The following is a 72,089-nucleotide window of genomic DNA, read 5'->3' as shown; positions in this document are numbered from 1 at the left end:
GATTAACGTGACTAAACTAAAATCTTTCGAGGATGAATTTAATTAAAAAAATATTTTGGGGATCAAATTGGAGATCGCGTGATCTTTGAGGGACTAATCTGACTATTTACTCAAAATTTATAAGATAACCTTCTAATTACTAAATTACTAATTACTAAATTACTAAATTTTTTTTCAAGCCACTAATTTTCACTTTTTAAACTAATTACTAAATTACCCTTCTTTTTACTCTTAATTTTCTTTTTCAAGCCACTAATTTTTCACTTTTTAAACAATTGTAATTACCCGTGCCATGCACGTGATAAGATTGAAATTATAATTTTAAATTATTTTTTAAAAATTAATTTGAATTATAATAATTTAATTAATAAAAAAGTTACATGTTACGCATTATTTTTTTTTAATCTAGTGTTAATTGGATTATTTCTAAAATGATTATTAATCGGTTTTAATAATCTACTTTCTTCAATAAATCAGACAAATATACTGAATGTGATCATAAATAATATAAATTGAGTCAACAATTTAAATTTCTCTAAAACTAATTTAATCAAATACCAATATTAGAAATAAATTACTTAAATAATATTTAATCTATTCTAGTCCTTAGACACGTATAGATTAGAGTTATTCTCGTAACGACAACCAACTGAAACAACATCGTAAGTTCGAATATTTAGAATTCGTGCAAATTCAAACAATTTCCTTATTCTTTGAAAACCTTCTTTATCCATGATAGAGTTGAATTGCAATTCCTTTTATAGAAAAAGAGTTACGGATGTGGCTTTAATGTGTTGGAGACCAAAATCCGGAAGTCACTATTTATATTTGAGTGTGACATTCATTAAACCCTAAAGGTCAAATAAAATAGTATCTCCAGTTTTATTCTCATTTAATTCTAAATCAAAAGTAATAATGACTTTTTAATTCAACATTTATGATAATAAATGAGATGACCATTATATAAGTTATCTATTATATCTATCTATTCTATTATATAAAAATCGGATTTTTACATTTAATGATGGAGCTGACGTGGCATGCTTCTGAGAATGTTTCCCGATTTATTTCTTTTAACTCATTAAATATAAGTTATTACGATAAACTAACTATATCAACTAATTGATTTGATTAGATATTTAAATATCATATAATTTATTTCAATTTGATTTGGTAGTATTTCCTAATTTATTTATTTAATATTATGTTAGTATTTTTTTATTTTTTTTAATTTATTAAACCAAATTTATTGTGTGTACTAATCTATTCTATCTATTCTATTATATAAAAATCGGATTTCTACATTTAATGATGGAGCTGACGTGGCATGCTTTTGAGAGTGTAATATTGAGTTAATACTCAAATTGGCCCCTGAAATTTGACCCCGACTCAATTTAGCCCTTTTGGTTTCAATTGACTCAAATTGTACCCTGAAATTTTGACCCGCGCCTCAAATTGGCCCTTCTGGCGTTCTCCGTCACCGGAAAGCTGAGCTGTCAATTTTCGTTGACACCTGACACCCTTGCAGTTAGATGACATGGCAAAATGTTTGAAGGCATCAATTTAACCCCTAAAAATTTTAAATAAAACCTAGAAGTCCCAATTTCCCCAAATCGCAAGAGTGTCTCGAAGAGTTGAGAAGAATGTTGGGAAGCAGCAGCCAAGGCTCAGGTAGCTCTAGTAGAGCTCGTTCGCATGGTGGGTGGGTGAAGAATGCACACCGTGACAGAGGTGACAGAGGTGACAGAGGTGACAGAGGTGGAAAGGTTCCGCATTGGTGCGGTTGTGGGTTGCGTCCTATTCTTCGATGGTCTTGGACAGATTCCAATCCAGAAAGACCATTCTATGGATGTTCTAACTATAATGTAAGTTAGTTAAATTGTTGCAAGCTGATTGTGTGTCTTATTTCTCAAATGCTTGTTGGTTTTGTAGTTGTTCTTCCTCTCAATTTTTTTTCTTTTGGATTTTTGGTGTTGTAAACTACTGGTAAGAGATGGTGTAACTTTTTTAAATGGGCAGATGTTGAAGAAGAAGAAGGCATAGTTGGCAGAAATGAAAGTTCAGTTAGTGAAGACCATTGGAAAATATCTCTGAGATGGAAAATTAGTGCAGTTGAAGCTGAAATTAGAATATTAAAAATGTGGAATATTATGTTGTCTGTGTTTGTTATTATTTTTGGAATTGTGATTGTAGCTTATGGATTAGGTGGGATGAAATATATGTAACTATGATGTCAGTTATGTGAATGAAGCATTGTTATGTATTTAATGACAAAATAGAAATGGAATTTTATGTTCTCTTGGTAATGATATATCTTGTAAAAATTCTTTAAAAGTGAGATTATACAAAAGATGAGGTATAACTTATGACCAAATAAGTATCAGAAGAGCATAGTTTGTTCAAATTGGTCAAGCTGTTTTGAATCTGTATATGAAGACAAATCAAGAGCTGGCTCTGATAATGATATATGTAGTATGCACTTCCATTAGTTACAAAAGAAAATCTAATAGAACCTTTTGTGGTTCTTGCACTTGACAGGGGATCCAGAAATAAGTAATTCATTAAGTAATTCAAAGTCATTAATCATTGTCAATATCACAGCATTAGCAATAGCAGTATCTGTATCATACTTCAAATACCCTAAATAACATAGTTTCAAATATCCTAAACCAAAACAGATTACTCTACATAACATAGTAATAAAATATCAAATGAGCATAGTTTGATCAAATGCTCTTTACAAAATATGTTCTACACAACTTCCAGTCAACATTGCAAATCGTTTTCTATTTTGTTGTTGGTGGTTTGAAGCCCGGGGTGGGGACGAATGTCATAAACTCTGCCAAGCGTGCAGCTGTCCCAGAACTTGCTCCTTGCATTGGTCCGCTTCGATTGTAGCTTGTCAGGCCTTGTGACCTGTTGTGGAGGTGGAGGTGGGTCTGATGGAGGGACCTGTTGAAATTGTTAACAGAATTAGTGACCAATACAGCCCAATAAAAACCAGTCAATATATTATTAAAATAGTATCAATCAATTGGATCTACCCAACATTTACTCATGTATTATAAACCAATACAAACCAGTTAACAGTTAATCAAATATTAGAAACCAATCACTACCTGTTCCTGATTTTCTGGTTGTGAGTAAGTGGGTTGGGTGAGATCAATCTCTGAAGCATTTGCATCATCAACACCTTCCCCTGGTGCTAATGGAGCATTTTTATTAATCTCAGCAGCTTGAGTGTTACTAGTAGCAGCATTTGCTGGATCTCTAGTCTCTCCAGCCTTAGAACCTTTTTCTTTTGCAACTACAGCCGCTGCTGCACTAACAAGGGCACTAGCAAGGTCATCAGCTTTCCTATGAGAGCAACTTCTCTTTGTATGCCCTCTCGTACCACAGTAAGTACATGTGAATTCTTTGTATTTCCTCTTCAACTTGGTTTCAGTTTTTGACTTCTTAACACTAGATGGCTCTTCATCACCATCCTTCCGTCTTTTTTGGATTATCGGCCCTGGCTTTCGCTTCATTTTAGGTGCATGAGGCCTATTTTGTTCACTTCTCTCCCAAAGATCTTGTCCTGGTATTGGATTGAAAGAGTGCTTGTAAGTATCTCTATAGGCTTCCATGGTCAGCCAATGATGACAAAAATCCTCAGAATTTCGATTTATCTTGGAGATGGCTGTACATGCATGGACACATGGCATGCCTACGAAGACAGATGTGGTGAAACATTATCCAACAATCTATTTAAATAGAGACCAATCACCAGAGACAAATAAAATAGTAAAACAAATAACAACACTTAAATGAATACAAAGCAGTCACTATCTAATCTAAACTATGTTTAATAAAATGATACAAACATATAGAAATAAGAAATTATTGTAGACCTCAGTACTTGTTATTTGCCAAAATCTACAGGTGCATATGCTCTTTCCCAAGTCAACAGCCATGTTGGTAGGCCAACCGTGGATCTCAAATCTTTGATACTCTTCATCTCCACTCCAAATCGGTGTCCATTTTTGAGATTCTTTTCGAATTTTCTGCAATCTACTATGTTGGATTGGTGGGAGCTTACCAACATGGTGGGATAACTTAACCTTGTTTTTTGCAATGGACCGCATCGCAAACATCCGAACCTCCTCTAACAAGGTGATTATTGGCTTAGCTCTGTATTCTTTGATCCTCGAGTTAAAAACCTCGCAAGCATTGTTACATATATTATCAATTTTTTTATCGTGTCGAAAATATGCCCTAGTCCATGCTTCTCTAGGCCACTTATCCAAATATGCCCAAGCTCCCTCGTTGAGTCTCTTTAACCTATCCATCTTCTGATCAAAACCATGGCGAGTTGTTTCCCTAGCACAGTCCCATAATAGTCCTCTGTACTCCTGCTCTTTCCACTGTTTATTAAAATTCTTCCAGAGATGCCAGACACAGAATCGATGGTGTACATTGGGCATGAGCTCCTTTACTGCTGAAGCCAAACCCTGAGAAAGTAACACATGAAATTTCCATTATCGTGCCTCAAACAGACCCCCCAAATATATTAAGTGACATCAAACAGACCCTCGCAACGAATACATTTACTAATCATAGTCCTCACAGCAAGTATGAACTGATTATACAAATAAATTTACTAATCACAGTCCTCACAGCAAGTATGAATTGATTGTAGAAATACATTTACTAATCACAGTCCTCGCAGATTCGTAGGAATTGATTATACAAATATATTTACTAATCATAGTCCTCACAGCAAGGGTGAATTGATTTGACAAATAAATCTTTTTTTTATCACAGTCCTCACAGCAATTTGAATTGATTATACAAATACATTAACTCATTTACCTTTTGCATGTCTGACATAAAAGCCCATTTGTTAGCCATGTAGTCACCCAAGTTATCAAGCAGCAGGTCCAAAAACCACCTCCAATTCTCTTTATTCTCAACATCAACGATTGCCCACGCAATTGGATATATATGGTTGTTGGCGTCCTGAGCCACTGCTGAGAGTATTTGTCCACCGAACCGAGTCTTCAGGAAGGCTCCGTCGAGTCCGATCAGTGGGCGGCAGCCAGCCTTAAAACCCTTCTTACATCCATCCAGGCATACATACATTTTTTCAAATATAGGATCATCACCTTGAAGATATGTACCAATCTTTACTGTTGAACCAGGATTACTCTTCAGTAGAGTTTCTGCATAATCTCTAACTAAACCGTACTGGGCAGCTGCATCACCGTAAACAATATTTCTTGCATCCATTAAAGCTCTGGTTAGTGATGATTTGTTTAGATCCAGGTCACACCTTCTCCTGAAATATGCTTTAGCTTCACTGTGCTTTAAGCTCGGATACCTCCTCAATTTCTTTACCAACTTGCCAGCAAGCCATCTCCTGTTGGCTGCCCTGTTTTTGCTCATCCTAGGACATATGTGTTTATTTTTAAATGTTTTTAATTGCCAGCATGTCTCCTCAGAATCCCTGGATGCGTAAGCAACCCATGGACATCTAACCATATCCTCATCTTCTCCAGTTGTCCACTTGCAAATAGCTCTGACTCTGTAGCTCTCATTTCTTCTAAATTTAATCTCCCTACCCTCTTGAATGGTGAATTCTCTCACAGCATCCATAAACTCATTCTTGTTACTGAACTTCATTCCAACTTGTAGCTTTAGTTCACCAAATCGGCCACCCTCGGAGAAGATTGGGTGCACATCATCAGCATCATCGTCATCACTCCACTCCTCATCTGAGTTTGGGGGGGTTTTCAATTCTTCAGACTTTCAAGAATCGTTTCCATCAGAATCATCGTGAATTGGATCATATGCATCATACTTCTCTTGGTTGTTTTCTCTGTTGCCCAGCACTTGTGCCCAATCTACTTCTTCATCGGAATTCTCCACAACCAAACCGTCATCTTCTTCTACTATTTTCTCCTTGCCCTTCTTCCAGGCAGCACCTGGAGCATGCTTCAACTTAAATTCCCTCAACCTAGCTGCCGAAAGACCACCTTCAATATCTGATTCAGTAGAACTGTCTTGTGGTCCAGGCTTGTATAGGCTGTCTTCTGCAGATTCGTACGAGTCATGTGAATCACTGTCACTGTCATTGTTGTCATCGAGGCTTATATAGGTTTTCTTGCTTCCAGTATCTTGTTTTTATCCCACTACTCTTCCTTTTAGTCTAGCAGAGGATCTAGTTGCAGTATGAATTGATTTGGGTGAAGTGGCTTTAGATTTGCGGGCTGATTTGGGTGTTGGATTGGGCTTGGATGCTGATTTGGGTGTTAGTTTGGGTATGGGCTTAGGTGTCTCCTTAGGTGTAGGTTTGGGCTTAGGTGTAGGCTTAGTTTTCTCCATAGGTGCTGGCTTGGGCTTAGGTATGGGTTTAGGTGCGGGTTTTGGTTGATGTTTCTCCTTCACCAGGGGGATGGAAGCAGATGCTGGTAGGGACTTGGATGCCTCTTTGGAAGGGCCTTCACTTGTGCTGTTGATGGATGATTTGATATGGGATGGAATGGTTGGTGTATCATTCTTTGGGCTAGGTGTGGTCTCCTTGACAACGTTTTCTGCACCAGTGCCATTGGGTGTTAGCTCCATCAATTCAGGTGCTTCTTCCTCTATCAGGGGTTGGGAAACTCCATGCTCATAGTATATGTGCACTGTTCCCCCATTGTTCTTTGCATAGAAGCACATCTTTATTAACTCTTTGTCATGACTTAGTGCTCGCAGTCCACTCTTCATAGGTCTACCAGGAACAAGCCATCAACACTCAACCATGTTATCATAACCTAGGATCTTGTAGTAGTCTCTTAGTGAAAATATATCTAATACGTCCTCATCCAGCCCAGTCAACTCATCAGTGTGATCATTGTCATAAACCAAACTGCCATTTGGTTTGGTGACAAAACTGCCTCCATAATGATACACAATCGTTATACCTTCATCCATCTATAAATAAGATTCAGGAGACACAATGGTTAAAAACAACACTAAATTTAATAAATTAAAAATAATAAAAAAAGATTACAGACAATTCAGTTGGGGCTTAGTTCTAATATGTTAAACAACTTAATCAATTAAAAGTGTTTTGGCTACCATTAAAAAATATGAATATTTTATTAAAGACAGATATCTGGTTTAATTTCAATTTTCTCGTACAATACTTAATCATAAAACATGAAAGAATAAAACAAGTAAAATCAACAATATTTAGATACAATTACAACTTTACTGTTCAAAATGCATTAAACCCCGAACTTGGCCAAGTAATCACACGCGTTAAGAATTCCCATTACACATCATAGGCTCATCATTGAAACTATCTCATCTCCATTGTAATGGAGCAGTTACAAAACCAAGAACACCATAAAATTCATCCATAATTTGGAAAACACTAAAGTTCTGCACTTTCACTTTAATTTAGAGTTAAAAAACAATCCAAGGAATAAAAAAAGAAATCAAATGAAATGGCAAAATTAAAATAAGAACATTGAATACAACAATCATACAAACCCACACAACAATAATCAGAATATTTCAATCCACAAAATTCAAGGTAAAACTAAAATAATAACAACACAACAAGAATAATATAGAGCTATTTTACAAGGTTCACTGGAAGAATCGGTCAAACACCAGGTACCAAAAGAATTACTCATCCTAGTCAAAACAAAACTATGTACAAAGTACTAAAATCAAAATTCTCACAAAAAAAAATGAATGGCCAAAATGAATAGGGACTAAGAGACCAGAGATCTTTAACCATAATAATAATAATAATAATAATAATAATAATAATAATAAAAAACAGAGAAATAATCAACAAAGCATACTATTTTCATCTGTGTTTTAATTATTGTTAAAACCAATGAACATTATTTTCAATCTTAAAGTAGAAAAGCAAATAAGAGAAACTCATTGTCCTATCTAAAAAATGACAAGAAAATAAAAAGGGCAAATATTTTTCACAACTGATTGCCAAAATAGAACAAAGTAATTAAAATCTTCACACAATCAATTACATAACTAACAGTCACAAGTGTCTGAAATACCTAAACATGAAGGATTATACTTTTTATAAGGATAATTAATGGCAGAGTAATTCAGACACCAGAAGCAAAAAAAAATCATTTCATTTCCCATTTAACAGCTTAAGAGAAGGGTTCTTGATAAATAAAATAGACTACACTTTAATCATTAAGTCATTCATTCCCTCAAAGATTCCAACTAGTAATCACACCTTCAAAGTTCATGTATTAAAATATGATTTTTTTATCAAAATTATATTCTTGTTATGATCATTACATAATGCAGTACTCCCTTTCCACTATATCAGTACTCTTGTAAATAATAGTACAAGAAGGAACAAGAAAACACATGAAAGCAAACTTGTCAGGTGTGTTCATTAGTAGTGGGATATGAAGGAGTAAAATTATTATTTTAAAGGAAGGGTTCTTGATAAATAAAATAGACTCCACTTTAATCAGTAAGTCATTCCTTCCCTCAAAGATTCCAACTAGTAATCACACCTTTAAAGTTCATGTATAAAAATAGAATTTTTTAATCAAAATTATATTCTTGTTATGATCATTACATAATGCAGTACTCTCTTTACACTATATCAGTACTCGTGTAAACAATAGTACAAGAAGAAACAAGGAAACACATGAAAGCAAACTTGTCAGGTGTGTTCTTTAGTAGTGGGTTATGAAGGAGTAAATTTGTTATTTTAAAATAGAATATGAAGAATCAAAGACTGCTCAAACGGACAAAGAACTGAACGATTCAGTTGATCACAATCACACACATGCAAAAAAATTAAACCCTAACAAACAAAAACTCTATTATCATCAACAACCATAATCAACCACATTCTCCCAAAGTTACAATGATGAAGTGGACTGAAAAAATTGAAAACAACCCACAACCAATATTTTGAGAAAAAACAGAGCATGAAAGTTGAGAACAGCGTTTTTGTTACTAACCTGTTTTTCAAAAGATGACTCCCAGTTAATTAATCTTCACAATGGAGAGCGAACCAAGTAAGAAAATTTTCAAACCTCCATTACTGAGACACCCATGGTGCTTCTCTGAAGGGAAGGGAACGTATACGACGGGAAGAGAAGGAAGAGAAAGGGTCAATTGGATTTTACTTCAAAAGTGGTTACTGTTTGGATTTCATTTAACCCCTTTTTTCATGTCAACGACGTCGTTCTAAGCATTTCGGCGCCAATAGTAAAACGGCGTCGTTTTGATACTGCCAGGTGTCATTTAAAATTGCCAGGTCAGCTCTCCGGTGACGAAATACGCCAGAAGGGCTAATTTGAGGCGCGGGTCAAAATTTCAGGGTACAATTTGAATCAATTGAAACCAAAAGGGCTAAATTGAGTCGGGGGTCAAATTTCAGGGGCCAATTTGAGTATTAACTCGTGTAATATTACATAAAAAAAATATTTTTAAAATGAATATACCTATTGTAATTAATTTTCTTTGTCAATCTGTTATCTTTTACCTAACAAACAATATCCATGTTGAATATATTATTTTCATCAGAAGTCATATATAATTGATTGATAATTCTAATATAAAAATACTCATGTAGTAACTAAATACTATATTATTATCTTGCTAAAGTTAATTCTCCTATGATTATGCGAAAGTATAGCACTATGAGGTAAAAAATAATTGGATTACATTTATTTCCAACGAGGCAGGTGGTCTTTTAGGCCTAATCACGGTCAAAGTTGAGTAAAGTTTGAAAAATACTAACAATACAAATACTTTTTATTTTTAATACCCAATAATAAATATATAAATTAAAACTAATATTGTTTCGTGCAAAATCATAAAATGTATAGCATACTCAAAATATATCCAATCCATATTAACTCTCATTGTTTATCAGTTACGTTATCATAAATCTGGTTATTAAAAAAGATTAAAATTAACTTAAATATACACAATATTATTTCATACTTTTTATTTTTATTTTATTATCATAAAAAGTCAAACATATTATAAGAGAACCTCATCTTTTTATCAACGGTTCTTCCATTCAATGGTTTCTATAAAGAAAAAATGTATAATAACATTGTGTTTGGCAAGAATATATGGGATTTTAAAATATTGAAACATAGGTTTAGTCCTTAACGTAGATAAAAGTGTAGAATAGATAAAAAAAATAGCTAGCTAATAAAAGAATAAATGGTTAAAACTTTCTCAATACTAACAGCAGTAGTGTATGATAGGTGTTCTATAAATTTTTTGGATTTGATTGTTTCTTTATTATTATATGTTGTTCTATTTAATTTATGCTAAAAAGACTTATGATAATCATCTTATCGTAGTAGTGTAAAAATTATAGGTATTATATTTACTTTGTATATTTTTAAATCTCATGTCCTTGATGGATATTTGTGATTGAGTAATTATTAAAAAAATTATTTTAATATCTATTTTATATTCTATTTAAATTATAATAATGAGTAAATATTTTTTCATAATAAATAATGCAATTTTTTCATAAAAACAATGTTTAAATAATTGTGAAATTCGGTTATACCACAAATGATGATAAATATATTGGCATTAGATCTGCTATAAAATAAATTTTTAAGAATATTATATTGTATTATATAATTTAGTTATATTTTTCTTATCTTCAATCTATATTATTTAGATTGACATATTTTTAAAAAGGTTATTCAATTTTTTTAAAATTATTAAATCAAATCAGTTACAAACTAATTAATTAGGTTGATTAAATATCTAAATATCTTATAATTTAATATAATTTAATTTATATAAATCAAAAGTAATAATCACTCCTCATATGTTTATTGTATTTCACTTCATCTTAGTTTTATTTTCATAGTTAACTTTCAATTATATAAAATTCAATAGTTTCTTTCAAAACATGCTCAAATATATTATCTATCATATACAATCATCATTAGGATAAACAAACAAATATAAATTGAATATATAATTTAATTTTAATTTAAACTAAAAACTAAATAAATTGTCAAAAAAATAGCAACCAATTTTATTTTTAATTTCTCTATAATTTATTTAAAGGTAAAAATCTCTCTATAACCACTAACATTATCGATAACAAAATTATAAGTCTTCATAAAATAAAAAAATGTATATAAATAAATAACATATATACAACTTTAAAGTTATTAATCATAAATTATGGACAAATTTAAAAAAAAATCTTATAGATCAACATGTAATTTTTTTATATTTTTATTTTTTTCTAAAATTTTTCAGACTTATCAACATTTAAGTTGTTTATACATTACTTCTCAAAAATATTATGATTTCACGAGTTATAATACGTGGGATAAATCACCTTTATAAACCATTTACAAACCAATTTTACGTATATCCCCTAAAGTAAAAAAGGTTACGTGCATGTCTCAATTTATATATCTATATAAATCAAATTTATGAAGTTCGAATCATGTGTTTCCGTAGTAAATCGAATCTATAAGATTCGAATTACTTGGATGGTATCTATGCTACTAAATCGAATGAAGGAGATTCGATTTACAATGAGCTGGATTTCTACTAAGTGAGTATAAATCGAACCTTATTCTTTCGATTTAGCATGGACCATATAAATCAAAATTTATAGATTCAATTTAGCAGGGGATGACATAATTCAAATTCTTTGAATTCAATTTACTTTCGAATCACAATGTCAAGTAATTCGAACCCTATAGATTCGATTTACTAATTATTACCCTAATTCGAATTCATTAAATTCGATTTATATAGAAATATAAATGGAGACAACTAGGTAACATTTTTGAATTTGGGTGATTCAGGTAATTTTGGTTTATCAACGTAAATTAACCTAATATGTGATATTAGTTATTGTTATATATATGAAAAATATGACTTATTTATCCATTGTTTGGATTAGAAGAATTTGTAGAAAAATAAAATGTTGGAGAAGAAAATAGATAAAAAAAATCAATTTTTTATTGTTTGGATTAACAAAGAAACCGAATGGAAAATATAAAAGTATATGTGGAGTTCATATAAATTTTTTCTCTTCAAAGTTGCAAAGAAAATTGATGCAGAAGTGCAAATATGGGTAAAAATTACAGAGTTACTATTTGAATTATAATTTATATATAATATATATAAATATTAATATAATTTTACTCTATTATAATTTTTTCTCTTCTTACTTTTTCTTCTATCCAAGCAAAAGAAATTTTTTTTTCTATTTTTTTTCATTCATTTTTTTTTCATCTAAACAACACACACAAAAAATATATAATTTTCTTTTCATTTTCTTTCCTCTCATTTTCTTTCTTTCCATTTTCTTTCCTCTTATTTTTCATGTTATATCCAAACAATAGCTTAGTGTTTATCCATTTATCTTTTATTAATATTGTTATAACAAGAATACATGTGACCTTATAAAAATGATATAACCTAAACTTTGATTATCTGAGAATTTATTGAGTGGCTAGAATAGCTCCACGTCATGAACCAATAAATGCTAGCAATAGGGATGATCACAAAACAACCAAAACGGATATTTGCAGGGATTACTCGCGTTTTGGAGCTAGATGAGGACTCGTGAAATCCTCACGACCTGCCATGCGAAAATGGATGGGGACTAGGGGTGGTAAATGGGGTGAAATCCGTCGGGCTGACTCGCATAACCCGCCAAAAAAGGCGGGGTGGGCTGGAAATTTGAGGCCGCCAAATTTAAAAAGCCCGCCTACCCCCGCACCGCTTAATCCATATGCTTTGGCGGGGCGGAGCGGGGCATACTTTCCGCTGGGCTAAGATTTTATTTTGTCAAGGCCATTTTTTTACAAATTTCTAGGATGTTATTGATCTACAAGAGGATAAAGATGATAATTGAAGATGTTCTAAGTTATATTTTGGATTATGTTTTATGTTTGATTGATTATAAACTTGAAGATGTTTAATTATATATTTTGGATAATATTTATTTTGCTTTAGACAATGTTAGTTTTATTATTTTGTTTCAAAAAATTTGGTTTATAATTATATTTATTACATATTTATAATTATAAAGATTTTAATGTCTGTGAATTTAAAAATTATAATTTTTTATATTTTTAGAAATTATAAATTTATTGAAATTGTTGTGAAATTATATATATTATTTAATATTTAATGGTTTATTTAAAAAAAAAGGAGAGCCCGCCAGCCTACCATTAGGTGGGGCGGGAGAGAAATTCAGGACCGCCTTATTAGGCGGGGCGGGACGGGTCAGCCCACCAGATGGTGGACTTTTGGCGAGACAGGGCGGGCTTTCCCGTTTGCCACCCCTAATGGGGACACGGACATAAGTACCCGCCCCATGAAACCTATTAAATATATGCGAATATAAAATTATTAATTTATCCTAATTTGTATATACATAAATCCATTTCGTAAATTTAGTAACCTTACTTTCTGCCTCCAATTCGATATTTTCCTTTTTCTTCCAGACTCATTCTCAGTCTCGATCCTCTCTCTCTAACTCACTTTTTCAGTTTCTCTGCCTCTCAAATTCGTCACTACGTTGCTCAATATCGTTCCAAAAAATTATGTTATGTTATTATGTTAGAATATGTTTTTATGTTTTCTCCTTTTGAAATGTTATTTTTCATAACGAATATGTTATAAATTATGTTGAATTATATTGAATTGATTATTTAATGATTATTATATTATGTTTTTTTGTGTTAATTTTTTCAAAAATTTTCAAAGAATATTCGTAGATACCCGAGAAGATCTGTGTTTCCTAAAGGGTAATTAAACAGGAACTTGCAATGACGGAGAAGGAACGGGAGCATTTTTTTTTAAATAGGAGTAAGAGATGGAAAAGGGACTTTTCATGCTCCCCTGAGTACTCATTACCATATCTAACTAGCAATGGAGATCCAATCTGAGCCGATTTAAGAGGGGACCCGTGAACTTCATCTGCATTGGGCCTTTAAGATAATGAATCTAAGTCGGATTTGAGACCCTAACAATGAATTTTAGTTGATCTTGCTTGCATTGAGGTCTTACTAGATTCAAATATATCTTGGATTAATATTTTAAGTCATTGTTATAGCAAATACTATACTATTTAATATTATAACACTTAGTATATATAAAAGTTGGATATATTTACAAGATATTTTTTAATTCAAATTAAAAAACTTAATTATCTCTTTTTTTTTATTTTAAATATTATTTTTTAATGTAACAAAAAAAATAAAAATAACAATAATCATTCACATAATTAAAATATATAATCTTAATATATACATGACACTATATATATCAAAGATTAATATATATGATATATAATTTTTTTTCTTTTTTGTAATGACTATTTGTATAATTTATTGAACAATTTTTTTATCTTAATATTTAATAAATTTAACATACAAAATAAGTAACTTATGTCATCATCTAAGACAATAAGTATAATAGTGTAAATACTTATTTATTTATTAGTAGTAAAAAAATACGTAAATAGTGTAAATTGATATTTTTTAGTATAAAAATAATAATAAAGATTATTAATTAAGTTAATTATATAATTAAAAAATTATGAAGAATTTTTTAAATAATAATAAAAAATAAGATCACTATTATCGCATATTACAAAGTTTATGAAAAAAAATTTGGATAATAAATCAATTTTCAATAGATTATATATTAATTCTGTCAAAAAATAAATAATCAATACATTGGACATTATTATTTACGTACTAATATAATATATATATTATCGATATTGAGTTTATAATTAATTTTAACCCAATTTTTGGTCATTAAAATTTAAATGATTGAAATTATTAAATGTTGAATATTTTGCATCTAACCAATTTATTTAATTATTGAAATTAAAAAAAAGGATGAGTTGTTAATCAATTCTAAATTAAAATTTAAATTTGAGTAAGAAAATAAAAAATATTTTAAATTTTATCTCACTAACCAGAATTTATTTTAAGATAAGAAATTACTTTGTACATCATAATTATATATATTGTAGGATAGTATGGTCATTTGTTATTTTTTAATGGTAAATATTGTCAAATAAAATGGTGTAAGAAATTAAAAGAAAATGTATTTACAAGTTTAGGAAATATTAATTTATTTTTTAATAGAATAAATTATATATTGAATAACAAAAGTTGTTATTGGTTTCTTTTTACATTAACTAATACTCAACGATGGTGTTTGATTATACCATGTTATCAAGAAATATTAATCAATCTAATAACTTTTGTAATGACATAAGTTTATGAATTTGGAAATTTAAAATTCTATTTTATCTATTTTATTATATAAAAATTGAATTTCTGCACTTAATGATGGAGCTGACGTGGCATGCTTCTGAGAGTGTTTTCCGATTTATTTCTTTTAATTCATTAAATACAAGTTATTTCGATAAACTAACTATATCAATTTGATTAGATATTTAAATATCATATAATTTATTATAATTTATATCAATTTGATTTGGTAATATTTCTTAATTCATTTATTTTAATATTCTGTTAGTATTTTTTAATTTATTAAATCAAATTTATTGTGTGTACTAATTAATTAATTTGATTAATTTATTAGTCATTAAATAATAAATTTATGACTAAAATAGACAACTGAGGTATTTTTAACTAACAATCAAATCAAATCAAATCAAATCAAATAATATATATTAAGCTAAATTCAAATTATGTGAATTAAAGACTAAATTAAAATAAGATAATTTCTTACTTATTCAAGTTGAGTGCAATAAATACAAATTAATTTTGTTAGATAATCATAAGAATCATAACTTTTATTACTCTTGCTATTTCAATTCTTTTTTTCTTCTTCTTTTTTTTTCTTTATGTATAAATGTACCCAAAATAAAAAAGTACGGATGAGTGTTTATTTGATTGTTTGTTTGATGAATATATCTCAATTTAGGCATTCTACTAATGTAGTTGACCTGTAGCAATTCAAAGTGGCCAATGTATTTTTTTATAGTATTAGATAGAAGAATATTTATTAAAATGAATATACCCATTATAATGATTTTTTTTTCAATTGTTATATTTTTATCTTAGTCGTGTAAATTTTTTGAAGGCACAAGATAATAAAATAGGTTGACTTTAATATCATTAGAAGCTAAATTTAATGGTTCAAATAAGCACCACTAATTATGTTAAAAAAAATTTATAATAATAATATGATTTACATATTAATTTTTTTTGAGTAAATTCATTTCAAAATGTAAAAATTAGACTCAATTACGCTAAAATTTTAAAGGTAATATAGAATTTGACAACAAATTTAACACCCATTAAAGAAATAAATTTATTTATGGCTATTTCCTAATTATAAATAATAACAAGACTTATGAAAAAATATTAATGTTATCATTCTTATTAATTAAATCATAATATTAGGTAGTTGATAGTTTCATAGGTGAAAATTATTAAGTAATTACGTAAAAATTAGCAACGAACAAGCAATAAGAATTTAAAAAAAATATATTATATAATACCAATTTCATAATCAAAATATGTCTCATATCATCTCCTCATATATTCTATTTATTATCTATTTTATTATATAAAAATCAGATTTCTGTACTTAATGATGGAGTTGACGTGACATGCATGCATGATATTTTTTATAGTATTATATAAAAAAATATTTTTTAAAATAAATATACCCATTGTAATTAATTTTCTTTGTCAATCTGTTATCTTTTACCTAACAAACAATATCCATATTGAATATATTATTTTCATCAGAAGTCATATATAATTGATTGATAATTCTATATATAAAAATACTCATGTGGTAACTAAATACCATATTGTTATCTCGTTAAAGTTAATTCTCCTATGATTATACGAATGTGATTCTCCTACGATTATGCGAATGTATAGCACTATCAGATAAAAATTGATTGGATTACATTTATGGCTGACGAGGTAGGTGATCTTTTAGGCCTAATCACGATCAGAGTTGAGGAAGGTTTGAAAAATGCTAACAATACAAATACTTTTATTTTTAATACCCAATAATAAATATATAAATTAAAATTAATATTGTTCTTTACAAAATCAAAAAATGTATACCATACTCAAAACATATCCAATCCGTATTAACTATCATTGTTTATCAGTTACATTATGACAAACCTGGTTATTAAAAAGGATTAAAATTAACTTAAATATACACAATATTATTTTATACTTTTCATTTTTATTTTATTATCATAAAATATCATACATATTATAAGAGAACCTCATCTTTTTACTAACAGTTCTTCTATTCAATGGTTTCTATAAAAAAAAATAGGCATAATAATATTGTGTTTGGCAAAAATATATGGGATTTTGAAAGGTTGAAGCATAGGTTTAGTCCTTAACATATTCGCAGATGAAGTACAGAGTAGATAAAAAGATAGCTAATAAAAAAAATAAATTACCATTTGTATCCATGAAAGATACAAACGCTGACAAATGTATCCATATAAGAATAAAACGACAATTATACCCACGGAAGATAGCTTTCGTGTGCCAAGAATACCCTAACAGACCAATTGTGTAACCGACGTCCGGGTACTCTTAGAACACGGAAGCTATCTTCCGTGGTTATAATTGTCGTTTTATTCTATGGGTATATTTGTCAGTATCTGTATCTTTTATGGGTACAAATGGTAATTTATTCAATAAAAAAATAAATAGTTAAAATTTTCTCAATACTAACCGTAATAGTGTATGACAGGTGTTCTATGATTTTTTGGATTTAATTATTTCTTTATTATTATATGTTGTTCTATTTAATTTATGCTAAAAAGATTTATGATAATCATCTTATCGTGGTAGTGTAAAAGTTGTAAGTGTTATATTTACTTCGTATGCTCTTAAATTTCATGTCCTTGATGGATATTCGTGACGGAATAATTATTAAAAGAAATAATTGGTTTAATATCTATTTTATATTATATTTAAATTATAATAATAAGTAAATATTTTTTTCAAAATAAATAATGCGATTTTTCATAAAAACAACGTTTAAATAATTGTAAAATTAGATTATACCACAAATGATGATAAATATCTTGATATCAAATCTGCTATAAAATAATTTTTTAGAAATATTATGTTGTATTATATAATTTAATTATATTTTTTTATTTTCAATCTATATTATTTAGATTGGCATATTTCTAAAAAGGGTTATTCAATTTTTTTTAAATTATTAAATCAAATCAGTTACAATTTATATTATGGTTAAACTCAAACTTTTATTTATTTTGTCATATTATTATATATATAAATATTAAATTCTTTGATTATACACTTATTTGATTACGAAATGATATTATATGTTACTTTTATATTGGCAATTAAATTTCAATTACTACACAAATATTTTAAATAATTATATATTTTATTATTATTTTAAAAATTATTATATAATTTTAAGATCATTTAATTATGTTTATTTTTTTAAAAGCATTGTCATTATTTGAGAGTAACTAATGTTTGTGATAGTCTAAAATTAAAAAATAAAAATATAAAATATTAATATACTGAGTTTTTGAAGTATAAATCTTGAAGTAAATATATATGATTATAATTAATGATCATAATTAAAAGTCTTTATTTTATTTTAATTTCTTCAGGACATGTTTATCTTAAATTTTATTTCTTTATTAATTAGTATTTTTTTATTAATTGTCATTAATTTATATAAATTAAAATGTATAACTTAAAAAAATAGATATGTGTCTAAAAAATAAAAAAAAAAAATTGTTAGTAAAAAATTCATTTCACTTTAGCTTTTTTTTTTTTTGGCATTATATCTTACATTTTTACTATAATTAAAAGTTAGGGGTAAATTATTAAATATAAATTAGTAAAAAAAAATATAATACTTAATGAATTATCATAATCACATTTAAAAATATTTAAGTTATTTTTATATAATAAAAATGATATACTTCAAAAAATATTTGTATATAATTTACCTATTATATATATATATATATATAATTAGAATGTATTTTATACTTTTTTTTTTTCTCTTTTTTTTGTACTTCCATTATAATCTTTGTAATTTCTTTATTTTTCCAAAATTTTCTATTGTTTTGTTTTATATATATATTTTTTATGTATTTTGATTAATAGTTTTTAAGGGTGTTACTATTTTATGAGAATGATATAGCTTGAACTTTGGTTATCTAGGAATTTACTAAGTGGCTAGAGTAGTTTTACGTCACGAACCAACAAATGCTAGCAATTGAAATGATAAAAAAGACTAGCCAATTTCGGACTAAATGGAGATCAGTAAAATTTTTATAGGTAAAGACCTGTCCACGTGAAATAGACTGGGATGGGATATGCAAAGAACCCGTTAAACTTTCTGTCTCCAATTTAAACTTTTTTTTTCTTTCTAGGCTTATCCTTAGCCTTGATTTTGTATCTATTCTTCCTCTAACTCACTTTCTCTGCCTCTTAAGTTCGTCATTATGTTGATCAGTTTTGCTCTAAATATTATATTATATTATTATGTTGAAAGATATTTTTATATTTTTTTAAATGTTATTTTTTATAATGAATATATTATGAGTTGTGTTAAATTATATTGAATTGATTATTTTATTATTATTATATTATAGTTTTTTTGTTATTTTTTCAAAAATTTTCAAAGAATAACCATAAATAATCATGGGTAGCATTCGCTAAGGGGATAATTAAATAGGGGGACTTGCGACGAAGATGGAGAGCGAACGGGAGATTTTTTTTTTAAACGGGAGCAAAGGACGGGAAAAGGGGTCCGCCGCCGTACCCACACGAGTATCTATTATTATATCCAAATAACAATGAAAATTTAATTTGAGCCGATTTGAGATAGGACACGTGAACTTTATATGCATCAGGTTTTAAGACAATGAACCTAATTCGAATTTAGAATCTTAACAATAGACCTAGATTGATCTTACTCACTTAACTTAATATTTTAAGTCATTACTGTAATAAATATTATACTATTAAATATGATTATATTTAGTAGAGTTAAATCTCAAAGTGGTCCCTGAACTTGCACTCGAGTCAAAGTCGTCCCTAAACTTGCATTGGCCCCAATATTGTCCCCGAATTTAACAATGGTGACTCATGGTCGTCCCTGAAGCATTTTTCGGGGAATATTTTCAAACGGCGTGATGACGTGTATGGAGAGACGCCACGTTGGATATCTGACGTGACTGTTATCATTTTTTAACTCAATTTAGTCCCTGAATTATTTTATAACCCTAATCCCTAATTTATTATCAGAAACCACTCTGTTTCTTCTTCTCTGCTCTCATTCGTCTTCTCTGCCATTGTTGAGCTGCCATTGTTGAACGTGATTTGAGTGGATCATGATGGGTGGAGTAATAGTTGAAGTACCTGGTGGTGTGATAATTGGTTTGGCCCTTGCCTCCTTGATTCTGGCATTGAATACTTCGCAAGCATTGTTACATATGTTGTCACATTTTGGTTGGGAGGGGAAGAAGGCCCGACTCCATGCATCTCTTCGTCATTTGGAAAGGTACTCTTATGCTTCCTTTTTAATCCTCTGGATTTTCATCATCCCCTCAATGAATCCCTCCTGAGTATAGTAGATCTTACACACTCCCACATTAATCCTCTAAGTTCATTGTCTTTCCACTGCTTATTGAAGTTTCTCCGCAAGTGCCATACACAAAATCTGTGGTGGACGTCAAGGAAGACCTCCTGCACAGTTGTGATTAGTCCCTGCACAAAACTATTGAAATTAATAACTTACAATATCGGGACTCAAAATAGTCCCTCACCTTACATAAGTGACATCAAAATAGTCCCTACACATACATAAGTGACATCAAATTAATCCCTACACATGTATAAGTGACAGCAAATTCATCCCCACTTTGGGTGTAGCAAAGGCATCGTTACCTTTTGCATGTGCAAAATGAAACACCACCCATTTTGGGTGTAGCTCCTTAGATCCTCATGCAGCAGCTCAAGAAACCACCTCCAATTATTCGTGTTCTCCACTGGTACAATGGCATATGCAATGACATAAATGGCTGCCAAGATTTGTCCACCAAATCTGGTTTTCAGGAATGCTCCATCAAACCCTGTTAGAGGTTTGCATCCTGCCCTAAACCCATTCTTGCACCCATCCAGACAAATATACATCTTCTCAAAAGTGGGCTCTTCTGCGGAGTTGGGATGAGAAATTGTTGTGATGCGCACAGTAGAATCAGGGTTGCACTTCAGGAGAGTCTCACTATAGTCTCTCACCATCCCATATTGTGCAACAGCGTCACCATACACAATGTGCTTGCATCTCCAAGTGCTCTTGTCAGGAAAGACTTGTTCAAGTCCAAGTCACATTTGCTTTTGAAGTATGTTAAAACTTCAGAGTGCGCTTTAGATTTGGAAATTTTCTAAGCTTCTTCACCAACTTGTTTACTAACCACCATCTGTTAGCTAGTTTATTTTTTATCTCCCTTGGGCAGGTATGATCATCATTAAAGGTTTTAACTTGCCAGCAACACTCTCACTATCCTTAGAGACATAGATAACCCATGGACATTCCTCACCCCTACATAAAGCCCTGCATCGTACATTATCATTTTTCTTGAATCTAACTTTTCTACCTTCCTAGATGCAATACTCCCTCACAGCCTCCTTAAAATCCATCTCTGTGTTGAATTTCATCCATACCTCTAATCGGAATTTCCCGAACCTTGTTTCTTCTCTGAAAATAGGAAATGCATTGTCATCCTCTGAGTTAGGGGTGTCTTCATTTCTTCGAAATTCCAAGAATTTGCCCCATCTGACTCATCATGATATTCATCATGAGCATCATAACCTCCGACATTCGGGCCTTCATCATAACCTCAATTTGCTGCCTCCACCCATCATAACCCATTCAAATCACGTTCAACAATGACAAAGAAGACGAATGAGAGCAGAGAAGAAGAAACAGAGTAGTTTCTGATAATAAATTGGGGATTAGAGTTATAAAATAATTCAGGGACTAAATTGAGTTAAAAAATAATAACAGCCACGTCAGATATCCAACGTGGCACCTCTCCATACACGTCATCACGCCGTTTGGGAATATTCCCCGAAAAATGCTTCAGGGACGATCGTGAGTCACCGTTGTTAAATTCGGGGACAATATTGGGGCCAATGCAAGTTTAGGGACGACTTTGAGACTCGAGTGCAACTTCAGGGACCACTCTGAGATTTAACTCTATTTAGTATATATAAAAGTTAGATATACTTACAATAGATTTTATAATCAAACTAAAAAAATTCTAATTATCTTTTTTTTTTAATTTTAAATATTATTTACTATCTTATTGAAAAAGTGAATAATGATAATCACTCACATAATTAAAATAGATCCTCCTAATATATACATGACACTACATATATCAAGGATTATTATATGTGATAAATGATCTCTTTGTTTTTCTAAAGATAATTTATATGTAAATTAACTAATCTTTATAACATACGATCTATTGCATAATTTTTCTCCTCTTACTATGGATAAATTGATGAATTTAATATATAAAATATCATTTATATTATTTAACATACGAAATAAGTAACTTAAGCCATTATCTATGACAATAAATATAATAGTACAAATATCTACATATTTATTAGTATTAAAAAAATATACAAATAATATAAACATGATTTTTTTGGTAGAAAAACAATAATAAAGGTTATTAATTAAGTTAATTACATAATAAAAAATTATGAATAATTTTTTAAATAATAATAAAAAATAAGATCACTATTTTCACATATTACAAAGTTTATAAAAAAATTAGATAATAAATAAATCCTCAATAAATTATACATTAACTCTGTTAAAAAAATTAAATGATATATTAGATATTATTATTTGTGTACTAATATATATATATATATATATATATATATATATATATATATATATATATATATATATATATATATTATCAATTATTAAGTTATAATTAATTTCTAACTCAATTTTTGGTAATTAAAATTTAAATGATTGAAATGATTAAATGCTAAATATTTTGCAGCTAACTAATTTTGTTTTTGTTATTAAAATTTAAAAAAAAGTGAGTTGTTAATTAATTTTGAATTCAAATTTAAATTTAAATTTATGTAAGAAAATATTTTGAATTTTTTTCACTAACCAGAATTAATTTTAAAATAAAAATTTATTTTGTATATCATATTATAAAATAGTATAGTTATTCATTTTTTCTTTAATGGCAATTATTATCAAATAAAATAATATAAAAATAGAAAAAAATATATTCCAATCTAGAAATAATAATTCATTTTTAAATAGAATAAATTATATATTGAATAACAAAAGTTATTATAGTTTCTTTTTACACAAATTAATATACTCAACTACAGTGTTTTGGTAATATTACCAAAAAATATTAATCAATCTAGTAGCTTTTGTAATAACATAAGTTTATAAGTTTAAAAGCTTGAAAATCATGTCATAAAATATAAAATTTTAACCGGTAATAACGTTGATCATATTGTTTGACTTCCTGAATGAATATGATACCAATAAATAAAACTGTCACAGTTAAATTAGGCAAATCTCCATAAATATTGCTATCATCAATGAGAATTGTTCTACTTTCAAGACAAATACTATTTTCTTTTACTGTATTTTCTAACTCGACAGGTCGAGAACTAATCCTCCACAAATTGAAACTCCATTTATTGAGGGTCTGTCGTATCCAATGAGTTGTTACATACGCAAGGCGGGATTCAAAACTCTAATACTTACCTAGGTAGACGAGTGAGATGATCACTCAATCAATCCAAATCGGTTAAGACAAATACTAATTATTTTTTATATTTTTAACATTAAAAATAATTAAACTTTGATTTTAATTATAACTTTATAAAATATTTATAGTAATAATTATTATATATATTTTTTGTTTAATATCTTTTAATAAAAAAATTTATATATTTTTATTAATTATCCCGTACAGTGTACGGGAATATACACTAGATTTTAGTATACCAACTAAAAATGCTCCAATTCAAATTGATGTCCCAGTCGGACAAATAACCACCAAAACAAATTCACGCCAGAAGCGTGGCAGGCCTGTCAGTTCCAAAGACAAAAATCCTCAAAAAAGAAAAGAGGTAAATACTATTCTTGTTGAAAAAGATATAGTAAAGATACCTGCAGTTGTCCAAAAATTCTGATATAATTTTAATGCCAGAAGACGTTTAGGTACCTGAAAATTGTGAAAATGACGAGATCTCGATAAATTATGTCTTTACAAGAGAGAAATGGGACCGAAATAAGACAATTGTCAATGAAATATTTACATATAATGTGGTATTAGATATCATGCATGAAAGTAAGGATCTTGAGATAAGATCAGTCGAAGAATGTCAACAAAGAAATGATTGGCCAAAATGGGAAAAAACTATGAAGGCTGAGTTAGACTCACTTGCAAAACGTGAAGTCTTTGGACTTATAGTCCGTACACCAGAAGATGTAAAACCTGTTGGACACAGATGGGTATTTGTGAGAAAATGAAATGCGAAAAATGAAGTTGTACGCTACAAAGCTTGACTTGTGGCACAAGATTTTTTACAAATGCCCGGTATAGATTATGAAGAAATATATTCCCTGTAGTGAATGCAATAACGTTGCATTATTTGGTCAGTTTATCCGCATATCATAAATTACATATGCATTTAATGGATGTGGTAACAACCTACTTATACGGCTCATTAGATCGTGATATCTATATAAAATTCCTTGAAGGATTAAAGATATCTAAACCATCTAAGGAATATTCGCAAGGGTTATACTCAGTCAAATTGCAAAGATCTTTATATGGTCTAAAGCAATCTGGACGAATGTGGTATAATCGTCTGACTGAGTATTTGTTCAAAAATGGATTTAAGAATGATGATATCTGCCCGTGTGTTTTCATAAAGAAATCTACATTTGGATTCATTATAATTGCTGTGCACGTTGATGATTTAAATATCATTGGAACTCTTGAAAAGATTCCAACAATTATAAAAACTTTAAAAGAAGAGTTTGAAATGAAAGATCTTGGAAAGACTAAATTTTGTCTTGACCTACAGATCGAGCATACAAAAAATAGGATTTTTATTCATCAAATAACATACACAAAAAAAAAATCTTGAAGAGATTTTATATGGATAAGTCACATCCATTAAGTACCCCAATGATCGTAAGATCTTTGGATGTGGAAAATGATCAATTCCGTCCTAAAGAAGAAAATGAAGATATCCTTGGTCCTGAAGTATCATATCTTAGTGCTATTGGAGCGCTAATGTATCTTGCTAATATTACACGACCTGACATATCATTTGCTGTAAATTTACTAGTAAGGTATAGTTCCTCTCCAACCAGAAGACATTGGAATGGAATCAAACAAATCTTTCGATATCTTCATGGAACGGTTGATATATGATTGTTTTATCCCTATGAATCCAAGTCACAATTAGTTGGCTATGCAGATGCAGGATACTTATCTGATCCACGCAAAGGGAGATCTCAAACAGGATACCTTTTCACATATGGTGGTACAGCTATATCATGGAGGACCACGAAATAGACGATAGCAGCAACCTCCTCTAATCATGCTGAAATAATAGCGATACATGAAGCAAGTTGCGAGTGTTTTTGGCTCAGGAGTCTGATCCAATATATTCTGTCATCTTGTAAACTGATTGATCAAAAGATAACTCCAACTGTTCTGTTTGAAGATAATACAACATGCATTGCTCAACTTAAAGATGGATGTATCAAAGGCGATAGAACAAAGTATATTTCTCTCAAGTTCTTCTTCACTCATGATCTTCAAAATCAAGGGACAATTGCTGTTCAACAGATCCGCTCAAGTCACTCCCAAAATCCTCCTTCGAAAGATTGGTACATGAGATTGGGATGCGCCGATTTCGAGACATTAAATGATGTCGACAAGAGGGGGAGACTGTACTCTTTTTTCCTTGGTCAGGTTTTTTTCCATTGGATTTTTCTTGACAAGGTTTTTAACGAGGCAGTCCCCATCACAAATGATATTATACTCTTTTTTCTTCACTAAAATTTTTTCCCATTGAGTTTTTCTTTAGTAAGATTTTAACGAGGCAATAATCCTAAATTGGCATCTAAGGAGAAATATTGTGATAAGAATGGAATGAATGCCCATTTATAAATTGGGCGGCGAATCTTTTCCATATCAAAGGAATCACTTTTCAAGACAAATTTAAAATTAATGAAAGATTAAAAACAAAGGCTTGTTACCTATATAAATAGGAGAAGCCACGCTTGAAAGTTGAAACAACACACAGCAATAAAATAATTCTCTCTTTTTTTATGTTACAACTATTCTAAATATTCCTCTCTCTCACTCTTTATATATAATATTAGTAAATATAATAATCATCTTTATTATATTGAGATAGTAATTATGGTGAATATTGTTATCTAATTATATTTTTTTATTTATTACCTCTTCCTTGTTTATTTATTTATTTATTTTACAACATATCGAAATATGTTGGTGAAGAAAATTCAAAAGCTATTGGACCATAATGCCACGACGTTGTTATTGTCATTTTATTAACAATGTCAAAGTAGATAATTATAAAACTCGACCTAATTAATCAATTTTAAAAATTTTAATAATTAAATTGATTAGCTAGATAATTTATTAATGCTAAGCTTAATTTTTGTTTGATTCTAAAGTATTTTTCAAAAAAATTACAGATGAAAAATATTATTTAATAGTTGTTAAAAAAAAGTTTTCCATCATTTAATAGTTGTGTAAAAGAAAATATACGGACGGAAAAGATTTTTTAATTGTTAAAAAAATTCAACTGTCATCTGCCTCTAAAGTTTTTGTTAAATAGAAAATTAGTTAAAAAAAAAGTGATGGTTTATAAGCAAGACATACCATGTCATGTGGGCCGATGGTGCAATAGCCTGTTATTCCTTTGCCCTCCAGCCTACGCCCAAGTCACAAGGCCCAACTCTTAACTTGGAGAGGACAGGACAGCATATTGTAAACCCATTTAGCCCAACCAAGAATATCCAAGTCCATGTTCCATCACAATAATGCCCCCACTCAGGTCACAAACTCACGTTATCAAGTTCAGAAAATATTACACCTTCAAATAAACTTGTGTGCTCTAATATATATGACCGATGTGAACTTATCAAGCATAAGAAATCTTGACAGAGCTGCAAGTTGGCCATTCAACTGTTGGACTTCTTTTATGCAGGTCGGACTCCTCATTTCTAGGATTGCTCTACATTTGTCGGGGTTAGCCTCAACTCCCCTCTCTGTGAGCATAAATTCCAAAGATTTTTCTCCCTTTACTGCAAATGTGCATTTTGCGGAATTTAGTCTCATCTCATGCCTTCTTATATTACTAAAGACTTGTGAGAGGTCGGTCAAGAGATTTGCCTCTTCTTTGGTCTTTACCAACATGTTGTCCACGTACATTTCCATTAGGCTTCCAAGATGGGGTGCAAACATCTTGTTCATCAGCCTTTGTTATGTGACGCCTGCATTTTTTAATCCAAATGGCATGAACACGTAACAGTAATTCGCTCTGGGTGTAATGAAGGATGTCTTTTCTTGATCTGACTTATACATCGGGATTTGATTGTATCTCGAGTAGGCGTCCATGAATGATAGGTACTGGTATCTCGAGCTGGAGTCCACTAAAGCATCTATATTGGGAAGTGGGTAGGGGTCCTTTGGACAGGCTTTGTTGAGGTCGGTGTAGTCAACACACTTTCTCCACTTTTCATTTTGCTTTTTTACTAACACTACGTTCACCAGCCATGTCGGATATTTGACTTCCCTGATGAATCCGGCCTCTAACAAAGCTTGAACTTGCTCTTCGACCACCTGAGCTCATTCTGGTGCGAGCTTTCGCATTCTTTGTTGGACAGGTCGGAACCCGGGATAGACTGCCAGCTTGTGCGTCATGAGTTCGGGGTCTATTCCAGGCATGTTCGCAGCCTTCCAAGCAAAGAGATCAGAATTCTCTTTTAGGAGTTTTAAGAGTTCATTTTTTAACTCCATTCTCATATTGGTTTCTATGTTGGTATCCTTTCCGACCTCTTCTGCGATCTGGACTACCTCCGTCCTTCCTTAAGGCTGTGACCGTAATTCTTCCTTTACTCTGACTCCTCCGAACTCAATTGCATTGATTTCTTTCCCCTTTTCTCGTAAATTCAGGCTTTCATTATAACATTTTCTCACCAGCTTTGGTCTCGCTTAACGGTGGCAACTCCATCCTCTGTTGAAAACTTCATACAGAGGTGAGGAGTAGAGACCACGGCTCCCAATCGATTTAGAGTTGTCCTGCCGATTAGGGCATTGTAGGCTGAAGCTACATCCACAACAATGTAGTCCACGCTTAGGGTTCTTGACCTCAGTCCTTTCCCAAAGGTGGTATGCAGGGAAATGAACCCCAAGGATTTGATTGGAGTATCTCCTAATCCAAAAAGAGTATCCGGGTAGAATTTCAGCTCTTTTTCTTCTAGCCCCAATTTGTCGAATGTCGGCTTGAAAAGTATGTCGGCTGAACTGCCTTGGTCTACCAAGGTTCTGTGCAAGTGAGCATTGGCAAGGATCATGGTGATTACTACCGGGTCGTCGTGCTCGGGTACAATGCCCTGTCCATCTTCTTTGGTGAAAGAGATTGTCGGGAGGTCGGGTCCTTCATTTCCGACTTGGTAGACTTCTTTTAAATGTCTCTTCCGAGACAACTTGGTTAGCCTCCTCTTGCGAATCCTCCCGATAACATGTGAATGTGTCGTTCTAGAGTCTGCGGGGGCGGGCCTCTTCGGTCGACATCCTCGTCGTCTCTTTCTTTTTCCCTGATTGTTCGACCTTTCTATGAGATATCTATCTAACTGACCTTCCCTGGCCAGTTTTTCTATCACATTTTTTAGGTCATAGCAATCATTTGTTGAGTGACCATATAACTTGTCGTACTCACAATACTCGTTACGGCTTCCTCGCTTTTATTTTTTATTGGGCGCGGTGGAGGGAGCTTCTCGGTGCAACAAATTTTCCTGTAGACGTCCACTAGAGAAACTCGTAATGGAGTATAGTTGTGGTACTTTCTTGGCTTCTCGGATTCGACTTCTTCTTTTTTTTGGGCTCCCCCTCTTTTTCTTTTAACTGATGAGGGTGCCCAAGTCGCCAATTCAGCTCTCGTAACTTGGCATTTTCTTCCATGGTGATGTACTTTTCAGCTCGCTCTTGTACATCATTTAAAGAAGTCAGATGTCTTTTTGAGATAGATTGGGAGAAAGGTCTTTCTCGAAGGCCATTGACTAGTCCCATTATCACCGCATCAGTGGATAGGTCCTAAATTTCCAAACATGCCTTGTTAAATCTTTCCATGTAGTCTCAGAGGGGTTCTTCGATCTCCTGTTTGACTCCGAGTAGGCTGAGCGCATGCTTGACCTTATCCTTTTGAATAGAAAATCAGGTAAGGAATTTGCGCGCTAGGTCATCGAAACTCGTAACCGACCTAGGGGGCAAGCTGTCGAACCACTTCATGGCCGCTTTTGTCAGAGTCGTCGGAAAAGCTTTGCAGCAGATAGCGTCCGAAGCATCAGCCAAATACATCCGACTTTTGAAATTGTTGAGGTGGTGCTTCAGGTCGGTTGTCCCATCGTATAGGTTCATGTCGGGACTTTTAAAGTTTCTAAGAACTCTAGCCCGCATGATATCTTCTGTGAAAGGATCTTCTCCTTTTAACGAGGTATCTTCCCTAGCTGTTCGGGAGTCCCTGTTTTGAAGGTTAGATTCCAGCTTTGAGAGCTTCTTCTCTAGCTTTCGTCGCTGTTTGATCTCTTTCCTCAAGCTTCTCTCTGCTTCTTGTAACATCCGAAAATTTTGAAAATTAAATAATTAGTTATTTATGAGTTATTATATTATATTGAGATTTTGTTTTTAAGACAACCATTTTTAACAAAAATAATTAAATAAAATTTTATGATTATTGAAGTTTAATTTAATTGTAACTTATTCGATTAGTTTAAATTATTTATTAAAAATTATTTTAATAAGTAAAATAAAATTAATTTTATTTATTTATTATTATTATTATTATTATTATTATTATTATGAAAAAGTTTTCAACGAACCCATTTGAAAACAAAGGAAAAGAAATTGGCTTATATATATATATATATATATATATATATATATATATATATATATATATATATATATATATGTTAATTAATCATCATCATTTGGCCGCAGCCTCCAAGGGAGCAAAAGAAAGAAAATTAGAAACGTGGCTTGGTGCATATATATATATAAGCATGACACATGCTTTCTTTTATTGATTAGCTATGACACTTAATAACGTTTACACTACAAAATGTTATTAATCATAACATTCACATATTCCTTTCCATTCATTCATTCTTGTCACGGACAAGAAGAAGAAGGAAAGACGAGAGAGAGTGTGAGCTTTCATGGAACTGTGACCCTCATCAAATCTTTCGAGTTTAATTTCTTCGGATTCGTAACTCCAATAAAAAAATATAATTCGATAAAAGTATTCGTATTTTTTTTCACTACGTGTTGGTGTTATTTTTGTTCGGTGGAAGTTGACGGTGACGTAGCTCCCCTTCTTCTTGAGTTCGACTAATTGGAGTTTTAGGAGACACATACCATTTCTGACATTTTTCTCTTTAGCCGCTCGATCAAAAAACTTCTCTGGAGCTTCCGTTGTTTTGATTTTGTACGAAGGTAGAGTTTGGTAAATTTATAATAATTAAATGTGAATTTAATAAGTAAATGTTGATTTGGTTGATAATTATTTGAGTTTGAATAAGTTTATGTTGAATTATTGTTGTTGCTTGTGATTTGTTGGTTTGGCTATGAGGAACAGTTCAGTTGTGATTATTTTAATAGTTTTGGGACTTTTGTGATGTGGTATTTTGAGAAAAATGATGAGATTTAGTGGTTGAAAGATTAAATTAAAAGTTGAAAAAAATCGGTAATCGAAAGACTCGAAAACGGATTAAAATACAAGTAATATTTTGAAAGGAAAGGGTTAGGGGTTTCAATTTTGGTATAAAAGAAAGATTGGTAATTACATTTTATTTTTGAAGGGTAATATTATATTTGTATATAAAAATCGAGGTACAGTTTGTAACTATATAAGATTCTAGGTATTTTGGGTAATAAATAAAGTAGGAGGGTAAAAATGGATATTTATAAAAGTTTAGGGTTATTTTTATAAATATGAAAATAAGTTAGGGTTTCAAATATAATTTTATAGAATATTAAAGTTAAAAATAAAATATTAAAAAGTTTGTGATTTAAAAAGTAATTAATAAAAGTTTAAAATAAGATTTTATAAACTAAGTTTTAAAAAAATTATAAATATTATTTTAAATACTTCTTTAAAATTACTCATTTATATTAAAATAAATTATTATTATTATAATTAGTATTTATCGAAGATATTATCTTGTAAGAATATCATCATGTGTATTATTAATGATAAAGCAAGTAAACAGAGTAATTTTAAAAGCTTTAGAAAACGCATACTTAATTAAAGAATTTTATAATTTTTTTCTAGAAGATACTTAGAGAAAGGTGAGAGAATAATGCAAAGATAATTCATATTATGGAGTAATAGAAGAGAAAAGAAGAAGAAAAAAAAGTCAAAGAAAAATATTAAAGAAACATCTATCATAGGAGAGCACAGAGCAAGAATAAAAGAAACGAAAGAAAGAACAAAACGTAAAGGAGATAAGTAGAAGTATTGTTTGGCATTGAAAACGAGCTGAAATGATTGTGTACCTGCTGAAAATGAGCAGAGATATGGTGGTGAGTCCTCCAAGATTTGCTTCCAGAGATATATCGGCCAATCCAGGGGATGGTCGCACCTGTAAGACAAAGATTGCTTACAGAGATTATCGATACAATTGGCTAGAGAGAGCCTCACCTGTAAGACTGAGGTTGCTTACAAAGGTTATGTTTGCATACATCGGCTCAAGAGAGTCGCACCTGTAAGACAGATGTTGCTTACAGAGGTTATGACACTGGAAACCAAACTCAGACAAAGGTTGCTGAGTTACGTCGGGAGCAGGTTGAAACCGACAGATGAGCTCATTACCTGCACTAGAGATTGACATGCATCATACTTGTTTGCGCATATTTGTTTGTGAGTGTGTTTTCTATGATTGTGTGTGCTTGTGATTGAGTTTTGTGTTCTATAATTGTTGAATTGGCTCGTACTTTGTTGACTGTTGTTGCTAACCAAGTATATATAAAATGGATATAACTATACACCATGACTTTACTAAGAACTCCCCGTTCTTACCCCCTATTTTCATTCCTTTCAGTTACAAGTGTGAAGGTTTAGTGCGGAGTTACCAGAGCATAAAAGGTTATGTTTACAAGTTGAATTGTTAAATTTTATTTTTCCCTTGTCGTTTATTGTTTTTAGTTTTTAGAGGGGATATGATTTGTATTTTGAGAATCTTAAAATAAGTCTATGTATATAATGATATGTGAATACATACATACATACATACATACATACATACATACATACATATATAATATATATATATATATATATTTATTGTGATTAAGTGATTAAAAGTCAAAATATTCCACTTTTTTAATTGAGGATTTCGGGTTGTATTCACAAAGGCTCATTATTAAATAAATATAGTATGAAATAAAAGGAGTAGAGGTAGGTGACGCCCGAACTTTTAGTGCGATCATGAGGTGCTAAAAGTTAGGGTGTTACACTTCTCCCTGTCGCTCTAATTCCTGCTCTAGTTGTTCAAGTCGACCATGGTGTCCATGCAGCAATCTCATGAGGTCGGCGCTATGAGGTTATTCTTCTCCTTCAGGGAGACGAACCTCGGATGGACCCTCCTTTGGTGGTGGTCTTCAGAAGGGCCTTTACCATGTGGTTCCTCCATTATTGGGGGAGGTATCACTAGGGCTTAGTCGCTGTTGACCCTGTCTTGGTATTTTTGTTCTGATTCAGACGCTGTGCGTCCGTCTTCATACTGATCGTCCGCCATGGAGTGTTAGATCCCAGGTCCCCGACAACGGTGCCAATATTCCGAGGGTTACTTGAAACTGGGTTGCCTTTGGGCTTGTAAGTGAGGCTTAAATCCTCAATGGATTGGGTTTCAACTTGTTCCATATCTCGTCCGAGTTGTTTGTGAAAAGGTGGGGGTGGGGGTGGTACCTACAAAATACTCTGATACCTAAGTTAACAAGGGTCTTAGCAGGTTTTAATATATTGGAACTTGAGTATACCTGAGGGGATGTCAGCGTATTTATAAGTGATATGCCGATAACCACTATTGGAGTAGTTTTACTTCTGATGGTGGATAATCGTCCTTTTATCTTAAGATTGTTAAGATTTCCCGTCTAGAAGTGGCTGAGAGATTTAGGGAGGTAGTTACTTATGTGGGTAAGCATAAGTTGTCCTTTTATGTCAGGTCCGACCTTTATAGGAGCTGGAGTAGAGGCTACCTTTGTAGTTGGGACTTTCAACCTTATTAGATTAGGCTCGTGTTTTGGGTCAGGGTATGAACTGTAATCTTTATTGTACTCTTTATTGTATTTATTATGGGGATTCAATAAAGATTAGTAGACTATGGGTGAAACTGGGTGTAATTCGAATTGCACCAATTCGAATTAGTGAGGTATTCACGTGCATGCATAGTTCGATTCAGCCTCATTGGAATTAGTAGTACATTTCATCCATGCATAATTCGAATTACCCCCTTCGATTTACATTTTCTCTAGTAATTCGAATTGCATTGCTTCAAATTAGTATTAGATTTTATAATTCAAATGGGTCTCATTCGAATTATATAAAAAAATCCACTTGGTAGATCCTTATAACATTTTTCATTTTAGTAGATATGTATAATATTGGCCTCCAATTAGTTTATATATGCATTTTGTCCTAAAAAAAATTCAAATGTAATCTGCCTCTAAAGTTTTTGTTAAAAAAAATTAGTTAGAAAAAAAAAAAGTGATGCTTTATGAGCAAGACATACCAGACCATATGGGCCGAGAGTGCAACAGCCTGTTATCCCTTTGCCCTCCAACCTACGCCCAAGTCCCGAGGCCCAACTCTCAACTTGGAGAGGATAGGACAGCATATTGCAAACCCAATTAACCCAACAAAAAATATCCAAGCCCATGTTCCATCACAATAATGTCCTCACTCAGGTCACAAGCTCGCGTTACCAAGTTCGGAAAACATTACACATTTTCATAAGTTTCATAAACGTGTGCTCTAATATATATGACCAATGTGAGACATATCAAGCATAAGAACTTAGAACAATGTTATAAATATTTGATAAAAAATTTGATCTCTAAAATTTATTTTTAGAATATATATCTAATTCTTTTTATCTCATTTTTAAATCTTTCAAAGGCTTATTTATTGTTAACATTTTTTGTGAATTTTTTTGTCAACAATATAAACTTTTGAGTACCATTTTAGTAGTTTATTTTAGATAGTTATAAAATTCAACCTAATTAATGAATTTTAAAAGTTATAAAGAGACTTATTTGTTGTTAACATTTTTTGTGGATTTTATTGTCAACAATATAAATTTTAGGGGACCATTTTACCAGTTTATTCTAGATAGTTATAAAATTCGACTTAAATAATAAATTTTAAAAGTTATAAGGATTAAATTGTTTAGCTATAAATTTTATTAGTGTGAAATTTAGTTTTTATTTGATGCTAATTTTTTTTTCCAAAAAAATTATGAATAGAAAAGATTATGTAATAGTTGTACAAAGAAAAATATATGAATGGATAAATTTTTTTAATTGTTGTTAAAAAAATTCGATTATAATATTAAAAAAGTTGTAAGGATTAAATTGATCAGCTATAAATTTTTAGTGTGAAATTTAGTTTTTATTTTATGCTAATTTTTTTTTCCAAAAAAATTATGAATAGAAAAGATTATGTAATAATTGTGCAAAAAAAAAAAAATGAACGGAGAATTAAAAAAAAATTATGAATAGAAAAGATTATGTAATAGTTGTGCAAAAAAAAATATATGAAAGGAGAATTTGCAAAGTATGAACCGAGAGTGAGAATTTTTTTTTAAAAATAACGATGGTTAGAGAGGCCCACGAGGCCATGTGGGCTGAGGTTGCAGTATTATTCCTTTACTGTCATGAATCGAGCATGCTCGCTGCTGTGTGAGTACAGTCTCATGCGTTGCCACCTATTCAAGCCCAAATCCAACCAATAATGCCCATCGCGTTATCAAGCTCGGCAAATGATTCTCTTCTCATAAACTATATAAATTTGTTTTCTCTGATATACATGTTCGATGTGGGATTTAATATTTAATATTATTATGTAATCAATCATACAATATTAATATTTAATAATTAATTATGTTGATATTTGTTAGTATTTATAGTATTTTATTTCATTTTTTAATAATTATGATTTTTTTTATATTTTTGTGAATTAATAATTCTAAAATTTTATTCTATATTCTATTAAAAATTATCACGATTATTTTTTATATTTCTATATGTGTTATATAGTATTTCGTTTCATGATTCATGAACGTAAGTTTTAGAGTCAAGTATGCTCATGTGGTGCACTCTGATACTAGTCTACAAGTTGATGCTATTTTTGAAAAATATTATGTATTAAATAATTGGATTTGTTAATGATTAATTATGATGAGAGAGACAAAAAAAATGATTAATTATGGTGAGATTTGTCAATTATTATTATATTATTCTACAACAGGTTATGATAAAATTTGTTGATTATCATTATATTATTCTATAACGTAACGGATTGCATTATAGCGTCAAACATGCTGACATAATGCGTTATGGTGACAGTTTGTATACATTTTTTTTCTCAATCATATTTTAAGAAAGCATTATGTAATTAATCGTACACAAATTAATATTTAATAATTAATCATGTTGAGATTCGTTAATAATTCTAATATTCTATTTCGTATTTTTTTAATAATTATCATTATTCTTTCTTATATTTTCGTGGATCAATAATTTTAATTTTTTTATCTTATATTCTTCTAAAAATTATCATGGTTCTTTTTTATATTTTGTGAATGTTATTATAGTATTTTATTTTATCATTCATGAGTTTAAGTTTTAGAACCAAGTATACTGAACATAGTGTGTTCTAATGCTAGTCTCCGTATTGATTCTATTTTTAAAAAGTATTATGTATTAAATAATTAAATTTGTTAATATTTATTGATTAATTACAATGAAATTTGTCAATAATTATAATATTCTATATCATATCTTTTTAATAATTATCTTTTTTTTTCTATATCTTTATAAATATTATATATATCTTTTAAATAATTTTTAATTTTTTCTTTACAATGTTTTGAATATATAGTATATTTTTTATTTCTGTCTATTAAATTTATCTAAATATTTAGAAAACTAATTGTTAATATTTTTTAATAATATATTATTATTTTGTGAATTTTTTTGTTAACAATATAAACTTTCGAATACCATTTTAATAGTTTATTCTAGATAGTTATAAAACTCAACCTATAATTAATGAAATTTAAAAGTTATAAGGAGGCTTATTTGTTGTTAACATTTTTTGTGGATTTTTTTGTCAATGATATAAAGTTTGGGATATCATTTTACTAGTTTATTCTAGATAGTTATAAAATTTGAGTTAATTAATGAATTTTAAAAGTTATCAGGATTAAATTGATTACCTATAAATTTTATTAGTGTAAAATTTAATTTTTATTTGATTTTAAATTTGTTTTTCCAAAAAATATATGAAAGGAGATTTGTTTTTTAATTGTTGTGAAAAAAAATTCAAGTGTAATAAAAACTTCTCATAAAAAAATGGAAGGCCCACTCAACCAGGCCAAGAAGGCTGAGAAAGCAGTGACCTGCTGTTCTTCTTATCTCGGTGCTCTATGCTTAGAGCAAACAGGTCAGCCCTAGGGGCCGCAATCTCTGGCCCAAATCCGTCACCGTAATGCCATTGCTTAGGTAACAAGCTAGTGTTAACCAGTGTTACCAAGCTCGGCAAACATAGTTCTTCTCATAAACAATATAAACATTTCTTCTTTGAGATACATGCCCGATGTGAGACTTTACTCCCACCATCGCATCCCAACATAAACCCCTAACCCTCTTCTCGGCGGTGACTCTGACTTCCCTCGCAAGTCCTCCGTGGATTCTCCCTCCGTCACTGCAAACCCGTGACCTCTTCCGCTGCCACCACTGGTTTTCTTTTACTCCGTCAGGTGCCACCACTGTTCCTTGTCTTGACAGGTAAATCTCCTTAATTCAGAATTGCTTTCAATTTTTTATTTCACCATTCTGAATCTGATCCTTCTTTGTTGAAATTATTTTCTATCGCACTGCATCGTCATCCACTCACATTGGCGTTCCTATCACTCCCAGCACTTTCACTCTATTTCATTTTGTTGATTCTGGTTTATAGGTCTCTCTGGTAATTGAAAAGAAAAAAAAAAAAGTCAATAATTAACTTGATTCTATATTTTCCTCTCTGTTATCAACTTCATCTCGACTTAATTTTGTCCCTATTGCTCCAGTAACGTTTATTTCAAATACTGACTCTCCACTAATTTTGAGAAGCTTATTTGCAGGACTTCATTTTCAATTGTGGTTGTTTTTGTGACTAACTGGGATTTGCAACAACGTGTCTCTGATCTTCAGCAGGTAACTGAGCTGTTGGTTTTCAAGTCTTTAGTTGGGACTTTGTTATCTATTTCATTAAGAGATTTTCGAGACTTAATGTTAGATTCAATTCTTCTCATACAGAGTTCAGAAATTGAGAACACAATTTGCACGTTTTTATGTTATCATCACGCTCCCAGCTAAACAGCAAATCGATTCATTTATTCAGTCTTACTTCAAGTGAGTTAAATACGTTGCTTTTATTTTGTTCTGATTGATCAGTTGCTATGTACAATTCATGTGGAGGTAAAAACTGAAACTTATTACCAACTTTTATAATGGCGCTATTTCCTAGGATTAATTGCATATGTAAATGCTGATAAAGTAATCAACAAATCACAAAGCTCGATTAAACAAAAAATACAATTAACAGTATTGATATAGAATAGTATGTGTAAATTATATAGTAATGTGTGATTGCAGTGTATAACAAAAAATTGTGTTAAATTGAATAAAACAAAAGTTGATGGTTCAATGGTTAGGCACACCCAGCATTGTGGATTAGTGGTGCAGCAGCTTGTGATCCCTCCACTGTTGGGAGCCAGAGGTATTCGCTGCTCTGTTAAACCAGCCTGACGCGGTGCCCTCTAGCCTACGAGCCAGGACACTCGAGCCTTCGCTCGGGAGCCAGGGCCCAACTCTCAACTTGGAGCGGGCAAGCCAGCATGGTGCAAGCTTCTAATCCCACCAAGCGTAGCCTAAACCATGTTCCATCACCTTGGTGCCCTCACTTGAGTCACAAGTTGGCGTTACTCAACTCGGCGGACTAAACCAACTCTCTTAGACATTAAAAATATTTATAAAACTTTTTTATTACCTGATGTGGGACAAATTTGGTGTTATCTAAGGATGAACGTGAGATTTTCTAATTATCGTTAACTCTTAACTTCAAGTACTTTTATTAATGGAATTGTAAATTACAAGTATTAATCCTTTCTATCAAATCATTGTAAGACTATGCACCAATAAAAACACGTGCGGGTAATTACATGAGATTTAGATATTAGTATTTAGATATGGTTGGAGGGTGCCATTATTAACCACTCAAAACGTTGAACCTGCAAGTCAGTGTCAAACTATATATAAAGGGACATAGATATTTAACAAACCAAGATCACAATTCATGTAAAAAATTATAAAGTGGTGAAGAAAAAAGAAAAGAAATCAGAGATAAGAGAAAATGGCTACACTAGGTGGCAATCGTGTGGTTGAAGGAAGCCAGAACAGCATTGAGATCCAGAACCTTGCTCGCTTTGCTCTTGAAGAACATAACAAAAATTCGGTTCTTCTTCTTCGTCTTCTACTTCTGTTTCTATTTTTTTTCCCAGATTAAATAAATAATTCATTTTAATTTGGGTTATTTTTGTCTCTTAATTAATGTCTTGTGCTTTATATTAGTATGTTAGTGGGGTTATTATTCAAAATGGGTTTATTATTCTATTTTTATGTTTGTATGATTTGAAGTAATACTTTTAGTTCGAATGAATTTGAGAAAATATAAGTGATTAATATTTTTGTATTTGAATAATATGTTTATAATTTCTAATTTCTGCTGCAGAATTCAAGCTTGGAGCTTGTGAGGGTGATAAGTGCAAAGAAGCAAGTAGTTGCTGGAAGCATATATGAAATAACTATGGAGGCAAAAGATGGTGATGAGAAGAAACAAGTTTATGAAGCCAAAGTGTTGGTGAAGCCATGGTTGAACTTCAAGGAGCTGCAAGAGTTCAAGCTTGTTACTGATGATGATAATGAAAATGATAATGATAATGCTGCTTCAGTGTCTAGAGCACTTATCTAGCTATGTATTTAATTTTCACTAATATATGTATGGAATAAATGTAGCTATGCTCTGAAATACTATAAATGGGTGTAATATATTATCAATGGGTTATGCTAAGTGTACACCAAAATCAGCCACTAAAGTCAGCCACCAATATAACATGTTGGAATATAAATATACATTAAAAATGAATTAAACCACACATATATTTATACATAAATATATTGGTGTTTGATTTTAGTGACTAATTTTAGTGTACAAATAGTATTTCTCATTATGAATAGAATGTATAAAAAATAAAAAATTACTTATTGAATGATGGAAGTTATAATTGAGAGTAGGGTGACATTTACTTGCTGACTCGCATTATTGTATGCTTTACAACGTAAACTTTTTTATTTGAGTTTCTTTATGACCTTAAAACAGCTAACTAAAGTACTATAGTGTAAAGAAAATAAAACTAAACTACCAATAGAATTTGTTATTTTTTGCTAATATTTTAATTATTAGTCTGAATTTTTAGTTTTGTAATTCGATAATATACTTTTAATTCATTTTTTTAAACATTATTAGTTAATTGTTAATAAAAAATAATAAATTTTACTGATTTTTTTTGTGACTAAAAAAACATAAAAATTATTTAAGTCGGAGGGGACATCTTCTTCTTAGTTCTTAATAATCTCTTCAACAGCATTATAAAAGAAGAGAAATTTAGTATAAGACAGATTATATTTAATTGTTATCTTTGCTAAAAAATTAGCAATTGAGTCCGATGTTCTCTGAATCAAATGAACGTGGACTACGTAGTTTTGCTGCAACATCTCACCGATCTTGCAGAGAATGTCATTGTTATCTGATATGGCAGTTATCAATACGAGTTATAACTCGGTATCACACGTTATAGCTCGGCTTTTATGAGCTATAACTCGGCCAATTAACGTTTCCGTCATAACTGACGTCCAAACGGATAGCAGTCAATTACGTTATCAATCATTTCAAAACCGACGTTAATGCTCGGAACATAACTGACGAGAAACCTATCATATAAAAGCAAGGTAAAATATTTTCTTTGAGGAGTTCGAACAATACAATATACTGACTTAAGCATTGGAGTGACTTTGCAGGTACACTCCCCATCTCCACCGCTTATACTCTCACGCCACATCGGAAAGAAAAGCTCGGATTCAAGGATCGGACATTCAGCCTCCAAGGTGATAGTTCGACAGTCATCTGCCACTAGGAACCGACCTATTTCGCAAACAAGAACATCATCCATTCGCATTACAGCAGATTATTTGTTTATAATAAGATAAGCCTCCAAATAATTTGTTTCACATAAACCTCCTTATTCATACTTTTTTCAGGCCATTCAAATTGTATAAAGTTCACACCATTTTATGAGCCCTATCAGAATACTTGCAACATAACCCGTCAATCACTAGCCTAATGGTATTGCTCAAAAAGACTAGCAACGCAATTTAGCTTAACTACATTGATAGGAGGAGGGCACCAAGAATCAATCAAAGAAGTATGATTAAATCCACCTGGTTAGTACGCTTAACAATACCATATTCAGCCGCATAATATATAATAAATATGAGAACCTTACCCTTGTTCCAACTGACATTTTGATTAAAAATATCATTGTTTCTATCTCTTTAAATCCACTAAAGCATAGTTAGCAAAATCGGACCGGACCGGCCGGTTCGACCAGAAAACCGGTGAACCAGACCTAACATCGGTCCGGTCCAAACTTCTAACCGCTTAAGGTAGAGAACCGAAACTAACCGATCAAACCCGTACTAAACCGGCAAAAACCGGTCAAACCCGGTGAGCATCGGTTCGACCGAACTGCTCGGTCGCAACTGAAGGAGAACCTACGGCGCACCAGCGTTCCGCAACTCCACCGTGCTCCATATGCTCATTCGCTGCCAAGTGTCATGCTTTGATTTTGGAAAGATAGCAAAGACGCTAGCATGACCACCAGGCTGCAATGCTTCTTGTCATTATATGTACAAATTATAATACATATAGAATGTTTTAGTTTACTTATATTCAATTTATTTTCATTTTAATGTCACTCATTTTTAAATAATTTATATTTTATTTAACTATACTTTTATATTTAATATAAATTTAAAAGATAAATAAATAAATTTTATTAATCACAATTTATTTATTTTTTCATGATTATACGATATCTATTAATATTATTTTTTCAACAAATATTTATAGTATATAATAATAGGTAAAGACTCACATACATTTGTCTTCATATGAAGTTGATAATTGAAAATCGTTAAATGATAATTTAGTCAAACTTGTCAAATCATCTAACGATTCTTAAATATAAACTTCACATGAAAACAACTGTACGGGAACAATGACAGAGACAGAGACAGAAATTGACAAGGATCAACTCCTGATTAGGAATTTAGGATGGCTTCATCAAATACTGATCATGCATGGGGCCATTTGTTCAATGCGGTTAATTCAGCTTATTTTCATTGTGTTAAATTGAGTTGTTTATGTAATAGACTAATAGTACTAACAAATTTTATGTTTCTTTTGGTATTACTACTTATTTTTAGGATTTGAGATTTAATGTTTATTAAAATGTTATTGGAGATATGTTTTTTAACTGTTAATTTTTAAGTTTTTAGCTATTTTATACGTTTTATTTATGCGGGACCGGGTTAACCGGTTCAACCAGTGACCTACCGGTTGAACCAATAACCCAGTGATCCAGTAGCCTGACCGGTTTGATCACCGGTTCGGTTCTGACAACTATGCACTAAAGCCCTGCAGTAAAGATCACTTTTCTGATATGAAGATTAACACGGAAACAACTCCAAAAATCCAAAGATACATCCCCACTTTTCATTTCCACCTTCATCCCCATTTTTTATTAACAATATTTATTTTTTAAATTCACTATGTATGTAATTTTATTCTTTTTTTTTTGACAAAATTTTATTTATGATCGTAATTCTTCTAATAGTGTAAATGCGGATAATTATATTTTTACTTTTTGATATAATCGATATATTATTAATAATAAATGGTAATTAATCCCTCATATTTTTAATCAAAACATTTTGACGATAGTTTCTATTAATAGATATTACTGGATGATTGTTTCTTTAAATATAAAATGCATTATGATTTTAGGTTATTTCATAATTAACAATAATACTTGATTATTTCTTTAAAAATAAATTGCATTATGATTTTAGGTTATTTCACAATAATAATTAATGTTCATAATATTGAATTACTCTAATTTTTTTTATTTTCTATCCTTAGTAGTTAATCCCAAATTAAAAAGATGATGTTGAATTGTTGAATAGTCAAAGTATAACCAGAATTAATTTAGTTTATTTGTTTATTAATATAATTGATTGAAAGCATAAATGATAAATAAGACAAGCAAATAATTAAAAAAATAAAATATTAGTAATTACTTAAAATAGATAACAAAATAAGTTATAGGGTATTATTTTATTTAAATTATTAATAATTAAAAGAATAAAAGTTCAGTAATTATTTTTAAAATAGACATTAAATTTAGTTTTATGGTACTAATTTATTTGAGTTGTTAATAAAATTTTATAATTTTCAGATTTATATCTACTCAATTTATGTATTTTATTTTATTCTACTTTAACAAAAAATTGAGACGTGCATTTTTAATTAATTATTTAGATAGTATAGCGAAATGAGTTATATCAATTATAATTAATTATCGATAATTGATATCAATTAATTGATTGTATTCATTTATAAGATGAAAAACGTATAATAAATGTTGCGAAATTAATTATAATAAATTAATAATTAATAAATAAAAAACTAAAAGGGACTTTTTTATTGCTCTCTAATGGCTATACGTTTTTATAATTTCATTTTTCCTTTATCTCTTCCTTTCATATTTATTTCTTTTAATTTATTGAACTAAATCAATTATACTAATTATTTGTATTAACTAATTAAATATTTTTTAATGGGTTATTATAATTGTGCCTTTAGACCATAGGTTAAAAATATTATAAAAAAATATTTTATAAAAGTTATTGAAAAATAAATATTTTTAAAAATTTTTCTTAAGACATAAATTAACTAAATTATTTTTCAATTTAATGTGTTTAATTCATTTAATTGTATTAATTATAACTAATCAATTATGTAATTTGATTTAATTAGGATAAATATTTCATCATTTAATATTTTATTTGATTCATTAAATTACATTAATCATAACTTTAAATATGTAATTTAATTAGAGTAAATATTAAATTATTTTAAATTTTGTTTGATTCATTAAACCAAATTAATTATAATTAACTTATTATTTAATTTGATCGAGATAAATATTAAATTATTTAGTAATAATAAATAAAGCAATGAAATAAATAAACTCAATTAATTTAATTTATTATCTTATTATTTTATATATCCCTTTTCTTCTTCTTTATTTTGTACTTCAAGTCAAATATTTGTAATTTTTTATTTTTATTTTTTTATCTTAATTTTGTTAATATTTTTCTATGATTTTGTTTTATATTAATTCTTTTTTTTATTTATTTTAATTAATAATTCTTAAAGGTATTATTATTTTATTTAAAGATAATTTAAATTATTTGTAATATTTTTATAAAAGTTTATTAATAGGTTCTTTTTTAAAATATTAGTTTTGAAATTTTTTTAATAAGATCGTATTTTAATTTTTCTCTTTCATCCTTTGTATTAATTATATTAATCTTCTATTACAATATATTTTTTATCTACTCCTCACATTATCTTTTCTATTTTCTTTTACTTTTTTTTAATTACTCTTTTTACTTTATTTTTAATTGTTTATTCTACTTTTACTTCTCATATATAGATTTATTATAATTCATCAAGGTTCTTTTTGAATTTAAGTAATTTTTTAGGTTATATTTTACCATTGATGCTTTTATTTTGTTTAGTGTCTTTTTTTTAGTCCATGTTTAATATAAGGGGTAAGTACGATTATGGTCCCTAAAGTTTAGTGCCAGAATCGAAATCATCCCTCTTGTAATTTTGGATTTAAAATCGTCCTTAATGTTGCATTTGTATTTAACTTCGCCCTTAAAAAATTTTTTCTGACATAAATGCCTTTTTCATCAATAGGGTAGTTAGAAGAATAGTTATATAAAAATAAAGGGAATAGGAATATAAATGTATATGTTAACCCCAAAAAATAAGGGCAAGTTGCTTGAATCTGGAACTGCTGCCGACACCACCGTCGCCCACGTCGTGGAGGAAGAACGCCATGGCTGCCGAAAGCTCGATCTCGTCTCGAAGCAAATCTTCCTCGCATGGTACGTTGCTGCTCTGTTCCCATGGTGAGAGGCTGGTGCTGCGAACCTCGGGGACGAAGGAGAACTACGGGCGCAGATTCTGGGGCTGTGTTTACTATGGAGTTTGTTTTTCTTTCTTTTCTTCTGAGTTGAGTTATTTGGGTTGAGGAGTGGAGAGTGAAGACGGTGATTATGTGTAGGTGCATGAAGGCTGCAACTTCTTTCGTTGGGCAGAGCCGGAGACAAAGGTAGGAAATCCAGAAATCACAAGGATGAAGAAGAAGGTTGCCTCCCTGAAATCAAGGACGAAAACGGCAGAGTGGAAGTTAATGGTCGTTGCTCTATTAGGGTTTGTTGGGTGGGCTGGGTTCCTGTATCTGCTGCTGCAGAATTTTTCTATGTCTAGGCGTAAGTGTGTAATTCCATTGAATCTGGTATGAAAAGGGTGTTTGGGTATGATGCTGTTGTTGTTGTTGGTTCTTTTAGGGTTGGTTTTGTTGAATGTGTTTTGGTGAAAAGTGTTTTGATGGTAAGTTATTAGGTGACAATGATGTACCTGGTATGAATGTGTTTTGTTGAATTGGTTCTCAACATGTATAAATGACAATTATGTATGCATGGTTGGTTGTTGTAATGTGAGTTTGATTTCTGTTTAGTAAATACCTGTTTTCCATTACTGACTAATTTCCTAACAATATAACAAACTTGAATCAAAGACAACCATGCTCTGAATATGGTAAATGTCATAGTAACATACATAATAAAAAGTGTTTCAGGCACAGAGGTAATCCCAAAAGGGTTGGCTGGTCCAATCCAGCAACCAAGTACAACACATAGATGCTCATAGGCAAAGTTCACAGAAACATAACCCAGCAAGAAGTAGCTAACAAGTCACACTGCACTTTCCCAGCAAAGTTCACAGAAACATAACCCAAAATAAGACAACATGCACAAAATACAATCTTGACACAAAATACAACATAACCCAAAATAAAACATATCCCATTTTCCTTTTCCTAAAGCATTTCCCATTTACTTGGAGGCAACTTTGACATTAACTTCAGTTTCTTTGGAGAAATGTGAGGTGCTCCAGAGAGCCTGGTAGAGAAGTGACCAACAGGTTGGCTTGAAGATGTGGTAAGGGTAGGCTGAGATGAAGGAATAGTTCTGGTGGCTGGTTGTGATGAGGATGAAGGAGGTGCTGAACTTGTTGGGCTGGCAACCTTGTTGGGCTGTGGAGCAGACTGGGTTGAGGACTTGGGCTTAGTAGTTTTCTTGGGCCTGCCTCTAGGCCTTTTTGGCTGTGCTGCATTGTTGGATTGGGCTGCAGAAGGTGGCTGAGTTGCTGAAACAGCTTTCCTCTTGACAGATTGCTTGGGATTGGGCTGGGAAGAGGCAGTCTTCCTTCCTCCCTTGGCAGATAGATGGTTTGATTTGGTGCTTCCCTGCTGCTGTTTTCCTTTGTTCTTTGACTGCTGAGCCACACAAACATATACAATTTAATAATGGGATAGCAATAATATATGAGAGACCAATTAATAGAAGGAAGACAAATTAAAAATCATACCAACTCCTCAATAGGTTTAGGACATCTGCTTCTGTTGTGCCCAACAGATCCATACAAAGAGCACCTTTGTTTCTCTCCCTTCCTTGATAGGTGAGTGCGGCTGCTCTGCTCTTCATCTCCAGCAGCTGCTCTCCTCTTTTTCACTGGCCTATGACTAGGCCTTCGATAGGGGGGAGGCATAACATCAGAGTGTGCAGTCCTCTCCCAAATATCTACTCTGTTCAAGGGATGTATGATTGAGTCATAGCACCTCATGTAAGTTTCTTTCTTATAACTCCCAGCCACAAAAGGTTCTAAGTCAAGTCCCTTGAACTTGATGCAACTGATAGCATGGACACAGGGTATGCCACTCATCTGCCAAATTCTACATGAACATTCATGGGATCCTAAGTCGACCGCAAACTTGTCTAATTCGTTCACCACTTCATACTTCGAAGCTGCAGACCAGTTTGGCCGCCAATCCCCAGCTAACCTAGATCTCTTCTCCAACCTGAATCTAATCCTAGGTAAGATTGTCCCTGAATAATTTTGTGCAAGTTCCCTATTTTCTGCCAACCTAGTCATTAGTTTAACCCTGATTTCCTCTAACATGGTGACTATAGGCTTTTCTCTAGCATCAACAATAGTAGAATTAAAGCTCTCGGACATGTTATTAACCAATGTATCTACCTTAGAGTTATAGGTGAACCTAGATCTAGACCAATACCTAGGAGGGATAGCAATTAGGTACCTATAGGCTTCTTGATTCACAGCTTTCACCTCGGCTATGTGCCTCTCCCAATCCCTCCAGTGAGTTGCCTTAGCACACTTCCACATCAGTTTCTTCAATTGTAATCCTGGAAACTTTTTTCTGAAGTTGCTGTACAAGTGTCTCACACAGAATCGATTATCCACACCAGGTATAACCTCCTCATATGCTGGCAACAAACCCTGCACGCATGAAATCAAGGAAATTGTAATTAGGGAGAATTGAATGGATGTCATTCATGCTATAAAATTAGTGAACTTTGCTTACTTTTTGTTGGTCAGACATGAAGGTAGATCTTCCCATCTTATCCAGCCAAACATCAGATACAAGATGACTTAGAAACCAATTCCATGAGCCCTTCGTCTCGGCCTCCACAACTGCATATGCAATCGGCAACATTTGGTCATTGGGATCCCACCCGATTGCAGTGAGAAGTTGTCCTCCCTGGGGTGTCTTCAGAAAGCATCCATCTAGGCCAATGGAATCCCTGCAATGCTGGAAGCACTGCTTGCATGCTTCCAAGCACACATAGATCCTCTGAAAGATGCAGTAAGTGGTCCTGGATGATGCTGGTGCTTCACTGTCAAGATATGGGGACCTCTGCACTTGTAAGCGAACTGAGGATCCTGGATTTGCCCTCATCAGCTCCTGTCCATAATCATAAATTCTTTTATACTGCTCTCGGAAGGTTTCCTGAATTTGATCAAGTGCAATCTGCTTGGTCTTAGTGGCCAATGACTTAGTGACAGTCAAGTTCCATTTCTTCTGTGCCTTCGAAACCAACTCCCTTGTTTTCACCTTCGGATTTGATTCAACCTTCTTCTTAAACGCCTTGCCGAGCCATTTCGAGTGTAAGATCCCCACCCTGTGTGCTTGTGTGCATGTGTGTATCAAGTTCATGCTGCGTAGCTGCCAAGTTTCCTCACCTTGATCTTTGCAGCATACACCCAGAAAGGACAATCACCCGAACAAACAGCCCTAACCCTCTGCAAATCACACTTCCTAAACCTGATTGACCTTGCCGTATGCACAACATAAGCAGTTACAGTGTCCTTGAACTCCTGCCGAGATGCATACACTGTGCCAACTTCCCATTTGTATTTACTCATATCTTTCTGAAGCTTGTGAACTAGAAATGTGAAACCCTCATGCTCTGAATCAGACCCATCAGCCCCAACCTGGTGATCGAAATCTAAGTCATCACTGTCTCCTCCCTCATTATTGTCAAACTGCTCAGTTGCTCTAGCATTCTTTTTTACAGCCCTAGGTTTTTTACTCATCACATTCACACATCTTGAAACCCACTTACCTCAGGATCAAGCTCATCATCACTATCAGTAAAGTGCACATCATCTTCACTATCGTCCTCTTCCCCATATGGATTATACTCCGAATCGAGACTGTCACTACCACTAGAGTTATCATACCCAACTTCGTTGTCGTCCTTTGCCCTAGAGTAAGTAGCAAATGGTTCAGATTGCTTTCGCCCTTCATCTACTCCACCATACAGAACCAGCTCTTGCCCCTCACTAATGTCACCCATCCCATATTTATCCCCAACATCAATGAAGCCATCATCAGGAAACATCTCTTCGTCCTAAACCTTATGGACAACATACAACTCTACATGGTCTCTCAACTCTGCTATTCGACATATCTCAATGGAATCCGCATCAGTTTTAAACAATTTCAGATTTTTCTCCATGTCTTCAGCAACTGGATCCTTGAACCACAACGATGAGATATTCTCCTCGACGTAACCAAGTTGCTTTAGCTCAGCATACGCTTCAAATACACACCACCGATCACCATCAATCTCTTCTATCACCGTTGTTTCTCCTCCCACATACTCTAATGGACCGTTCTTGTACGTAAAGCATCCTCTATGGTAGACCTTCACTTTAAAATAACCCATCGTCTTCTACCACACCCTGAAACAGAGTACAACAAAACTTAGACATTAATATAGAATATGAAATAGACGCACCTTCCTATTTCACACCGATGCTAATCCCTACTCTCCACACACATGGCCTCATTCCAACGATAAACAGACCCCCAAACCCTAAGTAATCTAACCCGACACTACCCACTGCAGCGAGAGCTACCATACTGAAAAGAAGGAAGAAAATCATACCTACTCAAACCCTATCAGTAATGCTTCAGCGACTCTTCACGTCCCTTCCTTCCAGTTTCTCGATCTCGCCTCCTCTCTTCAGTTTCAGTCCATCAACATCTACGGTCCTCTCCGATTCTGGGTTAGGGCACAATGTAACGGATTTGGTTTACGAAGCGTTGTGAATAAAGGGTGCTGTAATAAACGTTAAGGGTTTATCATCCAAGGAAAGAAATCAAGTGTTTCGCGCGAAATTAAAAGGGTAGAATTGTCATGAAAAAAATTTTTAATTACAAAGGACGAAGTTAAATACAAATGCAACATTAAGGACGATTTTAAATCCAAAATTACAAGAGGGACGATTTCGATTCTGGCACTAAACTTTAGGGACCAAAATCGTACTTACCCCTTAATATAATAATTTGTAAATATCTATTCTATTATATAAAAATTAAATTTCTGCACTTAATGATAAAACTGTCGTGACATGTTTCTAATGGTATTTTTTTTTATTTCTTTTAACCCATTAAAATCAATTTATTATAATAAATTAATTATATCAACTAATTGATTTGGTTAATTATTTAAATATCATACAATTTAATATAATTTCTATCAATCAATTAATTGTAATTCAGAATAATTATTTTGTTACGAAATTATTATTTCCTAATCTATTTATTGGCAATACATATATTAATTATAATCGCAAATTAAGCTATTTTAACTTATATAATAGTTATCTCATTTATTATCATAAATGCTGAATTAAATAAGTCATTATTACTTTTGATTTAGAGAATAAAACCAAAAATAATATTTTATTTGGCCTCTCGAGTTTAATGGGTGTCACACTCAAATATAAATAGTGACTTCCGAATTTTGGTCTCCAACACATCAAAGCCACCTCCGTAACTCTTTTTCCATAAAAGGAATTGCAATTCAACTCTATCAGGGATACAGAAGATTTTCAAAGAACAAGGAAATGGTTTGAATTTGCATGAATTGATCAAACTTACGATGTTGTTTTAGTTGGTTGCCGTTACGAGAATGACTTTAATCTATACGTGTCTAAGAACTATAATAGATTAAATATTATTTAAGTAATTTATTTCTAATATTGGTATTTGATTAAATTAGTTTCAGAAAAATTTAAATTGTTGACTCAATTTGTATATTACGACTATTCTTTTTGAATATATTATTTTTATATTTTTTAATATAATTTTTTCTAATTTTTAAGTTTATTTTTTTTCTTGGATATATGTATCACTTTTTTTTTTCATTTTATATTTTAGATTAGTAATGTAATTATTAAGAAAAATATATTTGGAAAAAAGGAAAAAAAATATTAAAACATCACTATTTAAAAAAAAAAGAAAGATGCATGAAAAAAAGGAAAACGTATAATTAAAACATCATTATTAGAAAAAAAAACTGTTAATATGCGTATGAATGGGACTGGAATTGAGGAATATATATGGATATAAAAAATAAAAAAATTATTGCACGATTGTAGAATAAAAAATAATCATATATATAAAACAAAATAGTTATAACAAAAAAAATTAATATATCTGATTTAAATGTTTTTAATAATCGATAATATAGAGTTTAACAAAATATAATTCATATATTTATATATATATATATGGTGCAGTCTGTGGTGGCTATTCTCTTTCTGTGGTTATAGTGGCTAAAGTCATTGGACTTGTCTCAACTTGACACTTGGAATAGTGGAATGCTTGTTGACCAAGCTTTATGACCTTTTAATGATGACGCATTCACCTCCGAAAGACATTCTAAGTACCAACCCGAAAACGTCACCCGACTCACCCCCATCCCTCCCCATATTTTGGACGGGGCCAAAGACTCGACCCAACCTGCATAACACCCAAAACCCCAACCTTAGGACGCGCATCCCTGACCGTCATGGCGACTTCCGACTTGGTACCTGCGGTGGTGGTTTGGCTGGAGTTTCATCACTTCCTGCCTTTATTATCTGATTTCTGCTCCTCTGATTTTGCTTTATTCGGTGTCGCCAAAATTTCACTCTCTATTGTTTTGGTTTTCACATAGCTTGCAATATTCATTTTCTTATCATTTTCGCGTTCTCTATTAGTTCCAACGATTGGTGAGAATAGGATCACATGTTTCAGAGCTGGTTCCCAAGAGAGCGCCCTTTCTTGACCAGATTTACGTTAGGTTCGAGGTCTCCACAATGCTGCTCCATGGCCACTACTCTCAGAAATGCGATCTCCATCATTTCCAGCCTTTGACCACTTCACCTTGTCCATTGCCATGCCCATTTGTCGTTCGCCATTGCCCATCCTTGTTCAAGATACTTCTTCCCTTCACTACGCTGGCCAGGTTCTCATTCAATTTGGGCCTAAACCGATTTTGCATGCTAAACTCTTTAGACCAGTTATCAACAATAGTAAACTTATATCTAATGATGCCATATCCATTTTATAATAAGATAAATTGATTATTTTTCATTATTCTTTCAAATGATGCTAGGTCCATTTTATAAATATTTTTGGTTCATATTTTAAGTTTATTTGATAAGTAAACCCTTACTCGAACCAAAGACAGTGCGATTTCATAGATTTATAAGTGCTAATAGCCTTTATATTTAATTTGTTTTATAGTGTGATAATAGCCAATATATTTGTTGGTGGATTTAACTATTACTATATTATTTATTATCATATTTAGTATATATGTCTGATTTATTAAAGAAAGTAAATTATTAAAACCGATTAATAACTATTTTAGAGTTAATCCAATTAATTCTAGATTTAAAAAAATAATACATAACATATTACTTTTTTATTAATCAAATTATTATAATTCAAAATAATTTTAAAAAAATAATTTAAAATTATAATTTCAATTTTATCACGTGTATGGTACGGATAATTACACTACTTTGTATTTAATAGTTTAGTTATGATTTCATTTAATTTAATTATTTATAAGTAAACCTTTTTTACTTTTTGTTTTTTTGTGAGACGACAATAGGACTCAAGGCCCAAATAAAAAGAAATTTACGGGACTATAATTTGATGGGGATTATGTACAAATTCTTTTTTGGAAGAGGAAGTATAGAGAGTCAATAATAGTTGAATAATGTGTATAATAGAGATTTATGGTAGTATTAGAGATATAACTATTAGTATTATTTTTTTCATCAGTATAAGCTTTTAAGATGAGTGGTTTCATGATATTGTATTAAAGCTCTACGATATGGTTATTCTGGATAGTATGGATAATATTTATTTTTAAAAATAAAAAATATCTTTTTTTACTACAATTTACATCTTTTTTTTAAAAGAAAAAATATTCACATAATAAATGAACAAAAAAAATACTTTTATCTTATTTTACCTAAACATAATTGATAAATATTTTTTTTTACATGAAACACAAAATTACTTTTATTTTTATAAAAGATCTTTTAAAATAATATCATTTTAAAAAAAATATTTTGAAAATGACGCCAAACAAGCTCTAAATAAATTAGATGAGATTCTTGATTGAGAAGAAATGCTTTGCTAAACGACGTCGTCTATGGAGAATAGAGGCCAAACGATGTCGTTTCCTTATTAACAAACGTTTGTTCCTTGCCAAAAACACTTTCTTCTCTTCTGCGTCATCTCTTCATCTTCCTTAGCTCGCAGTTGCTAAGCTTCGCAAGTGCTCCTCCGTGGCACCTCTGCTTGTGTTCAGTGAAACAATTTTTGCATGAAGCATCATCGTATTAGCACATTGCAGAAGTGAAAGATGAGTGTTTAGGTTTTTGTTATCTCTCACTCTCACTTTCACTCTTTTTGATACAATCTTAAATACTTGGATATAATTTACATTGAGATAATTGTTAGGTACTCATCAGCATCCTTCTATGGCCAGTTTGTTGGAAATGGATGGATAATCATATATACAATTAACATGGAAAATAAATGATGTCTTATTATATTTTTCTATCAACATACTATGTCTGTTGTGTGACTTGATTATGATTCCAGGAAAGGAGTGTTAGTTTAGCAGCTATTCTTTACACTGGACTAGTTTTTGTCATAGCCTCTATCCTCAACATTATTGCAATATCTTATGGTGCCACAATTATTCTTCCATTTGGCTCCATTACTGTGATACTTGTTATATTTATAATCCTTGTTATCTCCTTGCTCGTGTTCGGTGGAGTTGTTGGATACTGCTTTAGAATTGAGTTTCAAAGCCCTTCTTCCACAAAGAGATATCCTAGGGAGATTCAACAGTTTGCTTGGTATAGGAGAACACTATTTCAAATATTTATTGGTGGTCTTGTGTCCTTTAGTGCAATTGGTCTGCAGTTATATCAGGTGTATGCTAATATTTGGGGTTCAAAAATATACACTCTTTCTTGCATTTTGTTCATCACATTTATCATTACCATTGTTCATAATTGCATTCAACAAATTTTAGTTTAAAGAACGAAGAAAAGGAGACGAAAAACATATAAGAACAAACGATGAAGATGAAGATTTGGGGGTTAGAATTTCATAATTGAGAATGGACCAATTTGAGTTTTTTAAACAAATTTTAAACATTAATTTGAGTTAAATTCATTGTCTATCCACATCAGCGTGCTATTAAGTGCCAACTTCACAATATATATCAGTAATGTTTTGAACGAATAGATCCGAGAATAGATGAATACATTTGGTCATTTTAAAAAGTGAAGGACTTATTTGATGCGAGTTGGGAATTTCAAGGATCACTTGAGGCATTACCTCGATTATTTATAGATAAATAGTGGAAAATATGGTGTATATGGATCCGATTAAATTTGATTAAATACGAATCCGACCCAAATATTTTATTGAATCTATTTTACTAATTAAAAGCCATTATTTTAAATAGAATTTTGCTAGGTAGATAATGACTTTTGTGAACAATGTGAATAATGCGCTCTAGAATTGACCCAATAAAATAAAAAAGTATCCTACCCCAAATTACCTCATAAATCCTAATATTAGGATAACTATCCACACACCTAATGAATTGAAAATCCAGCCATTGTTAACTGTGTATGAGTAAACCGAATCAAAAGGAATAACCACCATCCAACTAAGAATCAACATAATTATTTGCATACATATTAAATTGAACATCTAATATATTCATTCTTCATAATTCGCATTGTCTCCCTATATTTTTCCTTTTAAATAAATCAGATTAAATTAGATCAACCGAATACATAATTAATGAATACAATTTTATAAATATTTTATAATAAATTAATAAAATCTTGCTTTTAAAGATTAAATTTAATAAATATTATATAATATTTATACTAAAATAAATTATTTTAAATAAAAATAAGACTATATAATATAAAGGGCAAAACACGCATATCAACCAAGTTGAGATAGATTTTACACAATTCTGCCAAAGAGAAAAACATTACAAGAATCTACCAGGAGTACGTTTCTATATAGTTCGAATTAGACTCATTCGAATTATGCCAATCAATAGTAATTCGAATCAGATTAATTCGAATTTTATGTGCACATAGTAATTCGAATTGGTGCAATTTGAATTAGGCATCGATCAAATCATTATAGTAATTCGAATCACCTGATTCGAATTACACACACTTACCCACACTAGTTTGAATTGGTATGTTTCGAACTAGCACCCGGTTTCAACTCCCATAGTAATTCGAAGCATGCTGATTCGAATTACCCACAAATTAGCTACCCATGGTATTTCGAAACAACCCAATTTGAATTACAATGGTTTTGCCTATAAATAGAGTTCGAGACAACCTCATTCGAAATACTATTTCAAACCCCTGACCCACTAAATCCCAGAAAAAAGTGTTTCCAAACGACTCCAAGAAAGGGTTGAACAGAATATTCAGCTGATGGGGGATAACCTGGACCGACTTTATCGTTTGGATGGAGTCACCCATATAGCCGGTGTCATCAATGACGAGGTTAGTGCGAACTTTTTCCTTTAATTTAGGATTTAATGTGTTTTTTTTCATATTCTTGCCTTTTATATGTTAGAATGGTAGTCATTATGTAGGGTCATTAAGTTAGATAGAATTGTTATATAAGTGGTTTTTGCTAGCGGTTTATTAGTGATCACAAATAAATAGGATAGTGTGAGAAGTAAGGACAAGTGGACAACAACTGGTGAAACTTTATAAAAGTAAGATTATTTTTTTAACATGAATAGTAATCAATAATCCAACTTTTTGTATCGTAATATTTTTCTTTTTTTTTTAAGAAATATGATTTAAAGATATTTGCTCAATAGGCCGAGTTTGATCGATATATGATGTTATTTTCCATGTTAAGGCGTTACATTACTTGGTAGTGTGCATTAGTGAATGATGTCATATGAATATGTTCCGAGCTGAGAGACATTATGGTACATTCTTGTTGCATCCCCACCGATGTATTACGAGCATGCGACGGTAGTAGGGTATGCGTTTGGACGAGAGGTACATTCTGTACTTGCAGATGGCCAGGTTACACCATCTTACGAGGCTGAACGAGAGATAGTTTAGGCTGGATGAGCCCCTGGTTAGTGCGTTTGTGGAGTGCCGGCGTCCAGAGACGCACACGTTTCATATGCCGTTCGGGGAGTGCACTATTACACTGCAGGACATGGCGTACCAGTTAGGACTGCCGATCGATGGACATTATGTTAGTGGTTTCCTGACAGATTTTCAGACGTACATCGAGGGTGGTCGACCAACTTGGGTGTGCTTCGAGGAGCTGATGGGTGTATGATGAGTCCATATTTGATGATATATTTTGGCTATAATTGGATGGATTTCATCACATAAACTCACACTTATTCACCAAAATAGCATACTTTTGTGTTTGATCCCTAAATTGAGCCTAAATGTGAAAACATGCGTTTTTGTGCTTAAATTGAGCAATTTAATCTCACTTTTATTTCATTCGATGCCGTGATATGTTTATTGAGTGATTTCAGGTCCTAGAGGCAAGAATTGTTTGGTAGAAGTGGAAGAAAGCATGCAAAAAGGGAGAAAAGCATTTCAGCCTGTGCCCACGCACACCTTTTGTGCCCACGCACAGGGGTCAAAACCAGGACCTGTGCGTCCGCACAGGTCTGTGCCCATGCTCCGGGCAGAATGGAAATCAAGACTTGTGCGTCTGCACAGGAGAAAAAACAACAAGTGTGCCCATGTACAGACCTGTGCGTCCGCACAGGTACCAGCGCGTGCCTCCATTAAAAAGTCATGTGGACTCGCGTTTTGGGGGCTTTTTGGCCCATTTTTGAAGGCTTTGGAGCTTATTTGAAGGGGGAAGCAACCATATATGATACCATACACTACCATACTTCATAGAATAGTTTTTAGGAGTAGTTTTAGGGTAGTTAGCTTAGGTTTTCTCTCTAGTTCATTAGGGTTTTAATTAGGTTTTCAATGTAGAATTTTATAGTTCAATTTTGGCTTTGAATTTTGCTATCTCATTGTAAGTATTTTTTTAATTTCTCTTTTAATTACTACACTTGTTCTACACTTTCATCTATTTTCATTTCTCTTATCAATATATGCATAATTTTGCAATTTTGAATTTCTAGTTGTTGAATTTGATGTTTGATGCTTACTTTATATTTGTTGAGTTGCCTTTGTTGATTTTGATCATTTATGGTTCATAGCTTTCATCAATTTCTCAATTTTGCCATGTTTTATGTTTATGCCCACTATATGTTTGATGAAATGCCAATTTTGATTATGGGGTAATTTTCACCCCTTGGCTTGGGAGAAATGAGTTTATGGATTACTAGAATCATACTGTCCAACATTTAGTGATGATTCTTGGGTTTTTAATTGTTCTTGTTCTCACTAACGCTAATTTGTTGCTAAGGTAATTAGCAAGCAAGCTAGGATTTGTGGGTTAAGAACACTTATGCTCACTTAACTTACTCTCCGATGTGAGGGTTGACTTGGTGAGATTAATCCATCATAATTATCATAGTTGTGGTTATGGTAAGGAAGGGATTCTATAACTCATCCCAAGTCAAGGTTTCATTTATGTTTTGAATCACATTTTCAATCACTTTATAGTTTACTTGTTCATATTACATACATAGTTCTTTTGTTCTTTCATTAGTTTATTAGTTGAAATTTTGTCTAGTTCTTTAATTCCTTTATTTTGTTTGCTCTCAATCATTGAAAACCCATTTGATTCTCACAACCAAAATTGTGCACTTATTGGCATTAGTTCCTAGGGAGAATGACCTGGGAGTCTAAATACTCTCGGTTATAATTGTGTTTGAATTGTGACAATCTTTAGAATAATAATTTGATTGATGATCAATGGTTGGATTTGGACTATACTTGCAACGTCAATCCTATTTTTAGTGTAAAAATCTAAACCTATAATTTGGTCAATATCAGTGTATTACCTCATGCGAACCAAATCCAGAAGTTTGCAGTGAATTGCAGCTGGTTCCAGGAGACATTTGGAGAGCTTCCGAAAGGAGCCGATGAGCCCACTGTTAGGAGGTATGCCGGGCCTATATCATGATGCTGTTAGGGACTCAGCTATTTGCCGATAAGTCCGACAATCGCTTTCACATTAGGTGGCTCCCATACGTAGCTAGGCTTGAGGACATGGGTGGGTACAGCTACAGATCAACTGCTCTCGCGTGGTTATATGGGTGCATGTGCCGCGTGGCAAACAGACACGTGGTGAAGTTTGCCGGACTGTTACAGCTACTTCAGTCATGGATCTTCTGGCTGTTTTCTGGATTTAGACCCGCTAGATATGATACATTCAGCTGGCCTTTGCCCTCGAGGTACTATTATATTCAAGATGATTTGATGGTTACAATTATAAGGCGTTAGGGTGCGTCATATGCTATTATTTTATTCTATCATTTGCTATTATTTTATTACATCTAGATTTTTTCTGCTATATTACTTGGTGTTATTCTAATTTCGTGATAACATGGGCGTGGGTTGTAGGTCGTCAGGTCACAATCCTACAGCAAGCGAGAAGGGACCTCAAGTTGCGATGTCGAGGCTTAGGATAGATCTCTTATTGTAGCCAGCTGGGCCTCTACTCTCTCCCCTTGCAAACGAATAGCTCTGCCGACCTCCTATATGTGGCCTTCACCAGTGAACATACTGGAAAGTTCCTGACCCCCTTTATGATGGAATTAACACATTCGGAGATATTCATCGTCATGTGACCAAATCTCCTACCCTCATCCCGATGCAACGCATACTCAATCCTGTTAGGCCATTCACACATGGCAGGGTCTTCAGTTCGCAGAATATCAAACCAGTAATCAAATTCCACCTTAGTCTTGGCATACGCCGCATTCACAAGAAGCCTCCTTGCATCCTTGCCCTTAAAAGTGAGGGCAAAATTTGCGGCCACATGTCGAATACCGAATACACGGTATGCAGCAGGTGGTAGCCAACCTCCGTCGGGAGCCTCAAGTGCAGCCTTGATTCCGTTGTACCTATCTGATATCACCAGGATACCCGGCTGCGGGGTCACGTGCTGGCGGAGATGGATAGAAAAAATGACTAGGACTCCGCATTCTCACCCTCAATGAGTGCAAATGCAACCGGTAAGATGTTGGAGTTCCCGTCCTATGCAATCGCAACGAGCAGCGTACCCCCGTATTTACCGTACAGGTGGGTCTCGTCAATACTCACCAACGGCTTGCAATGCCGGAATGCCTCAATACATGGTGAGAACGTCCAGAAAAGCCGGTGAAATTAGGCTTGCGAGCTGTCCACCTGCCCCCCACTCGAACAGGACTTGTCCTTAGCACTGCAACACTACCAGGCATCGTCACCTGGACACCTAAGACCCATCGCGGCAGCTCGTTGTATGACACATTCCTATCTCCGTAAATCTGTGACACGACCTTCTGCTTAGCCAACCAAACCCTCCTATAAGTCGGCCTGAACCCAAGATGTGCCTCTGCCGCATTCAGCAGTACCTTGATGCAGACGAATGCATCAGCTTTAACCATTGGCATGATGAAGGCCGAGATCACATGATAATGAAGACTCTTGTGATCGCTCGAGATCGACGTCGCGAGATAAGTATGAGGTCCGTTGTACCGTTTTGCCTCCCAAATACCCTTGCGCTGCCAGAGACTTAGCCTAATGAACTATGCGCACCCGTTCCCAAATTCGGTACACTTACCAACGTACCTGCGATAATCGGATTCCACCACTTTGTACTGTACCCCGCGTCGGATGCTATATGTCTTCACGCTTAACACAGCCTCCTCTTTATCCTGAAACTGTTGACCAACATGGAACTCTGTAAGACCTCTCCTGGGTATCTCTGGCACCAAATCTGGTGGGTTCTCCAAGAACCCCCTCCTGTCTCATGGCATCCAAGTCCAAAGATGAAAAGTGCGGAGAGTACTGCTGAGTCCCAGAGCTAGAACCACCGCCAGCCCCAGCTGGATTACTCGTTGCAATGTCATCATCCCTGTCATCAGCAATGATGTCCGGCTCCACATCATCATCGTCATCATCATCTGGCAATGCATCATCCATACTTGCCGATGCCCCATACTATAAAAAAATCGGCACCCTATCAAAGATACCATCCTCTCTGCCACCACTGCAGTTGAGATCAACAACGAACGACAGGGAGGTGACAGGCTCGTCCCGAGGTGCAAGCACAGGCACGGACGAAGATGCACGAACAGGTCTCGAACTAGAACCGGCTACCGTCCCTATAGTTTGGGTATTCCGGTTTGAACCTCTCGAGCTAGATACCACATCGACCAGCTTTGCCAACAGCTCACGTGTCCTAACCTCGGAAAACTGCCGACGACAATGGAACAGGACCTCCAAATCCTTGTCACTCCCTATGACAAAAGAATCGTACTTCACGTCATCTCGCAGCACTGAGATCGGAATGCGATAGAATAACTTTTTAACCCGTTTCACGCCTTACAGACCAAGTTTCTGTATTATAGAATTCAGGAAGTCATCGAAGCTCGTTGTAGGTCTTATAAAAATACTAAGGGGATCCTTATCAGTGAACTTCACACCAGAGCGTGTTTTTCTCTTAATGGACCATCTATAATGCACCAATACTACAAAACTCTTCTCACTAGCCATTGTATTTCACTCTAATGAGAGGAATTCACGTTCACACCATACTCATACACGTCTGGGGCTTCATAATTCGAAACAACTAGTTTCAAATTACATCCCTTATAATTCGAATTAGTGTAATTCAAACTACCCTGGATCAACCTACATGCATAATTCGAATAAGTTAGGTTCGAGCTACCTACTAATTTTGGTTGCATATTTTGAATTGATCAACTTCGAATTACTTCTAGTTTGTAGTTCGAATTAGTTTGATTCGAATTATATAAAAACATGCTTCTGGTTGATTCATGTTATGTTTTTGACTTTGGTTGAATCATGTAATTTCTCCCCCCCTCTGGTTTGATACTGTGATTTGTCCTAATATAAAAATATTAATGGAAGTATAACAATATAACTCTTACTACTAATTTCAATGTAAAAAATATATTTTGACTATAAAACATGACTTCAAGTCGGACTAAATTTACTCGAAGCATTGACTTAAACCCAATCAAAAATGACAAATTTGATTTTGAAAAAATATATTTTGGATTTGGACCCAGCCACCCTCCCCTAAATCAGAAACGAAAATCTCCTCTTTAAGGGGGCAAAAAAATAGAATCATGACAAAAAAAAAAACAAAAAACATAAATTGTATTTGGTTGACTAAACAAATTGTAAAAGATATATCAATACGTAATTAATTTTGTAATAAAGCGCATGTTGTTTGTTCTAAAATAATTTATTTGTAATTTTTTTAATATTTTGCCTTGTTGTATTTATATAAAATCTAGTATTTAAAAAAAGGTATACACTCCTTTTTTTGAATTATTAACAATACTCTTTAAATGTTTAAAATTGAAAAGTTTGAATGAAATTTAGTAAAAATTATGTATGTATTTATTATCATTAATTTTTTTAAAAGAAATTATTTCATAAAAAATTTTATTTATAACTTTTTCACGAGTGTTCTCTCACTAACAAAATCTTCAAAATAAAAATTAGTTCTATTTTTTTTATAAAAATTTAATTTTAGTAAATTTTTTATAATGTAATTCAAAAGATTTTATATATATAAATTAAATATTTTATTTATTAATATATGTAATTTAAAAGATAATTATCAATTTACATATTATTATTTATCTTATTTAAAATAATTATCAACGTATTTTATTTACTTTCGTTTATTAAATAAACAAGATCTGTAATACAAAGTATAAACATAAATACTTTTTAAATTATATATATTACTAAATAAAATATTTAATTTATTTATTCATAAAAATCATAATTTAATTATATTAATATGTTTAAATTAAATTTTGAGTAATAAATTTATAAAGTTAATTATTTTTATTGACTTAACAATACATATAATTTTACTTCATTAGGGTAAGCAGAGTATGAATTTCAATAATTTTTAATTTTTAGTACTTATTTGAAATTGAAAAAGACAAGTTTGCGCCTTGAATCTGAGAGCAGAGCAGTAATTAGGGTTAGGGTTTCGCGGGAGCAAACTAATCGAAGCCAAAGATGGGTCGGAAAGATAAGCAGAGAGCGAAGAAAACGGAGCACGAAGAAGAAGAAGAACACGGATCGCCGATGGGTTCAACGCCGCCGTTGGTCTTCGAAGTAAGCAGCGATGACGAAGAGGCTAACGAGGATCTCAGCCTCCGGATCGTCGAGAAGGCTCTGATGAGGCGCAAGCTCCCGCGAAACGACGTCGATTCCAACGGCGATGATGCTATTATCCTCGGTGGTTCGTCTTCGCGGCAGGATGAAGTCGCGGTGGCTCGAAACGAAGGCGCATTGAATGAAGCGAGAGAAGTTGTGGACGTTTCTGATAGCGAGGAGTTGAAAAGTGAGAGGAAGAAGAAGAGTAAGAGTAAGAAGAAGAAGGTGAAGAAAGTGGAATCTGAGGAACATAATGTAAGACACGGTTCCGTTTTTCTGTTGTTCTATTGAATAATTATTATGCAGTTATTTTTTTTATTTCGTGTTCGTTCTTCTTATTCTTAAAATCTAGCTTCCTTGATGTGCGTGATTGGATAATCTTAATTTGAGATAAAATCAGCAGTTTTATGAGACTGAATTTGAGGAAGGAATTCTATTACTTTTCCAATTTATTTGATGCGCATGGATTGTTTAAATGGTTGTGGTTGATACTTAAAGCTCATCCGATTTTCAGATTCTGATAAAGAGTAATTTAGCTGAAAATTTGATTTGATGTAGGTTGTTACAGCTGAAGGACAAGTAACAATAGAGACAGTAGAAACAACTGAACCAATCAAAGAGGCAGAGAAAGACGAGCCTGCTGAAGAACCTGCCATGGTTCAGATGGGTGACAATGCTGTTCTGAGAAAGCTTCTTGTGAGTTGAAAACTTGAATCATTGGTCCTAAAATGTGATTTTTGAAAGTGCTATATTACACTGTGTCGGAGCTTAGTTTGGTATGTCTTTATATTCTACCAGCGGGGTCCGAGGTATTTTGATGCTCCAGATAGTGGTGGTTGGGGAACTTGCTATAATTGTGGTGAAGAAGGACATGCCGCAGTCAACTGTACAGCAGCTAAGCGCAAGAAACCATGCTATGTATGCGGCAGTTTGGAGCATTATGCTAAACATTGCACCATGGTATGTCTTGTTTGCTTTTCAAATTTAGTTTTGCTGCCTGACTGGCAATGACATGGGTATTGTACATTTTATTGATTTGCTATTTACTTGGATATGTTGTACTGGCACTTGATAAACTTGTTCTCCACCATGAGGGTGTTGAGATACTATACTCATTAAAACAAAGGTTGATTTCTTACTTGCGTCCTCTAATTTGATGGCGTTTACCTATGTGGAGGTGTCTCAACCACCAAATTCAGTTGAATATATAAGCATGAGGAAAACATTGATTTTTGGCATTTGCGAGTTGCTGATGGCCTAGGCTAGCCGATCCCGCCTGGTGGGATAAGGCTTTGTTGTTATCATTGTTGATTGCCCAAGCTCCAAGGTGTAACAGTAATGAACATTATTGGTATGCCAGAGGCCTAAGGTATTTTATTAATTTTTACATTTTTTTCATGTGTTTCTGTAGGGACGCGATTGCTATATTTGCAAGAAGGGCGGTCACCGTGCCAAAGACTGTCCAGAGAAGAACCTCATTGGATCTCAAAGCTTAAACATATGCTTAAAGTGCGGAGATTCTGGGCATGAGATGTTTTCATGTAAAAATGATTATTCACCAGATGATCTCAAGGTTGTTCTCTGCCATTTTTATAATTTTTCTTTTCCAGCTTCTCCTTTAACTTTCAACAATGTAAAAACTCTGTAGTTGAACTAACAAAGAATATTAGGCTGCATTTGGCTATGGAATTAGAAATGTTCACTCAGTGACTCACTGCTTTTTTCCTGTTTGGCTAGGAGGTGCAATGCTACGTGTGCAAGAAATTTGGCCACTTATGTTGTGTCAATACTGCCGATTCTACACCGAGAGTAATTTCTTGTTACCAATGCGGTCAATTGGGGCACACTGGTTTGGTAAGTTTTTATATGATGTTTTTTTTGGCATTGCCTGATTTGTGTGTGTGTTTTGTGTTTTTTCAACCATTTTTATTTTATTTATTTTATCAACACCAATCAATATAGTAGAGCATTATTATTATTGGATGACTCATTCTTTCCGAGGGTGTGATAAACAAGTCTTTTGGGATAGAATTAACTGTTTAGCCTCCATTTGGTGTAAAGCTTATGATCTTTTTAGAGGTCTTTCCCTCTAAAACATTTTGAGGAGTTGAAAAGCAATGCTTTACAGATCCTCTGTTTTTTGCTTTTGTAAGGAGGACCACTTGTCCTCCCATCTTCCATCATTATAAATGTATTAGATACTATTTTCCAAAATATTCGGAGTTGACATTGAAATGTCTTCATATTTTTGGTTAACATAGGCATGTGCAAGGTTGCGGACTGAGGCCGCAGATGCAGCTACACCCAGTTCATGTTATAGGTGCGGTGAAGCAGGACATTTTGCCCGAGAATGCACGAGTTCTGTTAAGGTACATTTCAAGATAATTGGGTTACTTAGTATTTTAACTGTTTCATCTCTGTTATTGGTTTTTATGTTTTCTTGTCACAATTCAAATAATAATCATCTCTCTGCCTAGTTTGTGTTTGTAATGTTCGTAATGATTAGTTTTTAATCTGCTGGGTTTGCCTCTGCAGTTAGGGAAGAGGAGACGGGAATCATCTAATACAAAAACTCCGAAGTTCCAAAAAGAGAATGACTATGTAGGACATAGGTCTGCTCCTCATGATATTGGTAAGTCCTGGAAAAAGAAAAAGCCTTTTACAGAAGAAAAAGGCTTAACAACCCCCCGTAAACCAAAGCATAGAGGTGGTTGGATGACAGAACATCCTGCAGAGTTCTCTCCTTCAAAGCCCAAAAGAAGCAGCTGGAGGTCTCCAGCAACACCACCTTATAAAAGCTCTAAGGTTCATTCATTTAGAAATGAAAGTTATACTCCAAAGTCTAACTCGTCAAAGATGAGGAAGTTTCACGATCCGAGCCCTACTCCGCGCAGATCACCTCACAGCTATCAAACTAGATTCTCAGCATCAAGGTTTGGCCACTCTAATAGTGATGGATATGGGAGAAGTTACAACTGGTGGTAGCTTTCCGGAATTGTGGATTATGGCGCCTTCTGTAATCTACTAAATAGCATAGCGATCTTCGAGTTTTTATTTTATTTTATTTTTAATTAAATTTGTTCTTTTCCCCCCTACCTATTTGATCATTCCTTCTCCTTTTAGTGTGATAAATCTTTTGATATCATCTTGGTTTGGGGTGGGGGGTTTGAGGAACAGTCCCTCTAAAACTTGATGTTTGTTCTCATCAAATTTATTCAAATGAATGTTACATTAAATGTTCAAGCTTCAATGAAATGGAAGACATGCAATTTCTAAAAGATTGAATTATTCGGTTGGTTTTACTAAATTTTTAATTAGATTTTTATTTTTTATTTTTCTCTTCAATTGATTTCTTATACCATGTTATATTTCGTAATTAAGTTAAATAATAGAATATTTTGTTAAATAAAACGAATATGTGGAATACTTAACTGAATATTTTATTTTGTTTAACAGAATATTTAGGTGATTTTAATATTTTTGTGACGATAGAAATTTAGTCTTTTAAATTTGATATGGTGTATGGGTCTAATTAAAAAAATATATATAAAAATCTAATTAAAAATTCGATAAAATTATAGAGATCATCGAAATAATTAAACCTTTCTCTAATTAAAACTTGTGAAGGATGCAATCATGCAAATCTTTTTCGTATATTACCAATTGCTAGCCAAACCCAAATTTGAATTCAAGTATCCTCCTCTTTTCTGAAGAGTTATCTTCAAGTGGGATAAACCTAGGTGTTGTGGGAGAAAAACTGGATTGTATAGCTTCCTATTTTAATACTAAAAATATTCAATATTAAAACTTAAAAGCACAAAAGTGTTTATTACTTTATTTTACATCACTCGCAATTAGTAAGATGGGTTGGGTACTTATGTATCACAATTAAAGGGATTTTCAGAGAGGTGGATGGCGCTTTCGGTATATAACTGGTGATAATTTTGAAGTTAAGCTTTTACACATAAGGATTTTGTTCTTCTGAAGTTGTTTATTTACTTTAAAGAAAAAAGTAACGTAATATAAATTTTTGATAATATAAATGGTTCTGATTATTTTAAATAAATAAATAGTAAATAAATACATTAAAAGAGAATCAAAACATTAAAAAGAAAAAAAAAAGGCGCTATTCTACAAAAATTACTCACAGAGTTGAATTTCTGTAAAATTAAATGTGTACAACAATAATAAGTATAAGCTACTTAAATTAAGATTAATAAGTCAAACATTTAAACTTAAATTACAACATTAAACATGAAACGAGCATCATAAACACAAAATCACATAAAAATATAAATAAATTAATTTAATTTATATCAATATTAATTTATTAGAGATCTATTAAACCAATATCACATCATTAGTTACTCTAAACACCTTCTAATTTGTTTTCAGTTGCATTCTTATTTCAAGTATAAACAAAAAAAATTGAGTACATTTATCTAAAAGAGATTGAGTATATTTGCATGAGTATTTTTTAGGCCACGGATTTCTTACTCCTAACTTCATATAGGAGTATGATTCACCATCAGTAAAATATTTACAAAATAAACCCCGTTTCTTTATTTTTGAAAGAATTAATAATTAAACATTTGTCCTCTGCGTTTTTTTGGTTTACACATTCTTCCTGTTTCTTTTAATCTGAGGAGGAGAGTCCAAAGCTCTGCTAGGGCTTTTGCCCCCTCTTCATCCCATCAACGTCGCTCGTTCCTTGGTCCTCCCCCTCCGCGGTAGCTCGCTCTCTGATCCTCTCTCTGCGTCGTGGTCGTTCTCTAATCCTCTCCATTCGCGGGATTGCTCGTTCTCCCTTGTATCGTGTTTGTTCTCTGATTGTCAACGCCGCAACAAGCTGCCGCTACACTCGGGTCCACCACTTCATTGTTTTCTGTCGCCTGCCTCTCTGTTCCTCTTCTTCACCAGCGACTCTGATCTCTGTCCTTCTCCCTCCACCTTTCCCTCTGCGACCTACTCCTTTAAGGTTTCATTTTGTTTTTATTTTTATTGTACTTTATTTTCTTTTCTATCAAAAAATTTTATGTGAATTTGAATGTTCTTCGTTTGTCAGAGTATTGAATGTTGTTTTGATTTCAAAAGAATTTGATAATAAACCAATAAAAAGTTTCAAAATAGATTAGGAGTCCTTGATTATGCTTGAATGATTGAATTTGATTGTTGTGATTTGGTTGGTAGTAACTCTTTTGATTTCTAATTGAATAAGGCTCCTACTTTTTTGTGGAAGTAGGGCAATGATTTTGAAGAACTAAAATACAATACATGGTGTCTTGTATGATGGGGACATTTGAGTTAGTATGAGTTAACCAAACATGTTCCCTTATCAGTTAGTTTCACTTTCTATACTCAAATATTTCAGGCTTCAAAGTTCATGTTCTCTTTTCTTATTCTGTAGTTATGTTGCACCGGAGTATGCATGCAGTGGATAAGAAAAGAGAACATGAACTTTGGTTAACTCTTCTTAGTCAGCATTCCACTGCATGCATACTCCGGTGCAACATAACTACAGAATAAGAAAAGAGAACATGAACTTTGAAGCCTGAAATATTTGAGTATAGAAAGTGAAACTAACTATAAGGGAAAATGTTTGGTTAACTCATACTAACCCAAATGTCCCCATCATACAAGACACCATGTATTGTATTTGAGTTCTTCAAAATCATTGCCCTACTTCCACAAAAAAGTAGGAGCCTTATTCAATTAGAAATCAAAAGAGTTACTACCAACCAAATCACAACAATCAAATTCAATCATTCAAGCATAATCAAGGACTCCTAATCTATTTTGAAACTTTTTATTGGTTTATTATCAAATTCTTTTAAAATCAAAACAACATTCAATACTCTGGCAAACGAAGAACATTCAAATTCACATAAAAATTTTTGATAGAAAAGAAAATAAAGTACAATAAAAATAAAAACAAAATGGAACCTTAAAGGAGTAGGTCGCAGAGGGAAAGGTGGAGGGAGAAGGACAGAGATCAGAGTCGCTGGTGAAGAAGAGGAACAGAGAGGCAGGCGACAGAAAACAATGAAGTGGTGGACCCGAGTGTAGCGGCAGCGGCGACAGCTTGTTGCGGCGTCGACAATCAGAGAACAAACACGATACAGGGGAGAACGAGCAATCCCGCGAATGGAGAGGATTAGAGAATGACCACGACGCAGAGAGAGGATCAGAGAGCGAGCTACCGCGGAGGGGGAGGACCAAGGAACGAGCGACGTTGATGGGATGAAGAGGGGCAAAAGCCCTAGCAGAGCTTTGAACTCTCCTCCTTAGATTAAAAGAAACAGGAAGAATGTGTAAAACAAAAAAACGCAAAGGACAAATGTTTAATTATTAATTTTTTCAAAAATAAAGAAACGGGGTTTATTTTGTAAATATTTTACTGATGTTATATGAAGTTAGGAGTAAGAAATCTGTGGCCCAAAAAATAATTATTTTATTTTATTAATATAATATTACGTAATTAAAAATACACATAAAATTATTTTATAATATCAGTATATCAAATTAAATACAAATAATATTAACATTCCTCCAAAATAATTGATAGTGCGTTGCTTTTAACTGACTTTTTCAATTATTATTATTATTATTATTATTATTTTTATTCCAAAAATACAAAAAATATAATACAATATTATTGTGCAATTAATAATAATAATTATTTTATTTTATTTTATTTTTGGACAGAGGACTATTATGTCCAACAGAGAGAAACATTGGGGATTGATTTGTACATTAGTTTTTTTAGACTAAAATGTCCATTTTTAAAATCTTTGGGACTGATCTGGGTAATTACTTTGCCGGAAAATGAATTGGAGACTGATTTGTCTGCCGGAGTAAAACCTTGAGGATTGATCTGTGTATTAATTTTCTTTGAGGACTAAAATGTCCAATTCTAAAATCTTCGGAGTAATTACTCTAAATTTTAAAAGACACAGTAGTACACAAATTGATATAAATAACATGTATTTAGTGTACCTCCAATAAGTTGAGGCACAACATTTGATATAGACACAGATAATTTTTACAATTTTATCCTCATTTCTTTTATTTTCAATTTTACCCTTTCTTCCTCCCTCCCTCCTTTCTTCTCACCTCGTCGCCGTTGTTGTGGTCTGCTCGTGTGCTTTCACCTCCCCTTTGTGCTCTTCTCTCCTTTCCTCCTCATGGCCTCTAGCAATCCTCCAATGCCTTCTCTCTCTACCTCGCCTCTTCCTCATATCTGTGTTCATCTTCCTCCCCCCTTGGTCGCCTCTTCCTCCGTCTTTGGCTCCGGCTCTGCCGCCTCCCATCTTTGTCGTTTTTCTCCTATGTTGTGTTCTTCCTTTTTGTTTTCCTTTTTTTGAAAAATAAGTGGTGTTCTTCCATTACTTAATTTTCGGTTATTGATTTCTGGCTAAATGTGTACCGGATGAATCTATGATGGTAGAGATGGGGATAGCAACGGTGAATATCTTATTTTTCCCAAAAGAAATATTATTATGAAGGACAATATAGACTTTTCACAATTTTATTGTGTCTTAATTCAATATTTTATCAAATACAATATATATACACACTAGTAATTTGTATCCATATCTCTAATGTCTTACGAGTATACATCAACCAAGGGCAGCCTTACTCCACCAACCAGACATTATGCAACGGAACAATAGTCACATGTATCCTCATCTCAATGCATTTTTTCATTGTATAGGCCGCACCATCAAAATTGATTAAAAGAAAATATACAATTATTATATACACCAAGGAAACTTCAAAATAACTCAGAAATCACTAGGACTAGGAGGTGAATTATAAAATATCAGGGTATGGCCTAAATGAAGTGTAAAAGAATAAAACGAGAGAAAATGTAAAGGAAGAAGGAAATGGCGAAGGATGAGGAAAAGGAGAAGGTTCTTTTATCCTCGTTTCACTACTATCTCTTCATTTTTTAGACTTCTTGAGGTTGGACTTGCTCAAAGTCAAAAACCTCAAACATCAGACGTCTCACATCACGTTTCCCATAAACAGCATATGAAAGTCCATGAAGAGCTTGTTGAACTGCTGTGTTGGCTGGGTTTCTCAGTCGCCGATTGTGCTCGTACTTATCTTGAACACTTTCACCATATATAATATAATGGTGAAGATGTTTAGCCCTCAAATATCTTCCACAATACTTGTTCATAAGAAGGCGGCGGTGCCTATTTTGTAGCCACAGCCCAGGAGCATCTAAATGCTTCATCAGCAGTCGTTCAGCCATCACCAAATCCTGTACAATATTCAAGAATAAAAATGGAAAAAGATTATATCGTAAGCATTGAAGACAACAAAAAGTTTTAGTTATATATTTCAATAGTGAAACCAGAGTGTGGTCAAATGAAATACCTGTATCTTTTGGCCAAGGTATTCTAATCTTTCATAGCAAAATCGAGGATGCTCAAGTTTGTACTTTGATGGATGCAAGAAACATAGCTGCAGTTCGACAACGAATTCAATAAGGTCAGACCTCATAACGTGAGTGCAGTAACCCCAGTCGGGATAAAGGGAAGGCATTAGATGCAACAATATAGCTCTACCTGCAATCCAAGTCCGAGCTCTATGTTCCGGGCTTCGGTAATATCTGGAGTCATATCATTCATTTCCTGTGGATATCCAAGGGTCTGCATAACCTTTGATTTGCAATCATAATCCCATATATTCCCTCTGAACCGATGCATGCCTGGGGGAACACAGGCTCTGAACAACCGCGGATGTGCAAACAGGGCATCTGCAGGAGGCTGAATGCAGAACAGTTAACACCATTGCTTTGTCTCCTAATAGTAACAGATGCGATTTATATAATAAGCCAAGAAATTTGCTAGTATATTTGGCAGCACAGTAGTGCGTAGAAACAGAATTGAATTTATAATTCGGCTAGTCCAAGTTTTAACAGCTATGATATCTACATAATATCTCTAGGTTTTTGCATGCTAACTGTTAAAACAAATAACGCTAAGAAAGAAAGGTTTGTAGAGCTTGCCTTATAGGCAAGCATGTCTTGCCAGCTTATCTTGGCTTCAAATTCAGTAGACACATAATCTACATCTTCGAGTTGTCTACGCAGTTTGGGCTGGCAATAGTCAGCATCTGGATCCATTCCAAAGACTTCAAAAAGAACACGGTATACTTCCGGCATACCGAAGCACAAATAGATTGCCCCAAATAGAGCCCAAAAGACAGACCTACAAAATGGAATAAGAAATGCAGAAAATCTGTGAACAATACACTTCAGGAACATATTATGTTAAAGATCAATTCCATTGATTAAGATGGGTCCAAAAAGAGAAATTTAAAAAAAAAAAATTAAAAAGAAAACTGGGGGTTCTGGAGTTGTCACTCAGCATGGTTTCTCTTTTCACCATACTATCATTTTGATTGTAAGACTCATATGTCTATAATTTACAAACCATGAGCTGTAACACCATGGTCTTGAAAGGAAGATGGCAACAGATAGACATACAAAGTCATGGTCTCATGCCGATGCCACAAAGTCATGGGTAACATTACAAATAATAACATCTATTTACATTAGTTATCCAAGATTACAAGGATCTAGCTTTGGATTACACAGGTAGCTTCTATTTTGAAGCTAATAAATAAATAATAAAAAAGAAACACCAAAACAGAAAATAAAAGAGAAAAGATATTTAGCATCCTCCAAGCACCTAAAAACACAAGCTTCATTCATGAGAAGAAATTATTAGGTTACCCTAATTAATCAATTCAATTTCATCAGTCATGGGTACCAATCAAGAAGCATTCCCCATGTGAGAATGCAGGGATGTTCTTAAACTTGAATAAGGGCATATCCTCTTAGTAGAATTCTAGTGTGCTGGTTAGACTAAAGTCCTCTACATCAATCAAAATAATTAT

At 32.5% G+C, this 72,089-nt stretch overlaps 4 protein-coding genes, 1 long non-coding RNA gene and 1 other non-coding gene across 6 annotated transcripts in view; 3 read left to right on the top strand and 3 right to left on the bottom strand.

Annotated features, from left to right (window-relative positions):
• The first annotated feature begins 37,167 nt into the window (after positions 1 to 37,167).
• On the top strand, positions 37,168 to 38,074 carry LOC148550239 (uncharacterized). Its single transcript, XR_015891974.1, has 3 exons — positions 37,168 to 37,426; positions 37,765 to 37,837; positions 37,940 to 38,074. It is a non-coding gene; the product is annotated as an uncharacterized LOC148550239 (long non-coding RNA).
• Positions 38,075 to 38,314: 240 nt separating this feature from the next.
• LOC148550238 (signal recognition particle RNA) lies at positions 38,315 to 38,618 on the bottom strand. The gene has a single exon (XR_015892488.1).
• Positions 38,619 to 38,959: 341 nt separating this feature from the next.
• Positions 38,960 to 39,951, top strand: LOC107609977 (cysteine proteinase inhibitor). Its single transcript, XM_016312039.3, has 2 exons — positions 38,960 to 39,137; positions 39,414 to 39,951. The coding sequence occupies exons 1-2, from the start codon at positions 39,036 to 39,038 to the stop codon at positions 39,651 to 39,653; spliced, it is 342 nt and encodes a 113-aa protein (XP_016167525.1). The 5' UTR covers positions 38,960 to 39,035; the 3' UTR covers positions 39,654 to 39,951.
• A 6,024-nt stretch (positions 39,952 to 45,975) lies between these two features.
• LOC148550237 (uncharacterized) lies at positions 45,976 to 47,444 on the bottom strand. The gene is made up of 2 exons (XM_088494383.1): positions 46,527 to 47,444; positions 45,976 to 46,434 (listed from the first exon to the last, which is right to left on the bottom strand). The coding sequence occupies exons 1-2, from the start codon at positions 47,340 to 47,342 to the stop codon at positions 45,976 to 45,978; spliced, it is 1,275 nt and encodes a 424-aa protein (XP_088350509.1). The 5' UTR covers positions 47,343 to 47,444.
• Positions 47,445 to 61,901: 14,457 nt separating this feature from the next.
• On the top strand, positions 61,902 to 65,455 carry LOC107609318 (zinc knuckle (CCHC-type) family protein). The gene is made up of 7 exons (XM_016311232.3): positions 61,902 to 62,432; positions 62,736 to 62,873; positions 62,976 to 63,137; positions 63,589 to 63,750; positions 63,915 to 64,031; positions 64,439 to 64,546; positions 64,713 to 65,455. Exons 1-7 carry the CDS (start codon positions 62,037 to 62,039, stop codon positions 65,160 to 65,162), a joined length of 1,533 nt encoding a protein of 510 aa, XP_016166718.1. The 5' UTR covers positions 61,902 to 62,036; the 3' UTR covers positions 65,163 to 65,455.
• A 4,216-nt stretch (positions 65,456 to 69,671) lies between these two features.
• LOC107609376 (ribonuclease III domain-containing protein RNC1, chloroplastic) overlaps positions 69,672 to 72,089 on the bottom strand; it is a 5,386-nt gene continuing 2,968 nt past the window's right edge. The window contains exons 3-6 of the mRNA XM_016311323.3: positions 71,197 to 71,398; positions 70,754 to 70,954; positions 70,563 to 70,649; positions 69,672 to 70,446 (exon numbers count right to left, since the gene is read on the bottom strand). Of these exons, the coding sequence (XP_016166809.1) occupies positions 70,129 to 70,446; positions 70,563 to 70,649; positions 70,754 to 70,954; positions 71,197 to 71,398 (808 nt within the window). The 3' untranslated portion in view covers positions 69,672 to 70,128. The remainder of the gene's footprint in view (positions 70,447 to 70,562; positions 70,650 to 70,753; positions 70,955 to 71,196; positions 71,399 to 72,089) is intronic.

This window comes from Arachis ipaensis, chromosome B7 (genome assembly GCF_059453495.1).
Source record: "Arachis ipaensis isolate K30076 ecotype BB chromosome B7, ASM5945349v1, whole genome shotgun sequence".
Taxonomy (NCBI): domain Eukaryota; kingdom Viridiplantae; phylum Streptophyta; class Magnoliopsida; order Fabales; family Fabaceae; genus Arachis; species Arachis ipaensis.
Note: the sequence above shows the minus strand (reverse complement) of the source record. Positions and strands in the feature narration are given on the sequence as shown.

Bases quoted from the DNA above. Each gene is read 5' to 3' on its own strand.
- LOC107609977 (XM_016312039.3), top strand. From the start codon at position 39,036: ATGGCTACACTAGGTGGCAATCGTGTGGTTGAAGGAAGCCAGAACAGC. The intron at 39,138-39,413 runs GTTCTTCTTCTT...TTTCTGCTGCAG, and splicing joins AAGAACATAACAAAAATTCG to AATTCAAGCTTGGAGCTTGT.
- LOC148550237 (XM_088494383.1), bottom strand. From the start codon at position 47,342: ATGTGGAAGTGTGCTAAGGCAACTCACTGGAGGGATTGGGAGAGGCAC. The intron at 46,435-46,526 runs GTATGATTTTTA...TGTGTGGCTCAG, and splicing joins CTAAACCTATTGAGGAGTTG to CAGTCAAAGAACAAAGGAAA.
- LOC107609318 (XM_016311232.3), top strand. From the start codon at position 62,037: ATGGGTCGGAAAGATAAGCAGAGAGCGAAGAAAACGGAGCACGAAGAA. The intron at 64,032-64,438 runs GTAAGTTTTTAT...TGGTTAACATAG, and splicing joins AATTGGGGCACACTGGTTTG to GCATGTGCAAGGTTGCGGAC. The intron at 64,547-64,712 runs GTACATTTCAAG...TTGCCTCTGCAG, and splicing joins AATGCACGAGTTCTGTTAAG to TTAGGGAAGAGGAGACGGGA.